A 72,089-nucleotide genomic window follows, 5' to 3' on the forward strand; every position below is an offset into this window, starting at 1 on the left:
GAGAAGTTATGTCTCTTTCCGGGCCCAACAATAGCACCATTGACCAATCAGCACACTCTTTCTGCCCACTGAAACCCATATGAACTCCAGAGTTAGGCAGATCATGGATAACTTGCTTGCAAATTAGAGCTAAACACTGTGGGTCTCCTCTCCACTGAGAGTTGTACAATTACTAGCATTACAGGTCTGCAGTTAGATAGGTCTCCTCTCCATTAAGGGCTGTTGTGACATCTCAACAACCTTCCTGCAGATTAAAGCTTGCCATTCTGCATCTCATCCTTAATGAGGGCTGCAGAGATGTCAGAACAACCAGCCTGGAGATTGGAGCTCCTCACTCTGTTTCTGCTCTTCACTGAGTGCTGCACAGATGAATGTAGGTTCTTCTTGTAAAAAGGAGCTGCCCACTTTATATCTCCTGCAAACTGTACTGTCACTCAATAAAGCACATATTTACCTTGTTTTTTTTAGTTGTTCACATACCTCATTTTTCCTGGACATAGGATAAGGACTCAGGACTGAATGTCAAAACTGAAAAATTAGTAATACAAACAGGACTGAAACTCACAACCTCTAAGTTGCCACAGTTTTGCTTACTACAAAAAAGTGGGGGGCAACAGAGCTTTGGCTCTAAAAGAACTCAGACTGAAACCTTTCCCAAGACAGTGTTGTCACACCCTCTCTGGGGCTCTGCAATTTCTGGCATTTCTAAGCTCCTGGATTCCACTGCATTCCCCAGTCCCTGGAGAGGAAATAGCTTTTGGTATGCCAAATTCGGCTAAAGACCTTTAGGGAGCTGGCCCCTGGGGCCAGCACCTGGAACTGCTCATCCATCATAGCCAATATGGCTAGCTGTGTGCAGTGGCTGGATTCAACCATCACTCACTCATGCACCTAACTCTCTGCCTGTGACAAAGTCACATTGATCACCATTAGCCAGTGGCTTATCCAATCATACCTACATAATGGAGTCTCTGTAAAAATCCAAGAGGACAGGATTCCAGAGCTTCTGGATGGCTGAACATGTAGAGTGTTCTAAGACATAGTGTGCACATAAAAGCAAACACAAGTAATTTAAATGTCAGATATAGTGTTTGTGTCTTTTCTTTACTTTGAAAGAAATTTCTGCCTTTAATAATGTGTCCAGAATTTTAACTTATTAAATAGAACATGCTCAAAGTTAATCCAAAAGTATATATTTTAAACATTAACACTTGGATAATTCTACCTAAATGATTTTATGATGCACTAATACTGTATAACAAGTTTTGTTTTAGAGAGATAAAGATTTCTTCAAGTTAACTGGGTAAAAACTAGGTATTTATAAAGAAAAGGAAATTCAGTTGAAATCTCACCATAAATTGCACCCTATTTCAGTTTGGGAGAAAAATCATCAGTGAATTTTGTGTTAGAAATATCCTAAAATATTAGGCTTTAATTTAGAATTTTGTGTCTCTGTGGCATTTGTTCCACTATAAAGTCAAAAGCACCATCTCAGATATTTCTGTGTCTCTATTTTGGGGAAAGGGGAAGAGGCTGCCTCATACCCCATTAAATTCTGCATTGTAGAATATAAAATAATAAAAAAATATTACTTTTTTTGTATTTCAAATCTAATATGTCACAATTCTGTTTTTTATACAGTAGTAGTCATGAAAAAATTAGAATTTGAAAGAATAGCCAAATGCTCACCAGTCTGCTTTTATATTTGGGCTTATTATGTGCATAAAATTATGACATTTTGGCAAAGAAGCTGATTCATTATTTATTTTAAAGTTACAGTACTTAAAACTTCCTTGATAATATTAAATAAATAGGTTGGACATTTCCAGTTCTCCTTCCAAGTCTTAGGTATGAGGGAAATTGTTTTGGGATATGCAGATGGATTAGGGCATCTTGCAGCTAATGATATCTTCTGCTCAGCTCAGTTATTGTTCCCTGAGCAGACAGACAATTAAAACTCATCATTTTTTTTTGCACTTACTTTAACATGGATTATATACCATGGATTGAGCCCCAGATTTTCTTCAGCATTTAACATTCTTTCTCATCCACTTATTCAAACTCCATCTTAATATTACAGCAAGCGAGGGCCTTACATTCCTCCAGCACAACTGGATTACATGAGACAAGCTCATTAATTTGAATCATAACCTCTTGGGTGAAAGTTGCAGTCCAAAACACCTGAGAAACAAGGTCTTTGGCACATGCGTCCTGTACTGTCAGCTTTCACGCAGCAATCAACATTTTATTGGCAGATGCTTCACTCATCATCTTGGGAAATGTAACACTAGAAAGCCATCTGAACTCTGTCCAAAGGGGTTTGAAACCAAAGCTGTCATTAGCCCAAATCAAGTGACAAAGAGGCACTATGGATGCACTCAGTTCAATGGCTGGCCCATTGACTGATACAACAATAGGCTTTTTAAATTGAATGAAATTGTTGAAAAAATTCTTGATATTCTCCACCATTTCAATGCTTGTTCTGTTTCTGTCATTTGTTAAATGCTTCACGAAGTACCCAAAATCAAGAGCACAGCAAAAGACACTGCCAGCTGTGCTGAACAGCACAAGTTTGCTACCATCTGCAGCAGCCCTATTCAGAGCATTCATGATTTCTTTTTTTTTTTTTTTTTTTTTTTTGAGACAGAGTCTTGCTCTGTCGCCCAGGCTGGAGTGCAGTGGCGCAATCTCGGCTCACTGCAAGCTCCGCCTCCCAGGTTCACGCCATTCTCCTGCCTCAGCCTCTCTGAGTAGCTAGGACTACAGGCGCCTGCCACCACGCCCGGCTAATTTTTTGTATTTTTAGTAGAGACGGGGTCCGTGGTCGTCTCTATTTCCTGACCTCGTGATCCGCCCGCCTCGGCCTCCCAAAGTACTGGGATTACAAGCGTGAGCCACCGCGCCCGGCCCATGATTTCTTTCATTACTTCTGCATTCAGTGTGTTTTCTCCTGTCCATCTAGTTGATACCAATATCTAGGTGAATCCATCCGCTTTCCTCACTACCATGTCTCTGTATCTCCTGGCACTTTCTGTTAGCTTTCTGGTGACATGCATCCTCTACATGAAAGCCTGGTCTCTTTTATTATCAATAACCTTTCTTTGCCCACCTCTCACTCTTGTAATAGGTGTATGCATATTTGTTGTTTTGTTGGCTGTTAATGGGTCCATTAATACCAATATACCTTCCTTGTTAGCTGAGCCTGTGGCCATGGAGACAGTAGTAACTGAGCCAGACATCTGAGACAATAGGGCATGTATAAGTGGCCTTTTTTCTATTCCAGCTGGTCCTGCACTGGGATCTGATAAAGGTCTGACAGGCTTCTCTACTGCCACCTTGAACACCACTGTGTTCTGCTAATCTGGTGCAATAGGGTTTAGTGTCGCAGGTTCTTGAATGTCACTCACTCTGTTCTTGGTGTTAAATGGGCTCTGATGTGCAAGTGTCTTGATAGTTGAATTTACTATCTCCATATTCTTTGGGTGAAAGAGAGGTGAAGCTACATTTTTCCTAACGTTCTGGCTGTCAGCAAACCACTGGCTGTTTTAGGACTTGTGGTATTTGCCAGTTAATAACATTTTAGGAGAGTTCTTAGAAAAGTTGGTGTTGGTAGATCTGGAAATTCTTTATTTTGACATTGTTTGAAAAAGTTCTACTTGTTTTAATCTGTGTCCTTGTTTTCTGCTTTTCAGTCTGTCATCTGTTAAAGACATAAATACATTTTTCACAGTTCAGGAGGTGCTGCTCTGGTTCTGAAGTGTCATCCTGTTTGTCATAACCTTTCCACTGAACCAAATACTCTGTCTTCTCTTTTTAGTCTTGTCTTGTGTAAACAAAAGTTTCAACTCCTGGGAATCCATAAAGAAAGAGAACGATTTGGGGTAGCTGCTGTGCCAACTTTATTATGTTCCCATAGTTACATTTTTCTGCCTCCAGTGCTTTACCAGGTGCTAAGTATGGATGAGCCTCTTCCACTTTGTTGCCACTGGTGTAGTAAAAGTTGTGTGAAGGAGCAGCTATGGTATGTGCCTTAGGCTCTCCACACTTACTCACTGGTGGGAGAGCTTGGGCTTGGTCTCCTGGTGCCAAGATTGCTTGCTTCTCAAGTAAGAGAAGCTAAATCCACCGCTCCTACTCTGGTGTAGTGCAGAAAGCTTTCTACCTGCCGGTTACTCTTTCCTTTACAGTTGCTGTGACCATTATATCGAACATTCTAAAGTTATAACATTGTTAAAGTTATGCTAATTTACATTCAATAACATAAATACCCTTACTTCTGTATAGACTGGCCTCCATTACTTTACTTACTGAGTTCTCAAAATTATACCTTTATGCACTGTATGTCAAAAACACAAGTTAGTGAATATATATAAATATAAATGATATAATATTATATATATATTATTATATATATGTTTTTGTGTGTTTTAAATTATGTGGAGAATCACTTGTGAAGGTGCACATTGTTAATTTCTCTATATATTTTTTTAATTGCTTATGTATTTATCTTTACCTTAATATTTATTTATTCATACTGCTGTCTAGTGTTCATTTTGTCATGAAGTACCCCATAAAGCATTTCTGAAAGGGTAGTCCAGTGGTAAAAGACGTCAGCTTTTATCTACAAATGTCATAATTTCCCTCTCAGTTTTGATGGACACTTTGAACATAAAATTTCTGTTTGAATTTTTTTATTACATCACTTGGAATATATTAGTCTATTACTTTCTGGACTCTGAATTTTTAGATAAGAAATCGACTTTTTATTTTTGAGGGTCCTCTGTACATGACTAGTCACTTCTTTTGCTGCTTTCAAGGTTCTCTTTGTCTTTGTTTAGAAATATTGAATTATCAAGTAAGTTTGAGTGTGTTTCTTTGAGTTTATCTTGCTTGGAGCTTATTTAGCTTCTTGGATGTTTATTTATTTCCTCAGACTTGTGACATTCTTGACCACTATTTTTAAAAATAGTCTTTCTGATTCTTTGTCTCTTCTCTTTGAATTTCCAAAATGTGTAAGTAAGGCTGCTTGATGGTGTCCCACAGGTTTTAGGCTCTGTTCACTTTTTTTTATATTTTTTCCTTCTCTTCCTTACTTAATAATTTCAACTGCTCTTTCTTTAGGTTTCCTGATATTATGTTTTATCTGCTCATCTGCTTTTAAATGTCTGTAGTAAATTTTTATTTCAGTTGTTTCACTTTCATATCTAGAAATTATTTTAGTTTTAAACATAATTTTACTCTTTATTAATAACTTATTTATCCATGACTCTCTTTCCTTTTTTGTTTATTCTGTTACCTTCCTGAGAACATTAATTAAAAAAAATATTTTTTAGTAAGCCTGCCATTTGGGCTGTGTAGGAAAAGCTTCTGTTAGGTTTTTTTTTTCTTAGAATGAGCCCTACTTTTTTTTTTTTTTACAAACAGATACTCGTTTATTGGTTTATAATAAGAAACATGTTGGGGAGATAAGGCAGCTGCCAAGGCTTGATTAGGACATTCTTTTGTTCAAAAAAACTTCATGGGAAACCAAAGCATAATCAGAAGATGACTGGGAATGAGAATAAAGTGAAGCTGGTTGTATGACTGAAAGTTTACTGCTTAGGTCTGCTGTGTCTAGCCTCACGGCAGAGATTTTTGTGATAGTTGAAAGGGCAGCCTGCTCCTTAGATGACACTGAGATGGAAAGCTCCAATACTGCCCTGTGACTCTCTTCTCTCTGTTGCTGAGCACTCGTTGCGTTTGGTGTTAAATATTCTCTCTCTTTCATCTATCTAATCGTTGTATCTATCATCTATGTACTATCTACCAACCATATATCTATCATCAATTGATCTATCATCTATTGATAAAACGAGACACCGCATGTTCTCACTCATAGGTGGGAATTGAACAATGAGAACTCATGGACACAGGAAGGGGAACATCACATCCTGGGTACTGTTGTGGGGTGGGGGGGGGGGGGGGCGGGGACAGCATTAGGAGATATACCTAATGCTAAATGACGAGCTAATGGGTGCAGGAAATCAACATGGCACATGGATACATATGTAACAAACCTGCACATTGTGTACATGTACCCTAAAACCTAAAGTATAATTAAAAAAAAAAAGAAAGATGATAAATCAATTATGATTGTTGGTAGATAGATGGTTGACAGACAGATGATTGATAATCAATAGAGCCCTACTTTTCTGTTTCACTTTGTGGTTACTGATTTTGTTAATGCTGAAAAAGGGGATTTAAATATTAACATGCTGTAATTTTAAAATCAGATTTTCTTTCCCTGTGATTGGCTAGGGTTTTGTTTATTTATCATTTAGGATCTTTCTGTACTGAAAACCAGTCTTACTGAACTTCTTGGGTCTACTTTGAGCCTGCACCATCTGGGGAAGATATGGTTAACAGGCCTCTATATCATAAATTTTTATTTATATATGTTTACTTTTGAATGTTTTTACACAAATGTCTGACCTCTTAAAAGGAAAAAAAAGGAAAATTAGGAGAAAATATTCTGGCTCTTTCAATATTCTGAAAGTTGCTTGAGCAGGAGGAGGAAAAGGTTGCAAAAGGTTTGGGCAATGAAACAATGGCTATTCACCTATGTTGGGACCTCTATAATCAGAAGCAGCAACAGGTGCACAAGTCCTCCTGAGATTTAAGTGGCAGGGTCCTTTCTGTTTATCATAGCTCTTGCTAGCTGCTCCAGAGGTATTTGCAAGGCAGCATACCACAGTGGTGATTAATAAAGAATAAATAGCTGCTGTTTGTCTATGCTATGAAATTGATAAAATGTAATTATTGTTTACTATACAAATCTTCTTTTGGAAGCTGTAAAGCTTCAGATAGACTCTGGAATTCCAAAATTATTGCATCATACCGATTCTGACCCTGCACCTATTGTATAGTTGAAGAGACAGATATATAGTGCTCTGTAGTCACTTGTCATGCTTTTCGCAGAAACTTGTATCATCTTACTTTTGGCCTCTGTGTTTTTACACGTAAAGAAAGACTTTCAGGTAAATCATATACATGAATTTTTATCTAAGGATGCATTTGTGCCAGTCTTTGACTTTTTATGCAAGAGCTCATATTTAAAGTTATTACAAGTAAAACATTACTACTCTGAGATTTACTCATTTGTTTTCAATATTTTATTCTCCTTTGCTTATTTTTAAAATATGGTTAATTTAGAAAAAAATGTATTTTTTATATTATAGGTAGTTATATTTGGGACTTCAATTACTATTGTAAATTTAAAATAGCCTACTTTTAATGACACTAACTTGTTTCCATAACCTAAAGATTAATTTAAACAATATAAAAATGTGCTGCTTTTGTGCTCTTCCATTCTTTTCAATTTATATTATTATCTCAGATTATATGTGTAAACACTGAGTGTTCAGTAATAGAAAACTTTGCCAGGGTTGTAATAGTAAGTTTCTCTTTTAGAGAAGGTTAGTCACAAATTCTTTTAACTTTCCTTTATCTAGGCATTTTTGCTCATATATCATTTTACCAGTTATAGATTTCAGGTTTGATAGCATTTTTCTATTAAAACTTTGATATCCTACTACCTTACGACTTCCATGGTTTCTGCTAAACAACCATCTGTTAATTTTAATCAAGACTCTCTTGAACGTAACAGGTTGCTTATCGCTTTCTTGTTTTACAATTTTCTTTGTCTTAGCACTTGACTGACTATAATGTTTCTTGATGTAGCTATCGTTGACTATCTTCTGGTTGAAGATTTTGTCCTTCTTTAACTTTTAGATTCCGATTTTTAATTAAGTTTGGGAAATATTCAGTCATCTTTGCTTTCAGATTTTTTTTGCCTGTTCTTTTTCTGTATTTATGAGATGCCCATATTGCATGTAGTGGTATAGCTCATAGTTATAGTTATGGTATAGTTCCATTAACTTCTTAGTATTTTTTCACTTAATTTTGTTTTTTTTTTTTATTTCTCAGACTGGGTTGTTTCAGTTTTCATTTCTTAAAATTGACTGAATATTTTCCAGTTCAAGTCTGTTGTGAAACTCCTTTATTGTTGATTTTCTTTCTGTCATTGTACTCTTTATCTCAAATTTTTCATTTTTTTTACATAGTTTGTCTCACTGATGCTCTCATGGTCTTCTTTCATCAGTTCTGTCATTTTTCTTTTACCCAACTTAAAACTGTTGTTTTAAATTCTTTGTCAATAAAATTTGGAATATTTTCAGTTTCTGCATTTACTTTACATTAGTCATATGTTTCTGTTGGTTTTTATGTTTTTGTCTTGCAGAAAACTATATTCAAAATGTCAAAATATGCTTACTCTGAATTCTAGGTTTTCTTCATTTCTCCAACATGTTTTCTTAGTTATTAAAACCTTACCTTGCATTCCATTAGTGTTTTGAATAAGAGCAGTGTTAACACTATCACTTTTAAAAACTAGACCTGTATTAACATTCTTCTTTAACTCTCAAGGGGATTGCTTATAATTTTGTCTTAGCTTTCATTTTCTTCTCACATTGAAGCTATAGATAAACTTGAGAATTAACACCTATTGTTTTACATACTGTTTGAGATTGTATTCTGTCGTGAGCATGGGCATGATTTTCTAAATCTTTCAATATATTAAACTGCTTTTGAATATTCAGATTTTTGCAAATAAAGGTCTCTTCAACTTTTGCTCCTTTTTATAGTTTGTCTATTGCATAAAAACTGTTTTATTTGTTCTCAGCAACTTAAAGTTTTATGACCAGTTTCTGGCATTTTCAGCCAAGAGTGAATTCTGAGTTAGGCAAAACAGAAATAAATGTGTTTCATCAATTATTCCTGTATACCTATATAGACTACAGAAAAACACAATAATTTAGCATGTAAGGGCTTCTTTACTCCTTCCAGAAACAGGATTCAGGGCCTCACATGGAAAATGTGGGATTTCAATTTTTATAAGCCTTCATCTGTGCTTAGGAGGCAGTATGGTAATTCACAAAAAAAAAATTACAATTTTATAATTGTCTCTCTTGATTACATGTTAACTTGGCTAATATGAGCTATTTATTTTGAAGGTCCAGGATGCTTATGAAAGGTATGAGGTTTCTTTAAATGGTTTGAAGTTGCCTTCCTTGCACTTTTCTTTTTATTTTTATCTATGAAGCATTGATTGTTTTCTATTCTTGTAGTTTACTTGAATCTATGAGATGTATGTTTTTTCTCTTAAAATTTTATTTAAAATACTTAAATTACGTGTTGTACCTTGAATTTTGGATTTTAGATGTTAGATTTTTGTTTTAGTGGTTATGTTATAGAGTTTTTTGTTTGCTTTTTATTAATTGAAGTTCTATATTCCATATAAAATACATGAGGCAAGATTGGTATAAAGTATATTTTGGTTTTATATAAAACAAATGTATAATAATTTGCTTAAAAGTGACTTTCAAGTAAATATCTAAATAAAATAATAAGGAAATAATTATGTAAACATGCAGCAAGTTCAACCAGTATGATGATCCCTGGTGGAAGCCTGCTTAATTGTTCAAAAAATAGTCAGGTCCCTAAGCCTAGAGCAGGCTGTGGAAGGGAAACAATTATAGATGATGAGCTCTAGAAGTAACAGACAGTCCCTGTGATTGTCTAGGGATTTTATAGGTCAGTAGATTACACATTAGATTTCAGTCTAAGCCTGGTTTATGACTAGAAGTGGAACTGGTAAGCTTGTTACTAACTTCTAGTACTGAGAGTTTAGAAATGCTCCTAAATATCCTATAACCTAGAGTCTCAGGCACCTTTGAAAAATTAACAGTGTTGAACAATCTCTCAAGAAACTTATTTTAAAAACACACATTTAGAATTATTTGATATCACATTTGAAAATTTCTTAACCCAATTTTTGGTTTCTTAGAAGGATTTTCAAAAGCTTATGTAATGTTTAGTTCATTCAAGTTAGGATAAGCATTAGTAAAGTGAAGTCAGATTAGTTAATCAATGACTACAAACTAAACCATATATTTTCTTATTTTCCTCTTTTTTTCCCATTGCTTTTTCAATACAGAAAATTAAAACTCTAGGCAGTCTCTATTTTGGGGGTACCAACGGAGAAAACTCAATCAAGGGCCTTTGGGATAGAGCTAATCTTGACTAGAGCTTAAAGGTATACACAAAACTGAGGCACACCTGTGTCTTGGCACACTATATTATGCATTCACATTGTGCATACACATTGTCTTATGACATGAAAGTTGCTAAGATATTACAATAAGCAAGCCAAATAAAAATGAAGTTTTCAAAGATTATAGCTGGGGTTAGAGAATTTGTGCTTTTGCTAAAATTGTTGAGTAGAATAAATACTCAAATATCTTCTCCTGCTTAAAAATATTTTATGGAAATTTGCATAGTGGGCATCTTTTATCAGAATTATTTCTCCTCCATCTCGTTCTAAGATAATAAAAGATAAATATGTTTACAAAAATGTATATTAGACAATAAGATAAATTAAAGATAAATGAATGAGGAAATTAATGTAAGAGGAAAGATATGTGAAATTATTAAGATAAATCCAAAAAGGAGGTGAATTCATACAATGTAAAATCTTTTATGTTTGAATCAGAAATTTATTTCAGAACATTAGCAGGTAGCAATACGGTAGTTATCCACGTTTATAATGCTCAAGTTGTTCTCATTTAACACCTGACCTTTTGGCTATGTAACTGATGCTAGAGGTTTCTCCACTAGGCAGAATTCCTACTCATGTAGAGCTTGCTTTTCCTCCAAAATTAATAAATTGCTATTCAATGCCTAAAACAAAAAGACAAAATTTATTTTTTTTTTTGCCTAATATACTAAGGGAGAACTATGCTATTTAGACACATTCTTGGAAAAATGCAGACAGTGTGAAATCAAGGCATCAGCAGATATTAAATTGTGTACAGAAGCTGACACTGTTTGTAGAAAAGAAGTTATTCAGGCCAAACTTGTAGTGAAAGTGATATAGTTATTGAAGTCTGTGCTTTACTTACTACTTTTTCAAAGTGCTCTCACTGCTTTATTATTATTATTGTTATTATTACTTGTAAAAGCTATTTCACTGAGGCAGTTAGGTTATAGATTGCTTACTTTTATAACTGATTTAAATGGCTACATTTTACTCTGATTACATTTTACTCTGATTACAGAACCAGTGTTTCCTAAATCTGTGTTAAAGTTTAAATTGTCATTTTCCAAGAAGACATAATATACCTCTATTCTTAAAGAAATAAATAATATGTACTAATTCCTAACTATTTATTAATCAACTCCTCTGATGTAGATTCTAGAGCCTTGACAGTAACTAAATAGAAAAATGAATACCTTTGGAGTGTTTGTTTACAGACATCTTTATGGACCATTGAAATACAGACACACACATGTATATGTGTGAGTTTTTTGGTATAGAATTAGTTTATTTTATGACTCTCAAATCAGCTGACTCAGTAAAACAAGATTTACAGTTTTAGTATTTATTCAAAGAATGCTTTTTCAGAATATATACAAAAAACCATATATTTTGCTATCCCTTTATGTGTCTGTATCATATATACATATATATATATATATGTATCTATATAGATAGATACACACACACATACACACAAAGGGTGTAATATGTACATATATGAGAGGTTATGAAGTATTAACTTACATGATCACAATAGGCTGTTTGATAGCTGAGGAACAAGGAAAAAAAGTCCAAGTCCCCAGACTGAAGTAGTTGGAGTCTGGTGTCCGAGGGCAGGGAGCATCCAGCACAGGAGAAACATGGAGGCTTTGGAGGCTAGGTCCATCCCACATTTTCTCATGTTTCTGTCTGCTTTACATTCGCTGGAAGCTGATTTGATTGTGCCCAGCAGATTAAGGTAGGTTTGTCTTCCCCAGCCCACTGACTCAAATGTTAATCTATTTTTGGGAAACAACCAAGAGACATGCCCCAGATTAATACTTTGTATCCCTCAATCCAATGAAATTGACACACAGTATTAACCACCACATGTTCACCCCTTGTCAACTTGAATCTATAGACATCTCCTGAGACAATACATACTCTTCAAATAAAGATAAAAGTGAGGTTATAATTACACCTAACATAATACAAAAATGAGGTCATATTTACACCTAACATTATAGGACTATCCTTCATACAACCAGGAACACACCAATCCCCAACCCAAACACTATTATGTAACGTTACCTATACTTAAATGGTGATATGAAGTCAATATATCATATGTCACATAATAAAAGGAAAGAAAAAAATGAAGATATTTTCTTACTACATGTGTATATGTGCACAAACTTTTTGTAGCAAAAGAAGGAGGAAATACTTAAGACAATTAAAGTCCTTATTTCTGTAGCTGGTCACGTGTTTTCAGGTGGTATGGATGACTGGCTTCTACTCCCCATTCTGTGTTTTATTTGCCTTCAGTAAGCAATTCAGCAGGTCATTTTTTTTCCTGGTTTGTGACCCAAACCTTAATTCCTGAAAGATCTGAACCATTTGTAGTCCTGTCAGGATTGGGCTCTTATAGTTTCCTATTGGCCTTAATCACAGGTCATAGTAATACTAACACACATCCTAATGTGTCTTCTGTATTCCATTCATACTCTTTCTTACCTAAATTGTGGAGCAGTAAACTCATTTCCTCTTGGTAGTTTGGGTCAATCACCTCAGTCCACACTGTAACTTCCTTCTTAGAGTGTTGACTCAAAGGTAGAAGGCCAACGTGTTTAGGTGTCAATCTTAACTTCCAGTTTAATGGAATCATTGCCTAGTCTTCTGGTGGCAGCATTCCTCCCTCTGGAACTAAGACCTCTAGGCCAGCAGAACATAATGTCTTGGAAACAGAAAGCAAAAATGGTGCTAGTGGATCTCTTGGGGTGATGGTGAGTGGTGACATTTCTACTTACATCCCCTGATTTTTGGACCCATGAATTCTTGCTATGAGAGAAACAGTACCATATATTGGATGCCGATTCACAGTATACATGGTCTTCTGGAGGACTTTGCTGCAGTCCCTTCAAAGTATTCTCTCATAGTTGGCATTGTAATTGTAACTTCAAATGGCCATTTCACCATTCTATTTATCCAGCTGCTTCAGAATGATAAGAAGCATGGTAAGACCAGAGAATTTAATGAGGAGAAGCCCACTGCCACACTTCTTTAGCTTTAAAGTGAGTGGCTTGGTCAGAGGAAATGCTGCATGGAATAATATGACGATGAATAAAGCATTTTGTGAGTCCACTGATGGTAGCCTTGGCGGAAGCATTGTGTGCAGAATAGGCAAACCCATGAGAAATGTAAGCATTTATTCCAGTGAGGACAAAACTGTGCCCTTTCCATGATGGAAGAGGTCCAATATATTCAACCTGCCATCACGTAGTTGAGAAATTGTCCCATAACAAGGGCTCAGTGTTGGTCTCTGCTGCTGGCAAATTGGGCACTCAGCAGAGGCCATAGCCAGGTCAGCCTTAGTGAGTAGAAGTCCATGTTGCTGAGTCCATGTGTAACCTCCATTCTTGCCAACATGGCCACCTTGTTCATGGGCCCATTGGGCAATGCCAGGCTAGGGAACAAGGCAGAGCAGTGTCCACACAATGAGTCATTCTATCTGCTTCATTACTAAACACTTTCTCTGCTGAGATCACTCGTTGGTGAGCACTCACATAAAATACAAGTATCTTCACAGTTTTTCACCACTCAGAATGACTCATCCACTTATCTTTCCCCCAAATTTCTTTGTCACCAATATTCTAATCATGCTTTTTCCAAGTGCCGGACCTCCAGACAAACCATTGACTAAGGCCCATTAATCAGTATATAAACACATATTTGGCTGTTTCTCCTTCAGTGCAAACTGCACAACCGGGTTCACTGCTTGAAGTTTCCCCCCCTGGGAAGATGTATCTTCACCGCTGTCCTTCAGGGATGTCCTAGAAAGGAGCTGTAGTGCTTCAGCTGTCCACTTATGGGTGGTGGCTGCATATTGTGCAGAACCCCCGTGAACCAGGTCCCAGTGTTACGTTCCTCTGTCAACTGATCATAAATAACTTCCCATGAGGCCATCGGTGCAGGCTGGAGGAGAGAAGGTGCCATGGCCGGAGTGGAGAACATGGGAATTTGAGCCACTTTCTCATGTAACTTACTTGTGCCTTAGGACCTGCTCAAGTCTGGTCACAGATATACCACTTCCATTTGATAACGAAATGCTGCTGTGCACAACGCACTTTATGGCTAGATGAGTTAGAAAGCACACAGTTTATTATAGGCAGTTCAGCTCACACAGTGACTTGATGACCCATAGTCAAACGTTCAGTTTTCACCAAAGCCCAGTAATGGGCCAAGAGCTGTCTCTCCAAAGCAGAATATTTATCTACAGAAGATGGCAGGGCATTGTTGCAAAATCCTAGAGGCCTGTGCTGTGATTCACCTGTGGGAGCCTGGCACGGGTTCCAAACAGCATTCCTATCTGCCACTGAGACATCAAGCACCATTGGATATGTGGGTCATGTGGCCCAAGTGGCAGAGAAACTTGCCCAGCAGCCTGCACCTGTTGCAGAGACTTCTCCCGTTCTGGATGCCACTGTAAGCTGGCAGACTTTCGGGTCCCTCAATAAGTGGGCCAGAGTAATACAACCAAATGAAAAATATGTTGCATCCAAAATCCAAATAGTCCTACTAAGCACTGTGCCTCTTTCTTGGTTGTAGAAGGTGCCTAATGCAGCAACTTATTCTTTACCTTAGAAGGAATATTTTCATAGGCTCCACAAAAATGTCTCACCAATAAGTCCAGTGTTCTTGCTACTTCTTGCTCACTGGATCAAATTAGCATAATGTCATTAATGATATGGACCAGTGTGATATCTTACAGAAATGAAAAGAAATCAAGTTCTCTCTGAATAAGATTCTGACAAGAAGACAGAGAGCTGATATACGTGTGAGGTAGGACAGTAAATTTATATTGCTGGCCTTGTCAGCCAAAGGCAAATTTCTTCTGTTGGGTCTTATAGATATTAATAAAGAAAAAGGAATTTTCCACATCAATGGCTGCATAACAGTTACTGGGAGATGATGTATTAATTTGCTCAAACAATAAAACTACATCTGGTAAAGCAGATGCAATTTGAGTCATAAGTTGGTTAAGTTTTGATAATCCTCTGTCGTTCTCCAAGATCCATCTGTCTTCTACACAGTCCAAATTAAAGAGTTGAACGAAAAGGTGCTGGTAATTACCACTGCTGCATCTTTGAAGTCCTTGATGTTAGCACTAATCTTGGCAGTCCCCTCAGGAATGTGATATTGTTTTTGATTTACTATTATTTTTATGTAGAGGCAGCTCTATTGGCTTCCATTTGAACTTTTCCAGTGTAGTAGCCCTCACCCTGCACATCAGGGAGCAAATGTAGTGTTCCACCAGCTGCTAAGTATGTCTATGCCAATTATGCATTCTAGCACCAGGAAAATGACTCCAAGAGCAGTCCTGGGACCCATAGGACACTCTGCAAGTCCAACATAAGCTAAAACTCCATTCATTACCTGACCTCCATAAGCTCCTACTTTAATTGCAAGACCACGATCATATTGTCGGTAATGGAGTGGGGTCCTTCCTCAAGGGAAACTGGTCTCTCCTTCTGTCAAGGGGTTCTTGGTCTTTAAAGTGGCTCTAGTTTGGAAACTGACTGGGGAGGGGCCTTTAATTCTCTGCTTTTATAATTCAAAGTAGTCTTTTTTTAATTTCACCCAAAAGTTATCTGTTCATTTAACTTAAGTGTGAATGCAATAGGCTTTCTCTCAATTTCACTTCCAGGAACAGAGCTCCATAGGAGTCTCATTATTGGAATTGCCACTTTCCCTTAGTTACATCCAACTTGGCTTTGATGGTTCATTACTGCCACTTGGCCCCTGCCACCTTGAGATCCAATTTTTCTCATCGTATTTAAATTTTGCCGTTGAGTGATAGTGTTTCCCACCATTAAATCTGACATACACAGATGACTTCCAGCCACACTGGAAGACTTGACAGACTACCTACCAGCTGTGGAGAGGAGCAACCCACTGAAGGGCCTTCTCTCTGCTGAGAGATAAGGAGGCATCAGAACTCTCAGCAGTACACTGGAGCTACCCACCACAGGCTTTGCTGAGAGCTAGGGAGATAGTGCAACAGCCAGATAGAGGGATAGGCTACTACTACAAGGTCTGTTCTATGCTGAAGGCTTAGATGTTGGGACCACCAGATATGAGGATTTCCCCACTCCAGTGCCTTCTCTCTGCACAGAGCTTAAAACTGGGCAAGATGACCAGCTGGATGGAGAAGCTATCTGCTCCAGGGTCTCCTCTCTGCTGAGAGCTGGATGGTAATCAATGACACCCTGCCTTTAGAGAGGAGCTACCCACTGTCTCTGCTGATAGCTGGACACTCATCAGGACATCTGGCTTGTGTGGAAGAGCTACCCATTGAGGGGCTTTTCTGTGTTCTCTGATTCAGTACAGCTTCTCTTTACGTTGCACACTTTCTAATTGTCCATCTACGTCTTTATTCCTGAATGCAGAACAATTATTTGAGATAAGCTGAATGATGAAGCTGAAAGAGTTGTAACAAAAACTGGGGAAGACAAAAATAAGAGGAGAGCTATGACCCTTCAGGGTGCACAGACCTAGGCACTCTCAAAGCCAGGGCTGTGACATCTTCTTTAGGGCTTTGAAGTTTCTGGCATCTTCTAACTCGTGGGCACCACTCCATTCCTTAGTATAAGCTGTGGAAGCTGTTTGCAGCATGCCTGATCCAGCTGCAGCTTCTCAGTGAGATGACACTTCTGTTGGCACCTAAAATTTCCTGCGCTGCCACAGCTGGCATGCCTGTCTGTGTGTAGTGGCTGGTGCCCACACTTTCTCATACACACCTCGCCACTTTATGCATTTGCCCTCGGCAGATGTTAAATCCATGCCTATGATTCAAGTTGAAGGCAGTTTCTCAGGCAGAGTGGGTATAACAAGCTTAGCAGGCCTTAGCAAAACTGAGGCAAAGGCACCACTGGTTTCCATCTGGCAAGGTGACTCCACCAAAATTCCACGACAAAAGAAGCATAGCTACTTGTGTTTAAATGCCTTACATCTACTGGATCTTGAAATATTGATAATTGAGTGTGCTACAATTTGAGATATAGATATGTAGATAGATCGATAGATAGATAGATGATAGATAGATAGACAGACATACAGACAGACAGACAGATAGATAGATAAATTGTGTATGTGTATCTGTGTGTATGTGTGTGTGTGTCAGAGTCTCACTGTGTCACCCAGGCTGTTGTGCAGTGGCGTGACCTCAGCTCACTGCAACTTCTGCCCCCGAGTTCAAGTGATTCTCCTGACTCAGCCTCCTAAGTAGCTGAGATTACAGGCATCTGCCACTGTACTTGGCTAATTTTTGTATTTTAAGTTGAGGTGGGGTTTCATCATTTTGGTCTGGCTGGTCTTAAACTCCTGACATCGTGATCCACCCACCTCAGCCTCCCAAAGTGCTGGGATTACAAACATAAACTATGTCATCTGGCCACAGTTTGATATTGTTAAACCTCATTTGGAAATTATTGTATTTCAAATTTTTTAGAAATTAAATTTGGAAGATTGGCATTTGCATTGGGTCACCTGATCTCTCTTACTTACACCCTCTTACTCTTTATTCTTGAGAACATATTTCTAAAACATATGGCACTGGGGTTCAGACTGGCATTTTTCTGGTAGATTATAAAGTTTACGGATGGAACAGAATTTCTTACTCCTCGATTTTGACATTTTGTACTCATGTAATTTCTTTTTGTGAGGAGTTTATGCTGTGCATTTTAGGATGATGAGTAGCATTTCTGGCCTCTTCCACTAAGTGCAATAGTAATCTTTTTCTTCCATGGTAGAAATACCCAAATATGTTTGTATCTTGTGGAAACAAAACTGATGAAATTTACTATTCTAGAGAGTTCTAAAGTTGAAATAAGAACTTGCTTTTAAAAATTGTGCACAAATTTTACATGAGACCTCACTTTAACTCTTTGCTGTTCTAACATTCTGTAATTTTCTATCATTATCATCTAAGTTAAGCCTATAATACTTTTCCTTTCGCAGGATAGTGTTAAAAACACAGGTTAAATGGATGTTGAAGAGCTGATATAAGAGGACACATTTGGGTAACGAAAGAGTTATTGGTCTTTATCTCAAAAAGCTCACCATCATGAATTATTAGGGAAATGCACATCTAAACTGCAGTGAGATACCATCTGAGGCCAGTCAAAATGGTGATTACTAAAAAGCCAAGAAACAACAGATGATAGTGAGGCAGTGCAATGGTAGGAATACCTTTATATTGTTGTTCAGAATGCAAATCAGTAGACACTGTGAAAAAGTGTGTGATGATTCCTCAAGTATCTAGAACCAGAAATACCACTGTACTCAGCAATTACATTACTGGATATATACCCTTCTAAAAACAAGCTATTCTATTACAAGGATACATGCATGTGTATGTTTATTACAGAATTATTCACAGTAACAAAAACATGGAATTAACCCAAAAGCCTATCAATGACAGCCTGAATAAAGAAAGTGTGGTACATATACACAACGAAATTATATGCAGTCATAAAAAGGAATGAAATTATGTCCTGTGAAGGGGCATAGATGAAGCAGGAAGCCGACGTCCTCAGTAAGCTAACACAGAAACAAAACACACACAGAAAACAAACAGTGCATGTTCACACTCATGCGTGGGAACTGAACACTGAAGACACATAGACACGGGGAGGGAAAAAACACGCACTTGAGTCTGCCAGGGGGAAAAAAGAGCTTCAGGGTAAATAGCTAAATCATGCCGGGCTTACTACCTATGTTATGGGTTGATATTTGTAGTCAACAACCATGGCATGTGGTTAGTTGTGAAACAAACCTGCATGTCCTGAATGTGTACCATTTATAAAATAAAATTAAAAGTAAGAACGCACTTATTTTTGTAGAGGTTATAGTAACTTTTAAATATGTGCCACATTTTACTGAAGACTTTTTTTTTAAAGATGGCATCTCTCTGTTGACAGACTGGAGTGCAGTGGTGTGCTCTTGGCTCACTGCAATCTCCGACCCCTGGGTTCAAGTGATTCTCCTGCCTCAGTTTCCTGAGTAGCTTGAATTACTTGTGCATAGCACCACACCCAGCCTTAAGATATTTTTTGTTAAATAATTACAAACCACTTTTTGACAAACTGCATTGAAAAATAGTGTATTTCAATTCTTAGTTGATTGAATTTCTTCCCTTTTATTTATTTTTTTTATTTTATTAGAATGATATCTCACATTGTCCCTTTGGCTGGAGTGCAGAGTGCAATCTTGGCACCCTGCAACCACCTGACTCACAGTTTCAAGTGATTAATCTTCCTCAGCCTCTTCATTAGCTGAGATTACCTGCGGACACAACCACAGCTGATGGGGTTTCACCATATTCTACAGACCCTTCTCTAATTCCTGACCTTGTGTAATTTGCCTACCTTATCCTCAGAACATGCTGGGACTACAGATGTGAACCACTGTGCCTGGAACTTGATTGAATTTATAATTGAGAAAAATACACATCTTGCAAAAATTTATTTTTGTATCATATTTTTATGAGTTTATATATCTCATAATTCATGAAACATAATAAAGCTTTAATGCCTTTTCATATTGTAAATGAATTTATTTCCATTTTTATGTAATTAAAAGAGTAGGTTAATTTAGAATGTTATTTTTCTTTTGGGTAAAGTTTTCAGGTTTTAAAAATTTCTTTAAAATCTACTTTGGGAAACTACATTTATTGATTTTACCTGGGTTTTTTTAGGATTTGCTTATGTAAGAAAATTCAAATTTTTTTCAAGATACAATGATATGTTTAATTATGTCAAGTAAACTTAAAAGTATTTTCTCTGAAAAGACTTTTTATACCTATATTTCCTACTAATAATACTGTGATTACTTTTTCTGACTTCCTAGAAATAATTGATTGTTTCATTTTCCCTGCATAAAAAGTTCACCTGCAATATTTAGGAAGTAAACAACTGCCAGCCGAGCTGGCTGTTCCAGTCTGTAGCTCACCAAATACCATCAATTCTGGTTTTGAGCTACCTGTAGCACCAGCTATTGGCTGTGTAAAAACATCTTAAAAAGACGGTAGACTGGCTGAAATTGTTACACAGACAAAACAGTAGCTGGTGAGTATTTCAAATTATAAAGCTGCTTTTGTTCATTAATCATAGTTTTGTGTGAAATTCTATGTTCTCATTTAGATAAAATCAAGTCATGGTTTTTTTTGTCAACTATTTTAACATTCTGTACCCATCAGGTATATAATTAAAACAATTTTAGTCAGAGAGTATAATTTATTTAATATCTATTTATTTAATGAGAACACATGGACACAAGAAGGGGAACATCACACACCGGGGACTGTTGTGGGGTGGGGGAAAGGGGCACGGATAGCATTAGGAGATATACCTAATGCTAAATGATGAGTTAATGGGTGCAGTACACCAACATGGCACACGGATACATATGTAACAAACCTGCACATTGTGCACATATACCCTAAAACTTAAAGTATAATAATAATAAAAAAAGAAATGACAGAAACAGTACAAGCATTGAAATGGTGGACACCATCAAGTACTTTGTGAATACTTTCACTCTGTTTAAGAAGACAATTGTACCAGTCAGTGGCCCAGGCATTGGACTAGGTGCATCTATAATGCTTTTTGTGATTTGGTTTGAGGTAAAGAAAAGGCTTGGTTTCAAACCACTTGTACAACCTTTAGACAGAGTCCAGGTGGCTGTTCTACCATCACAATTCCCAAGATGATGGGTGGAGCATTTTCCAATGAAATGTTGTTTGGTTGGTGAAAGCTGACAGCATGAAAGGCATGGCCCAAAGGCCTGGTCTCTCAGGTGTCTTGGGCTGCAACTTTCACCCAAAAGGTTAGGATCCCTATTAAGGAGCTTGCCTCATGTAATCCAGTTGTGCTAAAGGAATGTAACACTCTCATTTACTGTAACGTTAAGATGGAGATGAAAGAGGCCAATGTGAGAGTGTATGAAGTGCTAAAGAAAATCTGGGGCTCAGCACAAGGGATAGAATCCATGTTAAACAAGAATTGAGCTGAGCAGAATACATAATTAGCTCCAAGATGCCCTAATCCATCTTCATAACCCCAAACAATATTACCCATAGCTAAGGCTTGAAATGAGAACTGGAAATGTACAAGCTATTTATTTAATATTATCAAGGCATTTTAAGCACTCTACCTTTAAAATAAATAACAAAACAGCTTCTTGGCCCAAGTGTTATTATTTTATGCCCATGTAAGCCCTAATATAAAAGCAGAGTGGTGAGCACTAGACTGTTCTTCCAAGCACTAATTTTTATTTATGGTTACTGCTATATAAAAGACAAGACTTGTCTTTTATTAGATTTGGATGACAGAAAAGCCTATAAGAATGTTTGTTGTTCTGATGTTTATATCATAGAATGCAGAGTCTAATGCTTTATGAGGCACTCTCTTCTCCCCCCCACCAAATAAAGACACAGAAACATCTGAGACAGTGCCTTTGACTTTACAAAGTCACAAATACCTCAGAGACACAAACTTCTAGACTGAACATATGGTTAGAATTCATGTTGAGATATCGATTTATTTTGTTTTCTTTCATAAGTGTCTGGTTCTAACCCAGTTAACATGAAGAAACCACTATCTAAACAAAACTTGTGTAGTATTAGTGAATCATAGAAACATTTAGGTGGAAATATTCAAGTTTTTATGTCTATAATGTGTAGTTTTTAGGTTAACTTGGAATAGGTACTATTTAACAAGTTAAAATTCTGAACACATAGTCAAATGCTGAAACTTCTTTCAAAATAAAGGAAAAACACCTACATTATCATTGACATTTAAAATTATTAGTGTCTGCTTTTATGTGCTCACAATTTTCTAGAAAACTCTTCAAGTTTAGCTATCCAGAGCTCTCTGAAGCCCTCTTGGGTTTTTATTGAGGCTTCATTACATAGGCATGATTGAACAATCTACTGGCCACAGGTGAACAATCTTACTTTGTCACAGTATCTCTAGGCTGTTTCTTCAATGGCCAAAAATCTCTGTGGATGGTGGCAGCATTGCCCAAATTTCTCTTGGGGCTGCTGAGCTAATTTTACCAGCTCAGCTTGACAGACTGTGCTTAGTTCAAACTATCAGCTCAGATTATATTCCTGCTATGGGTGAGTCAGACACAGAGTAGAGAGAGGTACCTGAGTGACAGTTGAGTCCAGCCACTGCACACAGCTAAACAAATTGGCTGTGATAAGGTGAGCTGATACAAGTGCTAGGAGAGGTGCCAACACCCTGCAAGTCTTTGGCTGAATCAGGTGTACCACAAGCTGTTTCCTCCACAGGCACTGGAGAATGCAGTGGCATCCAAAAGCTTAGAAATGCCAGAAACTGGAGAGCCCCAGGAATGGGGTCACAGTTCTGACTTGGAACATGTTTAGGTTTGGGTTTCTCTAAGGGTTAAGCTCTTCTAATCCTTTTAAAAAAAAAAATCTGCTAACATGTGGCAAGTGTGGGTTTGACTGTTTAAATCCCATTTCTGTTACTATACTTTTAGTTGTGCCATCAAGAGGGTCCTGAGTTCTTGTCCCATGTCAAGAAAGAATGACATATGTGGGCAAATGGAGAGCAAACAAGGTAAGTAGATGCTTTATTGAGTGAAGATACAGATCTCAGGAGAAACAAAGTGGGTAACTCCATTTTGCAAAGAGGACATACCTGCATCTGTGAAACACTCAGTAAATAGGAGACCCAGAGAGACAAATTTCAGTAGACAGAGAGGTTGTGTAAACATCTCTGAAGCCCTCAGTGGAGGGGAGATTCACAACAGGTAGCTTCTATCAGCAGGAAGGTTGTTGAGATGCCCCTGCAGCCCTTAGGAGGAGACCTATCTATCTGCAGGCATGCAATCTCAGTAAGTGTGTAAGTCTCAGTGAGAGGAGGCCCACAGTTGGTAGCTCCACCATGAAGACAAGTTATTCCATAATCTGAAAAAGGCTGAAGTCCATATGGGCTTCAGAGGACAGAAAGAATGTGATGACTCGTACATTGGGGAACATGAGTGAGACAGAAAAAGACATCTAATCCAAACCCTAATCACTAACCCAAAACCCTAAAAATAACCCTAAAATGCTAACTATAATCCTAATCTTAACCCCAACCAAAACCATAAACTAGCCATATCTCTAAACTTAAATGTAGCACTACAGCTATCCCCAATCCTAAACCTACCCCTAGCCCTAAACCTACCCAAACCCAACTTTTAACCCAAACCCTAACCCTAAACAAAACTCAATCCTAACCCTAAACCTAAAACAAAAAACCTAACCCTAAAATTGTAATTCTAACACCTAACACATAACCCTAACTCTTACTTCTACACCTAACACTAACTCTAACCCTACCCTACCCCTACCTTAAAACCATGACACTGACACAACCCATATATTGAACAACATCAACTGCAAATCCAACCCTATCCCCAAACCTAACCCCAAGCCCAAATCCAATCTAGACCCTTAATTGTAACCCTAAAACTAACTCAAACACATAATCCTGAAACTGAGCATGACACTGACACTAAACATGACCCTAAGCCAACCTTAACACAAACCTAAATACAAACCTGAAGCTAACACTGACACCCTAACATTAATGCGAAACACTAACCCTAACATTACCACTGACACTAAACCAAATCCTAAAGCTAACACTAACATTATAATCCAAACCCTAACCCTGTAACACTACCCCCAACACTGAACATAACCCAAATATATAAACTCTAATCTGAACTCTAACCATAAACAATAACACTATCCCTAAACCTACCCCAGACACACAACAACCCCAATCTCAAACCTCCCCTTTAATTATAATCCTAATGCTAAAACACTAACCCTAACTTTAACCCCAAAATCCTATTCCTACCCAACTGCAATGCCAACCGTAACTATAAATGCAGAAACCGAACCCCATCACTAACCCAACCCAAACCCTAACAACTAATACCTAACCCTAAACCTAAACATAACACTTAAAAAACCATAACACTAGCAAAACCCTGAGATCTAACCCTGACCCAGACTCTAACTGTAATCCCAAAACCAACCACAAATTGACCATCAATCCTAACCATATAACACTAAGCCTAACAAAGACTAACAACTAGACAAAACAGTACAACCTAGATTTAAATTTTAACCACTAATGCCAAACCAAGGCCCTGACCCAAACGTTAACAAAAGGTGAACACTAGACCTAAGGCTAACCCATAACTCAAAATCTAAGGCTGAACCTTAACCCTAACCATTAACACTATGCCCTAAACCCTAAACTTCAAACAATAACCCTAACAAGTAATGATAACCCTAACCCATAACTCTAACACTAATCCTAACCCTATCTCTACTCCAAACCCAACTCCAACACTAAACCTAACACAAACTCTAACCAAGAACAAAACCCAAAACAAGAAACCTAAACATAAACGTAACCATATGTGTAACATAATCATAACCATAATGCTAAAATTAAAAGCAAGCCCTATGCTAACACAAAACCTTAAATGCTAACATCAACCCTAACCGTACAACCTAAACCCTAGATGTAACCCTAACGATTAATAATAACCCTAACAATGACCTTCTAACATTTTAAACCTAAACCCTACCTTAATCCTCACAGTGCACCCAAATAATAGAACAGAGCTAACACTAAAACATAAATCAAAGGCTAAACCTAATTGTAACTCCTAACACAAACCCTAATCCAAACACTCAACCCTAAATGTAAACCTAACACTAAACCCTGAACCTAAGCCTAAACATAAACCCTAACCACTAATTCTAACAAAATTTAACCCTGACCATAAGCATACACCCTAACCCAAAGCATAAACTAAAATGCTAAACCCAAACTTAACTGTAATCCTATACTGTAACCCTAAACCTAACCCAAACCTAACACTAAGCCTCACCATAACCCCTTATCCTAACCCTAAAGCAACCTTAACCCTAACCCTAAATGCTATATAATAACTCTAAATCTAAACCTAAACCCTAAACACTAACCCTAAACTCTAAACATTAACCCTAACACTAACACTAACCTGAAACCCTAACCAGAACCCAAACCCTAAAACTCAAACTGAATTCTTATCCTTATCCTATCCCTAACTCTAAGCCCTAACCCTAACAGTAACACACTAACCCTATTACCCTCACCCTCACCCTTGCCTTAACTCTAACTCATAATGCTAACAATAACCCTGGCCATGACCCTAACCTAGAACCTAACCCTACCTGCCCTAGCGCCTAACCTCTAAGTATAAGCCTATTTTTTAACCTAAACTCAAGTATAACCCAACCCCAGACCTAACCTAACCTAAACTAACCTCTAACCCTGATTCTACCTCTAGCCCTAAACTTAATACTAACCTTGACTCCTGACCCTAATCCTAATTCGAACTCTAACCCTAATTCTACCACAACACTAACCCCTAACCCAACCCCAGCCCTAACCCTCAATCTAAAAATAACATTTGTTCTGCAATTGTAAATCCCTATCCCTAATACCCAACTTCGATCCTGTCTTTAATGTTACTCCATCATCCTTCAAAAAAATTTAAATATATCCTCTATGACTGTAACCTCTAAGCCCTAATGTCCGTAAGAGTACACCAAGCAATACTTCTTTGTAATTCCAATTGAGTATTCAATTAAACATATGATATCACTGGGACAAAAAGCTAAATATTAACAAATCTGATAATTATAGACATCATAATATTTAAACAAATACTAGTATATGGAATTAGGTACATAGTGAAGACACTACACACCAGAATGACTAAGTTCTTTTTTCAGAAAATCAAGGGTTTTTCAACATTCTAAAGTCATCCCTTTTTAATATATCATGTAAATTAAATGCTGAAAAAACACTACATGTTTATCTCAACTGTTACAGAAAGTACTTACAGTCAACAAATTTAATAATACAAATATCCAAAAAATGGGTTTGAATTTCTTTTATATGATAAAACATCTTTATGCAAAGCACATAACAATCATCATCGGAGTTGTTGGGAACCAAAGCTTTAAGATTAGGAATGCAGCACTGATGCCCACTTTCATCACTGTATTCAACACTGTTCTAGAATTTCCATCCAGAACAATTAGAAAAGACAAATATATACCAACATTCATATGTGAAAGAAAAAATAAAACTATCTACTCATAGATCTCATAATCTTTTATACAGAAAATCATAAGGAACTAACAATAAATTATGAAATCTTGTAAACAAACTAAAACTTACAGGACTGGAATTACTCCAACTGCCCTAAAACCCACAGGGGCAGGAAGATGGGCATGGAAGGTGGCCTTGGAGCAGAGGCTGTACTGCTACATTGAAACCTAGGTTGCAGTGGCTGTGGGCTAACAAAAACTACTCAAGTTCCTGGGGATTCAAGTAGAATTACTTAAAAACATAACGGATGAAGAAGAGAAAACCTACAATGGTTGTGAAAGCTCTAATGCCATGATATCAAATAGATATCTTCTGAATCATAAATTTATTGTAAAAGGAGAACATGCACAAACCTTAGCAACAATGAAACCCATTTGAGTGACCCAGGTCATTTTTCTGAGGAGGAAAGCATTGAGGTCAACTTGAGAGACATCCCTTCACAAGTGCAGCCAAAAGCATGCACTTATTTTACCTAAATATTTCACTAAACGTACAGTTCCATAGAGATTCCTAAATTCCCATTTTACCTGAAACTGCAGTAGAACTGCTGATGGCTGTGAACTTTCTTGACTGCATGTAAATACAATTGATTGTATATAAATTAAATGAATTGATAAAATAAATTATAATAAGCTGTCAACTCTTTTTTTTTTTTTTTTTTGAGATGGAGTCTCGCTCTGTCACCCCTGCTTGAGTGCAGTGGAATGATCTCAGCTCACTACAAGCTCCACCTCCCAGATCCACACCATTCTCCTGCCTCAGTCTCCCGAGTAGCTGGGACTACAGGCACCTGCCACCACACCCGGCTCACTTTTTGCATTTTTAGTAGAGACAGGGTTTCCCCATGTTAGCCAGGATGGTCTCAATCTCTTGACTTGATGATCTACCCGCCTTGGCCTCCCAAAGTGCTGGCATTACAGGTGTGAGCCACTGAGCCCAGCCAGCTGTTAACTCTTTTCAGCGTTTAAGACCTGTAGTTGAGATACTATTTTTCTTCTAGACAGTGCATTCCCTGTACGCAATGTAACTATAAAATTAATTGTAAATAAGGTTGTCTCTTGTTATTTGCATAGCAGAGTTGAAATGTGTTTGCAATATGAACAAACTAAGGACATTTTCACAAACTGCGAAACAAATATGCCAACTCATAAGTGGGTTTGCCTTATGCTTTGTATATGACTCTTAAATGAGCAATGATAACATAAAAATGCTGAAAGTTAGGCATAAATGAATAACTGCATTATAAAAATGATCATAGCCAAAATGTTGATTTTTATCTAACCATAACATATTAAATGTTTTATCAATGCCAATAATCCCAGCACTTTGGGAGGCCAAGTGGGGACTCTATAAACAATAAAAAAAACAAAATCAACCAGATATAGTGGCTGAGGCTAAGGAGGAAGGATTAATTGAGCCTGGGGTTTAGAGGTAGCAGTGAACCATGATGGCACCACTGCACTTTAGCCTGGGCAACAGAGAGACCTGCCTCAAAAAAAGGAATAAGATTTGAAATTTCTTATTTTCCTTTAAATAAACTTCAGTATTCCTTAAAAGTGTTCAGCTGGGAGCAGCGGCTCAGGCTTGCAATCCCAGCATTTTGGGAGGCCGAGGTGGATGGATCACCTGAGGTCAGGAATTCAATACCAGCCTGGCCAACATGGCAAAACCTCATCTCTATGAAAAATACAAAAATTAGCTAGGCAGGATGGCAGGCGCCTGTAATCCCAGCTACTCGGGAGGCCAAGGCAGGGGAATTGCTTGAACCTTGGAGACACATGTTGCGGTGAGCTGAGGTCATGCCACTGCACTCCAGCCTGAGTGACAGAGGAAGATACCATCTCAATAATAATAATAATAATATAAAATAAAAATGTGTAGTCTTGACATTTTGTTTATTGCTACAATTTAAGAACTTTAAAAAAATAATTTTGGAAGGTTACTAGGTACAATTTTTGAAGAAGTGACTGAACTATATACCCAGAGGGTCAACAAGTCAACTATATGACTTAAGAGTTCTTGTACATTATACCTTTTGGGCAATTCAAAGTACTGTATTTTTATTGACTGTAAAGCAACACATGCTTGGCAACATTCAAAACAGAAAGAAAAAAGGCTAGGTGTGGTGTGGTGGCTTATGCCTGTACTTCCAGTCCTTTAGGAAGGAAAGGTGTAAGGATTGCTAGAGCCGAAGAGTTTGAAGCTGCGGTGAGCTATGATCATACCACCACACTCCCACCTGGGACAGAGACTGAGACCCTTCTTCAAACAACAACAAAATCAGCGGTAATAATATTTTACACATAAATTTAACCACAGTGCAAGACTTAGACATGAAAAATTATAAAATATTGGTGAAATAAATTTCAGAAACCCTAAATAGATGTAAAGACACTCCATGTTTCTGGATTAAAAGGTGATATTTTGTATGATGGCAATAATACACAAAGCAATCTACAAATTCACTATGATTCTTATGAAATACCAAAATTCTTTTGGCAGAAATGGACAAACCAGTCATAACATTCATATAAATTTCAAGGGATTCTGAGTAGCCAAAATATACTTGAAAACAAAAACCAACTTAGATCTCAATTTCAAATATTACTACAAAGGAACAGTAATAAAAAGACCATAATACTAGCACAGGGACAAACATATAAATCAATGGAACTGAATGTTGAGTCCAAGAATACCTCTATAGTCAATTGATTTTTGACATGTAGCCAAGACCATTAAATTCAACAAATGTTGAATTTAGACAATGAAATTGTACTCTATTCTTGTAACGTAGAAAAATTAATTCAAAATGTTTCAAAAACCTCAAAAATTAACTCAAAATGGTTCAAAAAGTTTAATACATAAACATATTAGAGGTAAAAATGTAAACTCTAGAAGAAAACATAGGGATAACTGTTCATAACCTTGGATTTAACAGTAGTTTCTTACATGTGATAGTAAAATCACAGGCAAATAAATAATTTCCTCAAATTAAAAACTTTTGTGCAACAAAAGACACTGACAAGAAAGTGAAAAGACATACCACGGAAAGAAAGATTTGCACATTATATATGTGACAACAGTCTGTTATCCCCAATATATAAAGAAATTGTATAACTCAACAACAACATAAAAGACAAAAAATCCAATTACAAAATGAAGAAATAGTTGAAGACACACTTCACCAAAAAACACGCATACGGAAAACAAGCACATAAAAATATGAACAGTAAAATACATAAGTTCTACTCCATCAAGTGTTTCATATATTAGCTTTTCTCATAATCATGTGATTCTCTGTGGTAAAATTACTATTTTTTATCTCTACCTGATGAACAGACAAGGTAACAATACTGCTTGGGGGTAAGTTTCCTTGGATGAAAAAAAATACCTAGCAAAAATGACATTCTGAAATGAAGACTTTCCTGATGGACTAGAGTTTCCAGTAAATGTTACCATTTGTACGTCAGCCTCCAGAGGTCAAGAATTTGGGAGACTTTTTTTCCCTCAGCTGAAGCCAGTGTTAAAGTGAAACATGTCTGTGGATTGGACTTTCATGTAGAAATATTGTATTTCCTGATATGGTAGTTATGTAGTGGTAACCTGAAAGAGTGCTCCCTCTTTCGGTAAAACACACTGGGATATTTTGGATGAAGCTGCAAATCTGGCACAGCACTAACTGCTGAGAAATCTGGAAAAAAGGATGAAGTATACTAACTGCTACTGCAAGTTCCTTAGAAGTGTGAAATTATTGGGAAGTAAACTACTTTTAAATGAAAACAACCATGTCAATACCATGAAACTAAAGCAGAGACAATAACCCAAATTTCATTATAGAGGCTAAATCCAATGCAAATTCATATCAATGGAAGGTGTAAAACTAAGGGCCCTGGTAAGAGTAGAAACATGTATTATGTGTGTTACCTCTGTATGATGAGTGTTACAAAAGTAATTATGGGCGTCATATTAGTGTTATGGTTGTTCTATTTGTATTACAAATCTTATATGAGTATCATGAGAGTTATTTTAGTATTACAGGTGTTACATCAGTATTACAGTCAATACATCAAAATTACAGTTGTTACATTTGAATTGTGCATGGTATATTGGTATTATGAGTGTTACAGTTGTATTACAGGTGTCAGGACAGCATTACAGGTGTTACATCAGTGTTACCAATTTTTTTTTTTTTTTTTTTTTTGAGATGGAGTCTTGCTCTGTCTCCCAGGCTGGAGTGCAGTGGTGCGATCTCGGCTCACTGCAAGCTCCGCCTCCCGGGTTCAGGCCATTCTCCTGCCTCAGCCTCTCCCAGTAGCTGGGACTACAGGCGCCCACCACCACGCCCGGCTAATTTTTTGTATTTTTAGTAGAGACAGGGTTTCACCTTGGTCTCCCTCTCCTGACCTCGTGATCCGCCCTCCTCAGACTCCCAAAGTGCTGGGATTACAAGCGTGAGCCACCGCGTCCGGCCAATGTTTTGTGGATCATGTATCATTATTATGAGTGTTCCAGTTGAATCATGAGTGTTAGATTAGCATTATCATTGTTATATTTTTATTGCGGATGGTACATTGGTATTATGTGTATTTCATTACTGTTATGAGTATTACACTTATAGGATAAGTGTTATATGAGTATTATGAGTATTACAGGTATTATATTTGTAGTACTGATGTTACATCTGTATTATAGGTGATGTGTTAGTTTGCTGATGTTATACTTGCATTACAGACAATATAATTTATGAAGAATGTTATATTTGTGTCACAAGTCCATGGTGTTGACTTTGCATTCTGGGCCACCACGCCTCGTGTGGTGACGGACCTTGGGGAGCACTAAAAAACCTATGATTTTTTATTTCTAGCATTCCACACGAAGCCATTTTACTAGGCCCTTGATCCTCAACAGTCATAGGAAGGTTTTTACTTATCTCTGCCTCCGGCTGTCCCTGAGCAAGGTGGAGTTGCTAGGGTGTGTGCTGAGGAGAATGCAGCTCTTGTCCTCCACTGCCACAGGCGGTGACTACCGGAGCACTTCCAGGGTCTGAAAAGGTTCTACCATGCAGGTGGATGACGGAACTGCAGGACCCATGTGGTCAGTGAGACCACCATTCGCTCCCTCCTGGTGGGCCTGCGCATCAAATAAAGGCAGAGTTCAGATTGTTTGCGCCATCATTTTGACAATTCAAACTGAAATGGAGCCTATTATCCTCTGTTTGTTTGTTTTTTTCTAAAAGTGGTGAAGCAACCAATAACTGGAAACCACAGAAAATGACATGAATGCAGAGGCAAACTTTACTTCTTAAACAAAAATGTGCTCAACATAGTCCTGAGACTTGAATTGCAAAAAAAAAAATGCTTTCTCATATTAAAAGTTTGCACTCTGTGAAAAATACTGTTCAGTAAATAGACAAGCCACAGATTGAAAAGAAATATCTTCAAAATACAGATTTAAGCAAGAACTTGCACTCAAAATATACCAAGAAAGTTTGAAACTCAAAAATAAGATAGACTATCCAAATAAAAATGGGGCAAAAGCTGAGCGGACAACTCACCAATGAAGATAAACAGATCACAAGGAAACAAAAAGACATTCAATCTCACATATCATTGCAGGACTGAAAAATCACAAGGATGAGATAGCATGCCCCATCTATATTTGCTTGTACTGCTAAACTGTTTTAAAAACATGACAAATGATTTTCTGGAGGATAAACAGGGATTCATTCATTTCTGATGGAATGCATGATGGTAGGAGATCAGAATACATCACCACAAAGTATACTTCTTTGGTATAAGGCTTATTTTAAACTCATCATTTTCAGAAAATGCAGACACAGGGGAACTTCTGAAAGCAGAGAAGAAGTTACCCATTTGTAAGGGAAATTTACACCTAATAAGGAAATCTCCATTTTAATGAGGCTTTCTTTCCCTTCCTTCCTCCTTCCCTCCCTCCATCCCTCTCTCTCTCTCTCTCTCTTTCTTTCTCTTTGTTTCTTTCTTTTCTTTCTTTCTTTCTCTCTCTCTCTTTCCTTTCTTTCTTTCTTTCTTTCTTTCTTTCTTTCTTTCTTTCTTTCTTTCTTTCTTTCTCTTCCTTCCTTCCTTCCTTCCTTTCCTTCTTTCTTTTTTTTTTCCTTCAAGCAGTCTCTCTCTCTCTCTCTCCTCTCTTCCTCTCTCCCTCAACAGAGTCTCACTCTGTTGCCCAGGCTGTAGTGCAATGGCATAATTTCAGCTCACGTCAACCTCCACCTCCTGGGTTTAGGATATTCTCCTGCTTCAGCCTGAGGAGAAGCTAGGCCTACAGTCATGTGCCATCATGCCTGGCTAATTTTTTAGTATCTTTAGTAGAGACAGGGTTTCACTATGTTTGACAGGATGGTCTCCAACTCCTGACCTCATGATTAACTCAACTTGGCCTCCCAAAGTGTTGGGATTACAGTGTGAGAAAAAACCCAGGCCAAGACTCCCTTTCAATACCAATAAGAGAAAGATGATGAAATCAATAGAGGTTCTTAAAGACTTCCAGAAACACACTAAAAAATTTATACAGAAATGGTACCTTACCAGCTATGTGAGTATCCCTTAATTATGTCAAGCAAACACATAAAATTAGCCATTACAGTATTTGTGCTGGATATGTGGCTACAATTTTAGAATGAATTCTATAAAATTTATATTTAGCTATGCCATATGTATGTTTGTATATTTTTTTATATGTGATATTTTCAGATCTCTGAATGTCAGTGCAAAATTAATTTCTAAAATCATTTAAAAGTGCTCTGTTCTAATTTGGCTTGGAAAAAAATTAGCATTTATAGGTTAAATATTTCTAAAACATGCAGAAAATACAGGAACTAACCGAATGTTTTTCAAGTGCAGATTATTTGGAAAAACCTTTGGTAAGTAAAACTAATCTAATATTTTTTGCTTAATAAAATGAGTATGTATTTAGAGTTGTCACTATTCCATATAAAACAGACGTACATTTTTATTCTATTTACTTATCAAGCTGATATTATATTCACTCAATATTTAAAATCTTAAAATTTATAGTTTGATTTTAATTAAGTTGCCATTCTTATGACCAACATTATTGTAATAATAATTATGTGTTACAGTAAATCTGTCTAATACTAATTTGTAAAATCTTTCTGGTAATTTGTAACTTTAAAGTTATGATAAACAAAATATGTTTATAAAATATCTAGATCATTTATAAACAAAATAAAAAACAGTAATTACAAAACATAAATTGAAGCTTATATACTATAGCTTCGCTTCTTTTCTTTTCTTTTCTTTATTTTGAGATGGAATTTTCTATTGTTGCCCAGGTTGGAGTGCAATGGCACAGTCTCAGCTCAGTACAACCCTGCCTCCCAGATTCAGGTGATTCTCCTGCCTCAGCCTCCCTAGTAGCTGAGATTGTAGGCACACCCAGCTAATTTTCTTGTACTTTTGTAGAAACAGGGTTTCAGGATGTTAGCCACGTTGGTCTCAAACTCCTGACCTCAGGTGGCCCACCCACCTTGACCTCCCAAAGTGCTGGGATTAAGAACGTGAGCCACCACTACCGGTGCTCTAGTTTACTTTGAGAGAGATTAAAGATATTTTGATCTGTTTAAAACCATCCTTTCTACAATAATGAGACATTATACTATGAGAAAATATATGCCTCTAAAAATTATGAGATGGTTTGTTCATAAATTATATAACCCACTCTGGAATGCTAATATATGACAAACAGTTTTTTTGGAACAAGCCCCCCAAAATCTGGCCATAAACTGGCCCCAAAACTAGCCATAAACAAAATCTCTGCAGCACTGTGACATGTTCCTAATGGCCCTAACACCCATGCTGGAAGGTTGTGGGTTTACTAGAAGGAGAGCAAGGAACATCTAGCCCCCACCCCACCCTGGGCAGAAAACCACTTAAACACATTCTTAAGCCACAAATAATAGCGTAAGTGATCTGTGCCTTAATGACATGCTCCTGCTGCAGTTAACTAGCCCAACCTATTCCTTTAATTAGGCCGATCCCTTTGTTTCCCATAGGGGATACTTTTAGTTAATTTAAAATCTATAGAAACAATGCTAATGACTGGCTTGCTGTTAATAAAAATGTAGGTAAATCTCTGTTTGAGGCACTCAGCTGTGTAGGCTGTGAGATCCCTGATTTCCCAGTTCACACCTCTATATTTGTGTGTGTGTGTCCTTAATTCCTCTAACACCACTGAGTTAGGTCTCCCCAACCAAGCTGGTCTCGGGAAGTGGCGTCCATTGTTGGGGCTAGAATCCAGGTTTAAGAGTCACCAGAGCAATGGCTGGAGAATGTGAAATTAGCTGGAGGACACCCAAGTACTCTTAAAGCAATCCCTATGGTGAATAAGAAGGGGAGCTCAGAAGCATCAGGGTAACAATGGGACAAGTGTGTGTTCTGGTTCGTTTCACCTTTGAGCTTTTCACACTGCTGATGAGGAGGAAGGAGAATATGGGGAAGTAACAGAAGAGGTTACAGAGTATTTTTATTTGACAGCTAAAGCTAAAGCGGCAAAGGAAGGAGAGGTTCATCCCTACCCTTCTGCATCCTCTCATTATTATTTTGAAGAAAATGACCCTCCAGATCTTTCTTTTGTGGAGGACACTGGGCTAAAAGTAGTTGCCCCAGTGGCTGTTTGAGTAGCACCTTGAGCGACCACCCTTAGTTCTATTCAGTCAGGAATTCAGCAAGCCAGACCAGAGGGTGATTTAGAGGCTTGGCAATTCCCTGTTAGAATACACCCCCCAGATCAAGAGGGAAATATTATAGTTACATTTGAGCCGTTTCCTTTTAAATTACTCAAAGAATTTAAACAAGCTATAAATCAGTATGGACCAGGTTCTCCTTTTGTAATGGGACTGTTAAAAAATGTTGCAGTTTCCAGTCAGATGATTCCTACTGATTGAAACACTCTTACTCGTGCTTGTCTAACTCCTGCTCAGTTTTTACAACTGAAAACTTTGTGGGCAGATGAAGCTTCCATTTGGGCTGCTAAAAATGTCCATGCCCAACATCAAATTAATATAACTACAGACCAACTTTGGGGGCTGGAGGCTGGGCTAGTTATGATGCACAACTGGTCATGCAGGATGATGCCATAGAACAGCTTAGAGGAGTGTGCATTTGGGAAAAAAATCACTTCATGTGGAGAAAAATACCCTTCCTTTAGTGCTATAAAACAGAGACCCAAAGAAACATACATTGATTTTATAGCTCTGTTATAGGAGTCTCTTAAAAAGATGACTGCAGATTTGGCTGCTTATGATATAGTGTTGCAGTTACTAGCTTTTGACAATGGTAATCGTGATTGCCAGGCTGCTCTGTGACCTATCAGAGGGAAAGCACATTTAGTTGTCTATATCAAGGCCTGTGATGATATCAGAGGTAATCTGCATAAAGCTACTTTGTTGGCACAGGCGATGGCAGGACTGAGAGTGGATAAAGGAAATACTCCATTTCCTGGAGCTTCTTTTAACTGTGGAAAGCATGGTCATACTAAAAAATAATGTGGAAAAAATCAGCAAGTCAGGCCACCAGATAGGAGAAAAAAGAAAACTGCTGAGCCTGAAATACATCCAAAATATAAAAAATGAAAACATTGCGCTAATCTCTGTCACTCTAAGTTTGATAAAGAAAGGAACCCAATTTTGGGACATGCCATGAGGTGCCCATCCCGGGTCCGTTCTAAACCAGGGCACTTCCAACTCAGGCCATTCTCTTACCCCTGTACAGTGTCTGTCCCCCACCACAGCTGGTAGTGCCACTGTAGATTTATGCTGCACAAAAGCTGTAAGCCTTCTGCCTGGGGAACTTGCGCAAAAGGTCCCAACAGTAGTCTGTGGACCCTTGCCAGTGGGGACAATAGGATTACTTCTACGCAGGTCTACTTTAAGCTTAAAAGAGGTACAAATACATACAGAAGTCATTGATTCAGATTATAATGGGTGTTTCAGGAAGTCAAGGACCCTGAACAGAGGGACCCTCAGAAGCCATGGCACAAGAATATAAATTGTGAAGATTTCATGGACATTTATTAGTTCCCCAAGTTAATACTTTTATAATTTCTTGCACCTGTCTTTACTGCAGTCTTTTAACATAAATTGTGAAGATTTCATGGACACTTATCACTTCCCTAATCAATACCTTTGTGATTTCCTGTGCCTGTCTTTGCTTTATTCTCTTAATTTCATCATCTTCATAAGCTGAGGAGGATGTATGCTCCTCAGGACCCTGTGATGATTGCATTAACTGCACAAATTGTTGTAGAGCATGTGTATTTGAACAACATGAAATCTGGGCATCTTAAAAAAGAACAAGATAATAGCAATGTTCAGGGAACAAGAGAGATAACCTTAAAATCTGACCACTGGTGAGCTGACAGAACAGAGCCATATTTCTCTTATTTCAAAAGCAAATGGGACACTGCATGTTCTCACTCATAGGTGGGAATTGAACAAAGAGAACACATGGACACAGGAAGGGGAACATCACACACCAGGGACTGTTGTAGGGTGTCAGGAGTGGGGAGGGATAGCATTAGGAGATATGCGTAATGCTAAATGATGAGTTAATGGGTGCAGCACACCAACATGGCACATGTATACATATGTAACAAACCTGCACGTTGTGCACACATACCCTAAAACTTAAAGTGTAATAATAATAAAATTTAAAAAAAAAACAAATGGGAGAAATATCATTGAATTCTTTTTCTCAGCAAGGAACATCCCTGAGAAAGAGAATGTATCCTTGAGGGTAGGCCTCTAAAATGGCCACTTTGGGGGGTGGCCATCTTTTATGGTCCAAGCTGTAGGGATGAAATGAGTCTCAGTCTCCCATAGTGCTCCCAGGCTTATTAGGATGAGGAAATTCCTGCCTAATAAATTTTTGGTCAGACCAGTTGTCTGCTCTCAAAGCCTGTCTCCTGGTAAAATGTTATCAATAAAAATGTGTGCCCAAAACTTCATAAGCAATTTTAATTTTGCCCCAGTCCTGTTGTCCTGTGATCTTGCCCTGCCCCCATTTGCCTTGTGATATCTTATTACTTTGTGAAGCATGTGATCTCTGTGACCCATACCCTATTGGTACACTCCCTCCCCTTTTGAAAATCCTTAATAATAACTTGCTGGTTTTATGGCTCAGGGGGCATCACGGAACCTGCCAACATGTGATGTCTCACCAGGACACCCAGCTTTAAAATTTCTCTCTTTTGTACTTTGTCCCTTTGTTTCTCAGACTGGCTGACACTTAGGGAAAACAGAAAAGAACCTATGTGAAATATTGGGGGTGAATTTTGCCCAATATCTGGCCGAATTTTCCCTGATAAATGGGGAAATTGAAATTGTTATATCTCCTTCTGTTCCCTGGAAAGCAGAGCCAGGGGAGTGTATAGCACAGCTTCTGATTGTGCCATATGTGGGAAAGGGAAAATGTGAAACTAAATGAACAGGAGGATTTGGAAGCACAAATAAACAAGGCAAAGCAGCTTATTGGGTAAATTAAATTGCTGATAAACATCCTACCTGTGAAATAACTATTGAGGGAAAGAAATTTAAAGATTTGGTAGATAACAGTTGTGGACATTTTAGTCATTTCTCTACAGCACTGTCTGTCTGGATTGCCAATTCAACTGGCTCAATTTAACATAGTTGGAGTTGGTAAAGCCCCTGAAGCATATCCAAGTAGTTCTATTTTGCACTATGAAGGGCCCCATGGACAACCTGGGAATATTCAACCAATTATAACTTCTGTGCCTATAAATTTATGGGGAAGAGATTTATTACAACAATGGGGACCACAAGTTCTAATTTCAGAACAATTATGTAGCCCTGAAAGTCAACATGCAGTGCATGAAATGGGGTATGACTCTGGTATGAGATTAGAAAAAAAAAATTGGAAGTTTTCAAAAAACTGCTTCAACTGGAAAGGTAAAGTTCTCACTAAAGTTTAGGATACAATTTTTGATGGCGGCCATTTTTAAGCCTCCAGAAGCTATACCTTTAAAGTGGCTAACAGACAAGCCAATTTGGATAGAACAATGGCCACAAAGTAAAGACAAACTGCAGGCTTTAGAGAAATTAGTTACTGAACAATTAAAAAAATGGGCACATAACTTAAACATTTTCCCCTTGGAATTCTCCAGTTTTCATAATTAAGAAAAAATCAGGTAAATGGAGAATGTCAACTGACATAAGAGCCATCAACTCAGTTATACAACCTATGGGAGCATTGCAGCCAGGATTGCCTTCTCCTGCTATAATTCCAAAAAATTGGCCTAATAGTCTATATTTAAAAGACTGTTTTTTTACTATCTCTTTGGCTGAGCAAGACTGTGAGCAGTTTCCATTCACAATTCCTGTGGTAAACAACCTGCAGCCTGCTAAGGGTTTTCATTGTTTTACAGATGGGTCTAGTATGGTAAAGCTTCTCATTCTAGCTCAAAAACCAAAGTTTTCCAGATGTCCTGTACTTCAGCTCAAAAAGCAGAGCTTGTAGCTGTAATTGAGGTATTTACTGCTTTTGAAATGCCTATTAATGTGATTTCTCATTCTTCATACATGGTTCATTCCACACAGTTAATTGAAAATGCTCAGTTTGATTTCATACAGATAAACAACTGATGACTTTATTTACCCAATTGCAAAGAGCAGTTAGAATTAGAATACAATACACCCTTTTTACATCATTCACATTAGGGCTCATATACCTCCTACAGGACCTTTAACTGAAGGGAATCAAAAGGCTGACCACCTAGTTGTTAATGCAATATCTAATGCTAGACACTTTCACAATTTAACCCATGTTAATGCCTCTGGTCTCAAACGCAGATACAACATTACCTGAAAAGAAGCTAAAACTATTATCTAGCAATGCCCAACTTGCTAAATGGTACATTCCTCATCTTTTAGAGGTGTTAATCTTCGAGGATTGGAAACTAACTGTCTTTGGCAAATGGATGTCACACATGTTCCCTCATTTGGGAGTCTAGCTTATGTATATGTATATGTGTACACATTTTCTCACTTTATCTGGGCTGCGTGCAAATCAGATGAGTCTTCTGCCTGTGTTAAACATCAGCTTTTGCAGTGTTTTGCCATGACGGGCATTCCAGCTTCTACTAAAACAGATAATGCCCCACGCTATACTATCCAAACTCTAGCTACATTTTTCTCCATGTGGAATATTGAACACATTACTGGTATCCCATACAATTCTCAAGGACAAGCCATAGTGGAAAGAATAAATGTTTCTCTAAAACAGCAGTTGCAAAAGCAGAAAGGGGGAAATAAAGAATATGGAACCTCACAGATGCAATTAAATCTAGCATTATTAACGTTAAAATTTTTGAGCCTGCTCAAAGGCCAGATGTTATCAGCAGCTGAACAGCATCTGCAGAAACCAGCTGCAAAGACAGAAGCAGAACAATTGATTTGGTGGAGAGATACAAAAACAGGGAGTTGGGAAATAGGTAAAATAATAACTGGGGGTAGAGGTTATGCTTGTGTTTCTCCAGGCCAAAATCAACAGCCGATTTGGACACCATCAAGATACCTGAAACCCTATCATGAGCCTGATTCTGGGAGGATCTGAGGAGCCCTCAGTTGTTGCCATGTTGAAGCTGATGCTTAGGGGGACCCCAACTGTCATGAGCAACATCCATTGAACACAGCCATCCACCTGGGGACAGAGCAAGAAGTTGTCACTGATGGCAGAGGAAAACCTGAGGAAAGCAGGACAACCAGTCACAAAGAGTAATGGTAGCTATGATAGCAGTTATCACCACTGCCATGAGTATTCCTTCAACAAGGGTTGAGACAGAGAACAGTTATACTTATTGGGCATACTTACCAATCCTGGCTGGTAATTATGCCTGGATATAATAACTCTATGACACAGTTGCACATGCATTCTGATCTCAGTACTTACCATAATAAATCTGCTCCTATAATTGAGGCATACCACCTTCAAAAACCTATTTGTAAACAAAACAGAACATGGCCAAAAATAATGAACCTACTTGTTTAGGAAGATTGCTCTGGAGAACAGGCAGAGGTGCTGCACAATGATTCCTATGGAATCATTATTGATTGGTCCCCTAAGGGGAGGTTTAGCTTGAATTGCACCTCTCAGTCTGTGTGCCATGGCCACACTATGTTCAGCTTGTCTGAACAAAATGAGCAGATGGTAGAAATGATAAGAAGTACTGCAAGAGTTCCTATTATCTGGAACCATGGTGGTATAGTGGCACCTCAACCTCAAATGATTTGGCCCGCTGTAGAAGCTAAACATAAGGATTTATGGAAACTATTAAGAGCTCTTAATAAGACCAAAATTTGAGAAAGAATAAAATAGTATCTAAAAGGACACTCTACAAACTTGTTTTTGGATATTGCAAAATTAAAAGTACAAATATTTAAAGCATCCCAGGTACACCTGACCTTAATTCCAGGAACTGGAGTGCTTAAAGGAACTGCAGACAGATTAGCAGCTAGTAACTCATTAAAATGGATAAAAACACTTGGAAGCTCTGTGATTTCAATGATGATTGTACTTTTAATCTGTGTTGTTTTTCTTTGTATCATCTGCAGATGTGGATCCTGACTCCTGCAAGGAGTAGCTCACCAGGACAAAGCTGCCTTTGCTTTTATCAATTTGAAAATTAAAGAAGGGGGCAGGTTGGGAATAAGCTCCCCCAAGTCTGGCCATAAATTGGCCCCAAAACTGGCTGTAAACAAAATCTCTGCAGCACTATGACATGTGCATGATGACCATAAGGCCCATGCTGGAAGGTTAAGGTTATGGGTTTATAGGAATGAGGACAAGGAATACCTGGCCTACTGAGGGCGGAAAACCACTTAAAGGTATTCTTAAGCTAAAAACAATAGCATGAGTGATCTCTGCCTTAATGATATTCTCCTGCTGCAGTTAACTAGCCCAACCTATTCCTTTAATTCGGCTCATCCCTTCATTTCCTATAAGGGATACTTTTAGTTAATTTGATATCTATAGAAACAATGCTAATTACTGGCTTGCTGTTAATAAATACATGGGTAAATATCTGTTTGAGGCTCTCAGCTCTGAATGCTGTGAGACCCTTGATTTCCTACTTCACACATCTATATTTCTGTGTGTGTGTCTTTATTTCCTCTAGTGCCACTGGGTTAGGGTCTCCCCAACCAAGCTGGTCTCAGCACAGTTTCAAATGAGCAGTATACACAATATACAAATAAGAAAATATGCCTAATACTCCCTAGGTTATATTTTGGTAAATATATTTGGGTAAAATGTTATTTGTTTTGGAAGCTGCATGGAATTCCTGGAAATTTGTGAATGACCTATCTATTATATGTCCTAGGATAATATCTTAAGGCATAACTCTAGTCATTATTTTAAATGTTGTTTGCCACAGAATAAAACAAATTTTCTTGCTAATTGTAACATAATGGGTGTGATTAGATTTTTATCCATGGCCATTTTGCACCTTTTCTAATTTACAGGTAGTTATTATTTCAATCTCATGCTTTTACTTTTGCATATGCATTGGGTAGAGATCAGAATGTTTGTCTCCAACAAAGCATTGCCTTTGAGACCCATGGAAACAACTGTAATGGGTCCTCTGGGCACCAGCATCTGATGTCAAAGTTTCAATAATTTCATGATTATACTACAGGACTGAGTAACGATATCCAGGACTCTAGTGGAGAAACCGATGGTCTCATGGAACTGCTAATGCAAAATCAAGCAAGACTGGAATCAATTACATAGTACTGAATGAACTGATGAAGAATTATTACTTTATGGTTTTTTGGTTTGGCAAATTGTTGATTCTTTAATATTCTATTTTTCTGGGTTTAAGAATTCCCATTTTTTCTCTTAGGCTAACTATTTAATAGATTTCCTTTTTGTAGACAGAATGAAAGACTTACAAGTCAAAAATAAAATTTTAGGTTTCTCCCCAAACCTGCCCACCACAGACATCTGAATGGATCCCTCGTTTTGGCCAAGGGCCTTTTAAAATTGGTTCAGGTCCTGACAGGAAAGGATAGACATGCTTCACTATACACTCCTCCCTTTTGAAATTTAGAGAAAGTTGACCATCATTAACATCAACACAGACCTTAAGTTTGACAAAAAATATTTACCATCTATTCTCTTTTAAGTCTGCCACATGGAATCTTCCTCATCCTTATTAAACTGTGTCTCTACACTCCCTATTATTTACTGTAACCCAGTCATTCCTATCTATTGTTTCTATCTCTGCAGATAATAAATCTTTCAAGAAACTGCCAATCAGAACATATTTAAATATACCTATAACTTCAAAGCCCAGCCCCACATCACCACTCACTTCAAGTTGTCCCACCTTTCTGGACAAAACAAATGTGTATCTCACATGTATTTGATTTATGTCTCATATCTCCCTAAAATGCATAAAACTAGGCTGTCCCCAGACCACCTTTGGCACATGTTCTGAGGATCTTCTGAGAAGGGTTGTGTTATGGGTCATTGGTCACCCATATTTGGCTCAGAATAAATCTCTTTAAATATTTTGCAGAGTTTGACTCCTTTCGTGAACACATACATCTTTTCTATACCTGCTTATTCCTCCAGAATTTTGGATCTCATAAAATATTCTTATTTTCATGGCAATATACTTTATGCACTCATGCATATTTGTATGAATATGTCAATGTATATTTAAAGAAAAATCATGAAATTTTACACCATGACTTCTCAGTTATGCCCTCTGGGAGAGCAATTAAAGAGTGTAAGTGAAAACTTTGGCTTTTTTATTATATACTCTTGTGGGCATTCTGATTGAAGTGAGATGAAATCTCATTGTGGTTTTGATTTGCATTTTCCTGATGGATTACTGATGATGAGTGCTTTTTACTGTGTCTTCTGGGCAACTGTATGTCTTAGTTTCACAGATCAGTATTCACAACCTTAGCTCATTAGTTTTCATGCTGTTGAGTTGTTGGAGTTCCTTATGTACTGTAAATATTCACCCATTAACAGATGTATGGTGATTCAATAATTTCGCCCATTTTGTAGAAGGTCCCTTCCCTCTCTTTAGTTTCCTGTGGTGTGCTGAAGCCCCTTAGCTTGATATAACCCAATTATCTATTTTTGAAAGTGTTCTATGCTCTTGCAGTCACTTAGAGACCACCATTGCCCACACCGATATCATGGAGCTTCTTCCTTGTGATTTCTTCTGGCATTTTTATTGTTTCAGGTCTGACATTGGAGTTCTGTGAAACATAATCTACTCTTAAAATCCTTTATGTGGATATTCAGGTTTTCCCCAACCTAGTTTATAGAAGATACCTGATTTTGCATTGTGCATTCTTGCTTCTTTGGGATAAGATTGTGAGCTGCAAATGCAGTGATTTAGTTCTGGTCCCCTATTGTTTTTCATTAGCTCAGGTCTCTGCTTGACTGCCAGTTCTGTTCTATTTTGGTACGTTAAAACCTTTTAGTATATTGTGAAGTTAGGTAGTGTGATGCCTCTAGCTTTGTGCTTTTTACTGGATTGCTCTGAGTCTTCATGATCTTCTACCATTTCATAGCAAATTTCGGATTCTCAGATTGTTTTTCTATGAAAAGTGGGTCACTGATGCTTTTATGGGGGTTGTACAGAATCTGTAGATCACTTAGATAGTATTGATGTCAATGCCATTTAGACAATGTGTGTTTTTGTGTGAACATTCTCAGGGCCGAGAGACACTGGGTGTCTTCACTAATACTTAAGTGGGTCCTAATGTCCAGCCAATTGCCTTCCTGAACACACACAGAAGGTTCCCTTGCATTTTGCTGTCTCTTCACATTTCCTCCCCTGTGAAACCTGTGTCATCCTCCAAATTCCCTGTGTGGTGGTCTGTCTTTTCTGGTGTTGGCAAAGGATGGGTGAATAAGGATGGCAGAGGGGAAAGAGCATGTCAGAGGACCCTGGAGTAATTGACACAGAACTTGACAGGTCTGGGAGAGCCATTCTGGAAGGATGTAGACCTAGATGGGCCTCAGGTGGGCATTTGTGTAGAGGGTGAGATCACTCTGGTTGAGTCCAAACTGAGCCTCAAATGGTAGCAGGCCTCAGGGCAGGGAAGCGAGCTTGCAAGGGATGATGAGGCAGCTATCCCTTGAGCCTGATTTCTCTCGCATTGACCTTAGTTACTCACACCTCTTAAGTAGCCTAGGGTTCCCCAAACCTGAAATGTGGGTGCTACAGTTCCCTCATGGGCCTTTCTCCCCCAGCCCATGAATGTTCTGAGTTTGCTTACCTCAGTCTCCTCCCTGAGCCTTGGCTTCACAACGTGTCCCAGCTCCAGGACCCAAAGGCCTCTCATCCCCCAGCCCTGGGCTGCTCCCCTGGCCTCCTCCCTGTTCCTTTTCTGAGGGACTAACTCCCTCAGGTAGTGCTGCAGGAGATTGAGCCATAGGCCCTGGCTGATGATCTGGGGGACTGGGCAAATTGGTCGTGACAGGTCAGGTTCTGGTTCAAAGCCAATTCCTCCAATGCCAAGGAATGACCAGCTCCTTTCCCATGATGTCCCACAGCTGCCTCACCTCAGCAATCCTTTTTCCCTGCTCAATCACCATCAGTCAACCAGCTGAAGAAGCTTAATTAGTTTGTGTCCTGCCTGAAACTGCGGCCTTCACTGCATGACCCTAGAACCACTGGACTGTAGTGGAGGTAGTCACCCTGTATCCTGGAGGGGGAGGAGTCAGGAAGGCTCATGCCAGGTCTAACTTCCCACATACCACCCCCTCTACCATGCTGGGAAGCACTCCTTTTTGAGGATGCCAATGCAATACTCCTTAATGATCACTTCATTGTGAAGTAAATGTTGTGATGAAAGGCAAACTTCTTCTTGCCACTTGTACTCAAGATGGTTGATTTCCTCTACCTGCCTGTCCAAGAAGGAGAAAGAGGATAGTCAATGGACAATTTCATCTAAGTGGGCTGAGGTGGCCTTCTAGCTGGGGTGAAGCATGTGTTTTCCCTTCCCAGTTCTCCCACTGAGACATCCCTGAGCCCCAGGAGGACCTCTACCTGACCAGAACTTGGAACCGTTCCCCAGAACCAGGATCCCCATCCTGACTTTGCAAATCCATCCTGTAGCTTTGCAGGACTTCCTCATAGTTTCCGAGCTACTTGCTCTCATCAGAAATAATCATAATTTTCAAACTATTCTTCATGTCAAATTAAATTTTTTATTTTCACTACCTCATGTTTTGGATGAGCTATGTATTTTTAAATTTGTTTTCACCTTTATTGTACCTCTGTGATAAACAGCTTACTAACATTCATACCATAATTATCTTTCAGTTTTACATCTGTTCCTAAAGATTCACTGAAACTAAGAATTCTATTTATGCTTGTATCTTTCAGCAACCGTATGTCAGATAACAATTCCTATTACTTCAGAAATCACATATACAGTTCCAATGGGAGATGAAAAAGAAGAAGAAAGAAAGATTTAAAGTCTATACATTCCTAACACTGTATCAGAAACTCAGTAATCAGAGTGAAATCAAGGAATGATCACAGTCAATTCCATCTCATACCTAGAATGAAATATGAAATTTCAAAGGAAAAGAAAGTTAAGAATTTTGGGCTTACAAAAATTTTCCTATATTGATAAAATTATTGGCAACTTTATCTCACTAGAAAATGTGAACAAAAATACAACTTTTGTATATATGTAAATATAAATATTTTTATTTCCATCAGTTATGATCTGCAAGCAAATAATAAAGTGAAAGTACAATACAATAATATATGGAATTTTCTCAGTCTCAAAATTTTCCATTGAGACTATTAATTTTATTAAAATCATAAAGAATGCTTCATGAAACTACATTGTACAGTACGTTTTAGTATTTTAGTTACATTTTAAATAATCAACATATTAAAGGGAATTCTTCAAAATTATTTATTACAAATACCTTTATTCTATTTGAGTAATACTTTTGAAATTAAGTATTTTAAATAAAGCATTAAAAACAAATTTTATTGACTGATTTCAGCTTTTGATGAAATCGTTCTTCTTTATTTGTAGTAAGGTGAAGTATAACTTTCTACTCACAATGAATCTTTTATAACATCAGTGTTATTTTTTCTCTAATACAAACACTGTGATATCTCATAGCCTTACTGTATCCATATATTTCATGCCTCCAGATAGTAGGCTTCAAACATATAGAAAAATTATACTTATGACAAAATTCCTGGAAAGGGAATGGTAAACTGGGAGAATAGTTTCTAACTTTCTCTTGGTCAATGGATTTGCATATCTTTAGATACAGACACATATTCGCAAACTGTGAGTTTGCACATGTACATATAAATTTATGTAATTGCATATGTGTGAAATTTCATAAGAGGTTACCTTATCTGTACTCAATTTGTTTGAAAGCCAACAAAATCTCTGTCAATATTTATTTCAATTAATCCAATACTGTTAACTGATGATAGCTTCATTCTCCTTGATCCCTGTTGGCAACCTGAAACTTGATGCTCGCTTGAATTCATCTCTCAGGGTGCCATCCACAAGAGATGGTCACTTTGCTGTGGATTGTGACCTCTGACTCCCCCTCTTTCTTCCTATAGCAGTCCTACCTTTGCATATTTAGTGAACTTTGTACATGGTTAAAAGGATAAAAGTTCAGTGAAATGTCAAGCCATGCTGTGAAATGTTCCATTGTTTCTATATCTCTAATTGTCCTTTCATGTTATAGAGGACAAGAAAAACAATTCAATATGTTTCTTACTATCCAGTCCAATGCACTCTTTCTTATTAATGTGCCAAACCCATCCCTTCAAGGCACTGACATCTAAACATGGCTGGACATCTCAAAATCTCTTCTCATTAATAACCATTATGTTAATCACTGTTGCCCAGACCTGGGATCTGACTGTGAAATCCCTGGGTGGAAATTCTTATAATGGCTCAAACTATGGGAATGACTATTTTTCACCTGAAAAATATCTGATGAGTATATACATATGCTATGTACATGAACATATTGTACAGTAACAACATGCCATCACTGCCAGTAAATACTAGGTATCCCAAACTTATGGGCCAAACTGAGCTCAGGTGTTCACACAAACCAAACTTTTACCTCCAGGGATTTTTCTATGTCAAAAAACGGCAACTCCAGGCCAGGTGTGGTGGCTCATAGTTGTAATTTCCACCCACTGGGAGGCCAAGGTGGGCAGGTCACTTGCGGTCAGGATTTCAAGACCAGCCAGGGCAACATGGCAAACATGTCTCTGTGAAAAATGCAAAAATTAGCCAGGCCTAGTGGCACTTTCCTGTAGTACCAGCTACTCAGGAGGCTGAGGCAGGAGAACCGCCTGAACCTGGGAGAGAAAAGTTGCAGTAAGCCCACATCACACCACTGCACTCCAGCCTGCATGACAGAGTGAGAACTTTTCTCATAAAATAAAATAATAAAATAAATAAAATAAAATAAAATAAAATAAAATAAAATAAAATAAAATAAAATAAAACAAAACAAAACAAAACAAAACAAAACAAACAAAACAAAACAAAACAGGCAACAGCACTTAGGTAAAAAATATTGGAGTCAGCAGGGCACAGTGGCTCGTGCCTGTATTCCCAGCACTTTAGGAGACCTAGGCAGGCAGATCATCTGAGGTCAGGATTTTGAGACCAGCCTGGCCAACACAGTGAAACCTCATCTCTACTAAAAATATATAAATTAGCTGGGCATGAAGATGCATGCCTGTAATCCCAGCTACTTGGGTGACTGAGGCAGGAGAGGCAGGTTGCTTGAACCCAGGAGGCTGAGGTTTCAGTAAGACAGGATTGTGTCACTGCACTCCAGCCTGGGCTAAAGAGTGAGAGTACCCTACAAGAAACAAAGGTGAAGAGAAGAAAACAAAATTAGAAAAATAACACCCACTGCAAAATTTGCCACAGAAAAGATTACAAATTTCACCAACTTCTATCTTCTATACTGGAAGCCAAGGTTATTTGGGCCCACCATCCTGTATTAGTTCATTTTCACAGTGTTCATAAAGACATACCTGAAACTAGGAAGAAAAGGAAGTTTAATTGGACTTACAGTTCCACATGGCTGGGGAGACCTCAGAATCATGGTATAGGAATAAAGGCACTTCTTACATGGTGGTGGCAAGAGGGAATGAGGAAAAAGCAAAAGCAGAAACCCCTGATAAACCCATCAGATCTTGTGAGTCTTATTCACTATCACAAGAATAGCTCGAGAAAAACCAGCCCCCATGATTCAATTACCTCTCCTTGGGTCCCATCCTAAAAATGTGAGAATTCTGGGACATACAATTGAAGTTGTGATTTGAAGAGAGACACATGAAACTATATCACCTCCCAAACAATTAAAAATTCTGAATGGAGGGAACATAAATCATATCAAAAACTGGCAGGACAAGAAGGAACTCTCAGCCTTACATCTCGAGAAAGACTGTAGTCAAGGCCCAGGGCCCACTTATGAAAAGAGTTTAATAGCCGACTATCTCCAAATGGATCTGGAATTCCACAAGACTGTATCTTCATGGTAAAGGTGAAACAGAAGTAAACCCACTCCTATTTTCAAGCTCAAGGAACTTTGGCCAAAGTTGTCTTGGAGCTGAGCAGAATAAGGAGGAAAATAGAAAAAAAAAATTGTGTCCCTGAGAAGTCATGGCCACAGGCTGGCCATCACACAGATGGTCAAGCCCGTTCCATCTTGCTTGGGTATTACAGAAAAACTCAAAACATCAATTTGTGTGTGGGTTATCCCAGAGTGGCACAATCTGGCAGTAGCAAATTTCTTCCTAACCCTCAAGGAATCCACTTTTGGGATTTTATCATTTATTTCATGAATAGAATGGATTTTTTAAAAATATCTTTTTGTATACTCAATTTATGTGGTATTGGTATCAAAGTTCTGCTTGCCTCACATAATAGGTTTAGGATATTCCCTTCTTTATTTTATAGAGTTCTTCACATATACTGAAATGCTCTGTCTGGGGAAATAAATCTGGGCCTAGTGTTTTATCTGTAGGAGCATCCCTTTATTTCCCTTAACACTTATGAGACTATTCAGATTACATACTTATTCTTGTATCAATTTTTCTTAGCTATATATTTATAAAAATCTATTTGATCTAAGTTTTCAGATTTGTAGCATAAAGTGTTAATCATATTTTCTTATTAGCTTCTTAATCTGTACTGTATCTATTGTTATGTATCTTTTTAATTCTTAGATTTATTTGTGCTTTCTCCCTTTTTTCTTAACTTGCCTGAGGTTTGCATCTTTTATTACGTTTCTTCAACAACCAAATCTTATATTTGTATGTTTTACTAATTTTCTCTACATCATCATCCCCTCACTTTAGTTTTTCAGAATTGATTATGTTGTTTCTTTTCTAATTCTTCATGTAAACACCTAGTACATTAATTTTGAAGTTGCAGAAATATACAAACTCCTATTGCAATATAACTTTTCCTGTTACTCACAAATTTAATCTGCAATACTTTCAATATCATTAAGTTCTAAGTACTTTTAAATTTCTATTATGATAATCAAGGAATTGCTGAGAAATATTTATGTTATTAATTTTGTTGTTCAATTTCAACTTAATTTTATTTTAATTTGTGTAAACTCAATGGAAAATTCTTTACTAATTTTAAAATCTCATATCAAGACTTTTATTCACATCAATTGTTCTATAAATGCTCTAACCTTGAAGAACACACTCTTGCAGGCTGCTTCCCTGCAACAGTCTTGACTGGTTGCCCTCTAGGCTGACTGGTTGCCCTCTAGGCCTGATTCAATTTTCTCATACTAGGATTTTCCTTCACCACACTTTTAAGAATTTATCTCTCTTGTGTTAGGTCTCCTATTTTCGGCATTCCATGTCTTTATCTTTCTTAGTTTACGTTTTCCTTTTGGTAGGAAAAAATCTCCAGTAGCATCTTGAGAATAGGTTCCCAAGGAGACACAATTTTGGAGATGTCATATGTCCAAAAAATGTATGTTTTCTACTTGGACATTTAATTGTAGTCTATGTGGAAACTGAAATGTATGTGAGAAATCATTTTCCTTTAGAATTTTCGAAGCATAACTCCATTGCCTTCTGCTTTATAGTGAGTGATGGTGTTGAAATATTATTTTGAGGTGGAGTTTTGCTCTTGTTGCCAGGCTGGAGTTCAGTTGCATTATCTCAGCTTACTGCAACCTCCGTTTCCTGGGTTCAAGTGATTCTCCTGCCTTGGCCTCCTGTGTAGCTGAGATTACAGGCAGGTGCCACCATGCCCAGCTAATTTTGTATTTTTAGTAGAGACAGGGTTGCTCCTTTTTGGTCAGGCTGGTCTCAAACTCCTGACCTCAGGTTCTTTGCCCACCTTGGCCTCCCAAAGTGTGCCTTGGCCTCTCAAAGTGCTGGGATTACAGGCATGAGCCACAACTCCTGGACAGTGTTGAAAATTTTTAAATCATCTGATCCCTCATCCTTTGTACCTGACCTATTTTTACCCCTCTGGAAACATACAATTTTCTCTTTGTTTTCAGTGTTCTCAAATTTTATATTGATATATCTTTACATGAGTCTATTTTCATCTGTTTTTTCTAGGTGCTGGCCTTTTAATCTACAAATTGAGCATCATTAAGTTCTGAGACTTTTTATTGAATTATTTTGCCAACAATTTATTTCCCTTTGTTTTACTTATTTATTTTCTTTCTATAACACATATAATTTAATTACTGGAAGGTATTATCTTGGAGAAGAAGATAACCCCACACTGATTCTGTTTGTGTCAAACTATCACTGCTCAAGATTTTCATATTTTATTACTGAGAAATGTTATATTTCTTGATATTCACATTGTTACCTGAAGAAGGGCAATGACTGGTCAGAAATTGAAATTATGAGTAACAGAAGATGAAAGCACTGTATCCTCAGAACTTTAGTATATGAAAACCTTTAAATTCCAGGCAAGTTGACTTAAGCATCAACATTTTCCCAGCTAAAATGATCTATTTGTGCTAAGTTCTGGGATCAAAGATGAATAAGACCTTGTTTCTGCCTTCAGTGGTAGCTCAGTCCAAAGGGAGACAAATAAAAATGATGTACAGAGAGATATGTACCATGGGCGTGGTGGTTCACACCTGTAATCCCAGCACTTTGGGAGGACAAGGTGGGGGTATCATGTGGTCAGGAGATCAAGCAACCATCCTGGCTAACACAGTAAAACCCTGTCTGTAGTAAAAATACAAAAAGTTGGCCGGGCGCGGTGGTTCACGCTTGTAATCCCAGCACTTTGGAAGGCTGAGGCGGGTGGATCACGAGGTCAGGAGATCGAGACCACGGTGAAACCCCGTCTCTACTAAAAATACAAAAAATTAGCCTGGCTTGATGGCAGGCACCTGTAGTCCCAGCTACTCAGAGAGGCTGAGGCAGGAAAATGGTGTGAACCCAGGAGGCGGAGCTTGCAGTGAGCCGAGATCGCACCACTCCACTCCAGCCTCGGTGATACAGCGAGACTCCATCTCAAAAAAAAAAAAAAAAAGGATATGTAAAGTGCCATAAAAACTGAGAAAAGGGACAGAATATCTGTGAAAGACAACTTGTTTTGGGCAATTGAAAACAAGGAGGACTTAGAGTATCCTTTCATTTTGTCACATTTGACTAGAGGCAGAAACAAATGACTCTTAATATTTATGGGGTCACAGACCCTTATTAAGGATGTAATGAAATTTATGATGATTCTTTCAATAAAAATTTATATAACAAAAATACAATATATTTTACTTACTAACACAATGTGCATCATCAAGAGCTCTGGATATAGGAGAGTCGGTAGGAACGTTTTAGGCAAACAAGAAGGGAAGGGGAGTCCAAACAGAGGAAACAGCATGTGCAAGAACCTGGAGACACAAAAGCTTGTGCATTATTGGAATCAATGTGACTAAAACATAATTTAGGATGCATAAGCTGGAAGATTAACCAGTCATGGTATAACATGAAAATAGAAGGCCGGGCCCTGTGGCTCACACCTGTAATCCTACATTTGGGAGGCCCAGGCAGGTGGATCACCTGAAGTCAGAAGTTTGAGATCAGCCTGGCCCTAATGGCGAAACCCCCTCACTACTAAAAATAGAAAAAAGAGCGAGGTGTGGTGGCAGGTGCCTGCAACCCCAGCTACTCAGGAGGCTGAGGCAGGAGCATTGCTTGAACCTGGGAGGCAGAGGTTGCAGTGAGCTGAGAACAGGCCATTGCACTCCAGCCTGGGCAACAAGAGTGAAACTCCACCTCGAAAAAAAAAAAAAAAAAGAAAAAGAAAAAGAAAATAGAAGATAAGATAGCCTGGGATAAAGCATGAAGTATCACAATCACAAATCTCAGTCAGGCACTTTGTTTAGTCAGAGACAAGACCATGATTGATTAAAATTATGCATATCATGTCCACCCTCTTCTAACTGTTAACAAATACAACTGGAACAGCTAGTATCCAATGGAATACTATTAAACGTTCTGACTGTAAGGTTTCACCAGCATTCACTGTAGATATTGAGTGTGGAGTGCTCAAATCTCAAGGCTACAGCTTCATAAAAGAAAAATCAGTGTTAGAATGAAACAAAAAGCCCCTCAACAACTACATCAATTATTTTATTCTTTAATAGCTTACAGCAGAATGGCAGCCTTCAATGAGTAGAAATGCTTCTCAATCATAGAAAAAACTTAGATTTACTTGGGGAGTTTACAAAAAGCATACTGCATCGGAGATCTATCCCAGACCAATTAAATCAGAATGTATAGCAATCAATGCATCCTGGACATCTGAACTTTTGAAAGCTTGACAAGTAACGTTAATATGCATTCAAAATTGAAAACTACTAGGTTAAGAACAATAATCCATGAAAGTAAGTTCATATCTACTCATCTGCCCTTAATTATATTGCAGTGTTCTCATGCAGCATGATACAAGTAAAAATTAATTTGCTTTTTTGAAATGGAGTCTAGCTCTGTCACCAAGGCTGGAGTGCATTGGCGCAGTCTCAGCTCACTGCAACCTCTGTCTCCCAGGTTCAAGCAATTCTCCTGCGTCGGCATCCCTAGTAGCTCAGATTAAAGACACCCACCACCCTGCCTAGCTAATTTTTGTATTTTCAGTAAAGACAGGGTTTCACTGCATTGACCAGCTTGAAACTATGGTGAAACCATGTCCCTACAAAAAATACAAACAAATTATCCAGGCCTGGTGGTGTGTGCCTGTGGTCTCAGTTACTCAGGAAGCTAAGGCTAGAGAATTGATCGGGAGGATCACTTTTGAGCTTAGGAGGCTGAGGCTCCAGTGCACAGAGATTGAGCTGCTGCGATCCAGTCCAGTCTGGGAAACAAAGGGAGGCTCTGTCTCATACATGTGTGTGTGTATGTGTGTGTGTGTGTGTGTGTATATATATATATATATATATATAAAATGTGTGTGTGTGTATATAAAAATATACACATACATACACATACTTACATGTTTGGCCACTTATTTCATCTACAATGAAAGTCTAAGCAGCATGCTTCAGGGTCAGTATCAGTACTTGCAGGCAGCCACCCTACACTAGTAATGTTCAGAGTGGGTTTTTCACATTTTACAGTCTGATGTGCTGAGTGTACTGCCTGAGGCTATTGTTCTCTTCATATCTTGCACATGTTTCTGTGGAAAAGGCCACATGCATCAACAGTTTTTTCGCTGAGGGTCTTCTATTCAATTGGATGGCCTTTCAGAGAAAGAATTTCTAAGGAGAAGATTTTTCCTCTTTTGGTTCAGGAAACTGCAGGCATCAGTTGCACAACAATACTTAACATTAGCAGAGAGAATAAGTCATATCCATTGCCTTAAACAAAATGTACAGAAAACAATACTTTTAGTTAAGCCCAAACACTATATAGAGTTTGCAATTACTCATTTTTATATTCTATATTCTCTTTGATACTGAACATAGAACTTCAAGAAGAGGGTCACACAATGATTTATTCAGTAAATATGTATAGCTCTTGTTTGTATAAAAAACTGTGTTAAGTGCTGAGATTAGAAAACATACCATGTATATGCCCTCAACATGTTCTCATTCTATTAAATGGTATAATAACACAACATTGAGTTACAAAAGTTTCAAAAGAGAAGTACACACAAAAAAAGAGCTAGGCAAATACATGGGACATTATGATTACTCACAGCTGGTATCAGTTAAAGCTAGGTCTTCAAGGACCATAAATGCCAGGATAGAAAGTTTAGAACAAACTTTATTTTGTTTTATTTTTCATAGGAAAATACGATCAAAGTTTCAGAAAGGTTATAAGACAAAATGAAGATCAGCAAGAGAAGACAGAAGGTCAGTTATGAGTTTTATTAAATGGTTAAACTAATGATGATGGTGGCCTGGACAAGGAAAGCGGAAGCAAGGACTGGAAGAAAGAGACAGATGTGAGAATCATTGCAAAGATAAGGTATAAAAGTCTTGGCATAAGTTTTTAATTTGAGGCTACTAAAAATAAATATTGTGGGATTCTTGGCATTCATCTATCCATCAAATTATTCAACAACTCTTTATTTAAAAACTACTGTGAAACAAGAACTGTGCTCAGTTCTGGAGGTACAACAATGAATATGGGATTAATGGTCCCCAACTTCATAAAGCTTGATGTATAGGGAGAGGCATAAAAAATAAAAGACACAAGCAGTTGTAAATGATGTGAAGGAAATTTGGGGATGCTGAAAGAGTAACAGAGAGTAGTGATGGTTGGTGTAATAGACAGAACTACCGTATATTGGGTACTGAGTGAAGCTTTCTCCAAGGAAGTCTTATTTGATATATCAGAAACAACAGCCACTGAAATAGAGGAAAAAAAACAGCTGCCAAGGCTCTAACATAGGACAATTTTGGCATAGTTCGGTGTTTGAAGAACAGAGAGTTGCTAATGTGCAGCATAATGCTGAGAATTGGAGTAAGAGGAAAATGGTAAGGTAACCAGCAGTTTTAATAGTACAAATGATAATGCTGTCGTTGATAAAAGCAGTTCCAGTCAAATGAGAACAAACCCAAATTGAACTGAACTGAATAGTGACTGGGAAGAAATGAGGAATGTGGGTACCATGTGTTTAGTGGAGAAAAGAAATGAGGGGTAGGTGGCGGGGAGTAAACAATGGGAAAATTCTAATTTATAAGAGTAATATAAGAATTTAGATCACAGTTGTATATGTATACTGAGCTGGTAGAGAGGGAGAGATTAACGTACATGAGAAAATAAAATTGAGAGCAGTGGATTGTGGTTTCTAGCACCTACAGTTCACTCTCACTTTGGCTTTGAGCTGGATAAATGGCTAAAAGCTGATTCTTTTTCAAAGTTGGTTTCTATTTAGGAGAGAAAGGAGTAGGGAAGAAAATGACATAGTAAACTGCATAGAAAAATAAGGATATTGAGTACCATACAAAAAGAAAAGAGCTCAGGCACAACAATATCTTGGTCTTCAAACCAAGATAGTTAGACTAGACTACTTCCTAGTCTAGCTTCACATCAGCCCTACTCCAATTTCCAAAAGAAGAATGATTCTTTCATTTAATCTAACCAAGAGCACTTTACACATCCCACCATATACGTCTGTCATCTCAAAGAAGACAGAGTGTTTTAGGACTAAAAATAAAAAGAATGTAATATTAATATTAAAATCAATTAACAAACCTAGCTTCATTAAACACCTGTCTATACTGTTATCTTATTTTTTTAAATTTTGCCATGAATTAGTGAAAATATTGCAGCAGTCTTGTGTCTGTCTGGAAATCAGTATTGGGAAATCACGAGGCTGATTGCCTTATGAAATCCCATTCAATTCAAATTCTATGATTCAGTTAATAATTATAAATCATATATTTGAAGTAAGATAATGTCCTTTTTAACTTCCATTCAATGATCTTATGAACAACTCTTCCGCAAGTCACCTTTGCAGTTCTCTCAATTATACAGGAATCTAAAACCAAACTTTGACACCATCATTAGTTTCAAAGACCCATTCTCCCAACTTTTGAGAGAGCCCAGAGCATTTACAATAAACATACCTCTCTGTACAAGAGGTAATAGCTTGTTCAACTGTTCTCTGTCAGCCTGAATGTTGATTAAGACTTCAGCAATGACATTCCACTCTGCAAAATTCCAAAATCACAAATGCAGATTAACTTACGAGAACAGAAGGAAAGAAGTTAAAGAAAAAAAATATCTTGCTGAAAGAAAGGAAAACAAAAAAGAAGTCCTACTGGCTAGCTCATTCAGATATGTTTATTTGTAAAGTGCTCAGGCATCCTACTTTATTTCTAAAGTGTTCAGCACTCTTAAAGAGACAATTAAATATTGTATCAAATAAGATATTTAAAAAGATGACTTAAGTTATAATAGGTGGACTCCAAATACCAGAATTATCACTGGCTGAGACCTCTGATCTGCAGACATGTGCCTGATGATGCCTTTCTAATTCCAACAGCATGGGCCTGGAGCAAAGTTTATTTTACTGCAAGGTCTGTTTTATTGAATTCACTGCCTCTCTTAATTCTATATATTTCTGATTAGCTGAACTTCAAAGCTGATGCTAGTAGAAGGAAATTGTTTCTTGACATGCTAACATTTTAAAGCTAATAGTTTTTTTTTTTTATAAGCAATTGAGTTTGCAGCATTCTGCTCCTGTTTTGTTTTATTGGTGTTTGTGCTTTAATTTGGTATGTGTGTTTTTGCATCACTCCAATGGCAGGTGCAATTCTAAAAATAGAATCCACTGGATTCACTGTGATGTCTAATGTAAGACTTCCAAGGTTAGCTTTTAAAACAAAATGCTAGGCTTGGCTCTTTCCAGAGTCCTGCACAGAAAATGTATAGATTCTGTAGGGCTTTCTCTACTGCAGCTTTTTGAAATTGTGTTCTCACTCTTCAAATGTCCAAATCTACAATTCCCTAAACAGCTTTTATTGAGAACCACAACCTCATCTCCTCCTTTTTTGAAGTGATTAAGTCCATCCAGCAGAAGAGCCCCAGTAAAGTTTATTTTCCTCATTAAAATGTTTCTCTAGTGGTTTCTATACTACTGTCAATTAATAGGAGCTTAATAAGTCTTTGTTAAATGACAGGTTGAATGAAATTGTCTTGGCTTCTCTTTTCTCTGACTTGCAATAAGAGAAATTTCTTTTTTCTGATACTAAACCTTGTCAATGATGTAGAATTTATCTGATTCTTTCCACTCATGCCTTCTTCGAGACCTTGATTCATCATGTATTTCTTCTTAGTCTAACTGGCTTTGGTTTTCATTTCTTCATTGGCCACTAAGTGGCTTCCTGATAACACAGACAAATGTCTCAGCTTTGTGAAAAGGCCTAAAGGGAATGGTGATTTGGACAAGTCATCTGCATTGGAATAGTAGATTGGCTGGCAATGTTCTGTTGCTTTATATCTGTGTGGCAGAAATAAAACCATACACTTGTATTGTGTGTTTTCCATATCTGAGTTTTATATTAAAATAAAAAGGTAAAAATAAAACAAACAAATAAACACATTGAGGACAAGAGGTCGATTAATGCTGAGGCAAATTAAAATGGACACCAGACCTGAAGAATCTCTTAGAAGAAAAACAAAGTTAGGCCTTATAAGTAATGTGAGCCTTGCTTGATTTGCAAACATAAGCAAAACTTAACTTGAGCTACTTCTTGTAAATATTTATATCACAGGAAAACAGAATGTAAATCAACCAATCAGAAGCAATTAACAAACTTATATAATTAGGACTTTCCAATAGGATAGATCAAATGAGACAACTGTATAATTGTAACCAATCAAATACCATCTGCTTTATTTCTGTGTGTTTTATAACATTCTCCCCATTGTTTTCCCTAGGAAAATGGAAATATGGAAGTCATGATGACGTTAACCAAAGCAAGATCAAAGGAGTGGACAGATTGAAATCTGGAGTGGTTTAGGCCTTCCTACAGAACCACACAGCATCAGGAGCTGCCAGGAGGTGTGTTTCCATGGGAATGTTGTGAGTGTTGGATGTCTGCAGAGCCCCTTGAATTTAACCAGAATTCAGTTCCCATCTGATCAAGTGCTTCATGTCTTGAGGGGACACTCCACCATCATCTTGTGATTTTGTCCTGGGACATAGAGTGTGAGCAGCAATACGTTAACATACAGGTGAAGATACAACCTGGTGAGGGGTGGATAGAGTCCTGCAACTTCACCTGCAAAGAAATAAAGACAGATGACACAGAAGGTGATTCCAACTCCATCCCTGCATTCCCTTAATTGCACAAGCAGTCTACATCATAGTTGGGTATTCAGGTGGGAGTGCTCCAATGTACAAGCAACATTTAGAGTGCAAATTGAGGCCATCCTGGCAAATTCCCTATTTGAGGGCTTTCATGTCCAGAGCCAAATGGGAGTGGAACGTATTGATGCTGGGTGGGATGTGGCCCCCAGACTTGCCTCTTCTTTTCTTTACTTCCATGTTCCTCATTGGCCTAGGATTTTCTGGTTCTGGCTCAACAACTTCCACACTAAACATTTCCCACTTCACAGACAATGAAACTTATGGAAATCCATTGTGTGAGTGTTTTCTTCTTAACACTGTCACGTTTTAATGACTGGGCTGCTTTGACACTTTTAAAACCATAAATTCTTGCTACAGCCACAAACAAGGAAACTCTTGTTTTCTCACTTCTATTGAATGGCTGCATGATCCCTGCAGGATGAGAGGCAGGCAGCCGTGTCTGGCTTTTGCCTGGTCAGCTAGCCAGCCCCTGTTTTATTTCATCTGCACGGCCTTCTTATTGTGGAAGGTTTCTTTCTTTGGGCTGTTGCTGGGTGGGACTGCCTCTCATCAGAGATTATTTATCTTACAGGGATTGCGGAGAGCAAAAAGGACTTTGGGTAGGCTGGCTGCACTTCAGGTTGTGGGTCATTCTCTCGTTGTGGGTGCTGAGGTTATTTGCACTTTGTGGGAGGCTATTGGGTCCTCTGACAGGAATCATTGAACATTGCTTGGACTCCAGCACAAGGCAGATCATTCTCTTAGGCAAGCCTTAATTTCTCTTTGCTTTCGTAGAAAATCCTCAGTGCCCCTCAACAACACTACTGGACACCATTTTCAGGCTTGCCATCACCACAGACGGCCTCTGAGACACTGTCTCAACCTCATCTGCACACGTGAGATGCCAGTCTGAGGTTTGAGAACACTGCTTCACTTTGGACTTGCCTTTGTCGTGGTTCTTGCCTTTCCCAGAGAGCCCCTGTGCGGCCTAAGATGAAGGGAGGCAGTGAGGTCAAGATCCTGGACATATGTCGATGACACCCACCTCTGGGGTCTCAGGTATGATTGTAACACCCAAAGAACCCTCAACAACACACCAGACTATATTCCAATCCCCATGGACCCGATTCTTGAACACAACCTCTTTCAATAATGGAGTTAGAAGAGCAGTGATCAGCGACGACCTCATAGTCGCGAAACGCCTCGACCTCCCGCGCCACCGGACCATGGAGATGACACTAAGGGGCCCTAAATTCGAGACTTTCAGGGTCTCTCGATGGGTTTTCGCAGATTCCCCATTCCAGGCAGGCTCTGCCTGTACCATTTTCCTCTGCATAGGCAGTCTGACAGCTCTGACGGCCTTGCGCAGGAGACTCCATCGCGAATACGCATGCGCTAGTCTTCGGGCAGGGGGCCTGAGCTGTGAGCTCTGGTTAAGGTCACAATAAATGTTCCGTTCCCTAGCCGCGAGTCCCTATGGCTTGGCTGAGAAGGAGACCTCCGTGGGGATGCGTAGGCGGTGGTCTCTCGCCCGTCCTCTCTGTGGGATCCACGGGATAGTCCCATGATCCTAAGAGAAGGCAGACATGAGCCAGCCTGAAGAAACCTCAAGCAGAGCCCCAGGAATAAATCACGAAATCCCTAAGAATCTAAAAGGATCTGCAGGACGCCTCAGGCCTGCCTAGACATTGTAGGGGTGAGTCTTTTTGAAACTTGCCCAACTGTTATTTCTAAGTACAGCCCACCTGTATTCCCCGAAGTTGCTGTCTCCGAGGTGGGGCTGTCTGCAGAACCAGGCAGCCTCAGAAGCTACCAGGCTGTGTGTTTCTGTGGTTGTAGTGTGGTGATTGTTGGATATCTGCCTGTGTGAGTGGCTTTGTGTGTGTGTTTTGTGTATGTGTCTGTGTGTGTGTGTGTGTGTATGTGTATGCCTGTAAGTGGAGTCCGCTTTTAAAAAAATGTGGCTAATACACTGCAGCACTTCATTTTTTTGATTCTCTCAAACTTTTGCTGGGTTGTCTCTGTGGCTCTGCTTGGGCTGTAGAGCTCCCTGTTTCTTATTCTTCTGTGGATCATGAATTCACTATCCGCTTCTGTGGATAGTGAATTGGGAGCTTGACTGAGACCTGCCAGAGTCCAAATCACCATCCTCTTCAAAAGAAGCCACTCTTCCAGAAAGAAGAGGAGCACACCACACCCGTGAACAGACATCTAGTGTTTTATTGTTCTGCAGCCAACCCAGGGAGGGATACTAGCATTCCTGTCCGCAGGGTCCACTGAATTTACATCAAATTCAGTTCTCAGCTGAGTACGAGCTTCACGTCATGAGGGAGCACTCCTCTATCATCTTGAGACTTCATTCTGGGATAGAGTGTGAGCAGCAGTAAGGTCAGTTAGGGGTGTGCATGCAGTCTGGTGAGGGGTAGATGGGGCCCCACACCTTCACTTGAAAAAAAGTGAAGACAGATGACACAGAAGGTACTTCCAACTGCATCCCCACATTCTCTTAACTGCAGAAGCAGTGCACACCATGGCCTGGTGTTCAGGTGGGAGTACTCCAACATGCAGGGAATATTTGGAGTGCAAACTGGGGCCATCCTGGCAAACTCCCAATTTGAGTCCTTTCATACTGGGAGCCTAGGTCTGGCTCAGTGTCTTCCACACTAAATGTTTCTCAGTTCACCAAGGATGACCCTCACGAGAATCCGTTGTGTGTGTGTTTCCTTCTAAACATTGTCACATTTTAATGACTGGGCAGTTGTGATATTTTAAAACTGTAAATTCCCATTACAGCCACCAACAAGAAAACTCTTGTTCTCCCACTTCTGTCAGAGGGCCGCATGATTCCTGTAGGATGAAAAGGAGGCAGCCATGTCTGGCTTTTGCCTGGTAATCTAGGCTCTGTTTCATTGTGCCTGCATGTCCTTGCTCATTGTGGAGTGGTTGTTTCATTTGGCTGTTGCTGTATGAGACTGCCTCTTACCAGAGATCTTTTAGCTGCCAGGGACTTCAGGGAACAAAAGAGACTTCAGGTAGGCTGGCTGCACTCCAGGTTATGGGTTGTGGTCTCATTTTGGAGACTGATGTTGTTTGCACTTTGCAGGTGGCTTTTGGGTCCTCTGAAAGAAGTCTTTCAGTATTGCTTGGACTTCAGCACAAGTCAGCTGATCTCTCACTCGAGCCTTGATTTTCCTTTGCTTTCATGGAAGGTACACATTGCCCCTAAACAGCATTACTGCACACCCTTTTCAGGCTTATAATTGACACAAATGGCCTCCAAGACACTGTCTCAACCTCATCTGCACCCATGAGAGGCCAGGTGGAGGTGTGAGAACACTGCTCCACAATGGACTTGCTTTTGTTGTGGTTCCTCCTTTCCCAGAGAGCACCTGCGAGGCCCAGGATGAAGGCAGGCAGTGATATCCAGGGCACAGCCATCTTTTGTTGACACCTGCCTCTGAGGTCACAGGTATGATTCCATGAACCAGAGACCCCTCAACAATTCACCAGACTATATTCCAGTCGCCATGGGACCTGATTTCTGCACTCTTTCAGGGATGAAGTCAGAAGTGCAGTTTCCAATGACCAGGTCACAGTCTCAAAACGCCTCCTCCTTCAGGTGAAACCTGGCCAACAAGATGGCCCGAAGAAGACCTAACATCGAGACTTTTAAGGTCTCTCAGTGGATTATCTCAGGCAGCTTTTTTCCTGACACCAGGCCAGCTCTGCCTGTACCATTTTTCTCTGCTTAGGCATGCTGATAGCAGCTGACAGCTGGGCTGCTGAGCCTGTGACAAGAATGCAAATGCACTAGTATCCTGGCACCAGGCCAGAGCTGTGAGCTCTGGCAAGCATCACAGTGAATGACAGCATTGCCTAGCAACAAGTTCCTGAGGCTTGGTGAAGAAGGCAATCTCTGTGTATGTGCGTCAGCAGTGAACTGTCACCATCTTCTCTGAGGGATCCATAGGATAGTCCCATTATCCTTGGAGAGAGTGTATTTGAGATATCATGAAGAAAGGTCAAACAGAGCCCCAGGAATAAGCCACAAAATCCCTAAGAATTCAAAAGAATCTGCAGGATGCCTCAGGCCTGCCTAGAAGTTGTAGGGGTAAATCTTGTTGAAATTTGTCCCACTATGATTTCTTGGTACAGCCCTCCTGTGTTACTTGGGGTTGTTCTCTCCCAGGTTGGGATTCCTGCAGAACCAACCAGCCGCAGAACCTGCAGGCCTATAGTTTCTGTGGGAGTGCTGTAAGTTTGGATGTCTGCATGTGTGTGTGGCTTTGTGTGTGTTGTGTGTGTGTGTGTGTGTGTGTGTGTTTTAAATGGAGTCTAATTAAATGAATTAGGCTAATACACTGCAGTGCTTTGTTTTGTCTCTCAACTTTTTGGTAGCCTATTTGTGTGGTTCTTCTCAGGCTGTGAGGCTCTGTGTTCTTTATTTTTCTGTGGATCAAGAATCCTCAGTGATTTGGGAGGCTGGCTGTGACACACTATGGTCCAAATCTCCTGTACCTGCAAAAAAAGCCACTCTTCTCGAAAGAAGAGGAGCACACCTCACCCAAGAAGCCACGTCTCCCAGTGTTTCATTGTCCTGTGGCCAACCCAGGAAGATACACTAGGAGTCCTGAAGGCAGGGCCTCTCGAATTTATCTCAAATTTGGTTCACAGTAGAGCAGGTGCTTCGTGTTGTGAGGGGGCACTCCGCCATTGTCTTGGGATTTTATTCTGGTACAAACAGCGTGAGTAGCAATAAGGTCAGGTAGGGGTGAGGATATAATCTGGTGAGGTTTGGATGCAGACCTGCACCTTCACCTGCAAAAATAGTGAAGAACTGATGGCACAGAATGTGCTTCCACCAGCATAACCACATTTGCTTAATTGCATAAGCCATCCACATCATGGCCTGGGAGTACTTCTGCACGCAGGGAACATTTGGAATGCATACTCGGCCATCCTGGCAAACTCCTGATTTCAGGGCTGTCATACTCAGAACTAAATGGGTGTGGGATGGATTGATGCTGGGTGGGATGTGGCCTTCACACTTGACTCCTCTTCTCCTGACTTCCATTTTTCCCATTGGCCTAGGGTTTCTTGGATTTGTCTAAATATCTACCAAAATAAATTTCCCAGTTCATGGAGGATGACCCTCATTTGAATCCACTGTTGAGTGTTTCCTTCTAAACCCTGTCAAGTTTTAATGACTGGGCAGCTTTGATACTTTTAAAACTGTAAATGTCAGTTAAAGCCACCAACAAGGAAACTCCATTCTCCCACTTTTTTCAGAGGGCTGCAAGATTCCTGTAATGATGAGAAGAAGGCAGCTGTGTCTAGTGTTGCCTGGTAATCCAGCCTCTGTTTCAATTCATCTGCAAGTCCTTTCTCCTTGTGGAGGGGGTCTTTCATTGGGTATTGCTGCACTGCAATGCCTCTCAATGCAGATCTGTTGGCTGCCAGGGATTTCAGGGAGCAAAAGGGACTTGGGGATAGGCTGGCTGCACTCCAGGTTGTGGGCCATTTTCTCATTGTGGGGGCTGAGGTTGTTTCCACTTTGCAGGAGGCTTTGGATCTTCTGACAGGCATCATTGAACAATGTGTGGACTCCAGCACAAGGCTTCTCATTCTCTCAGGTGAGCTTTGATTTTTCTTTGCTTTCATGGGGAATATACAGTGACACACAGAAACACTGCTGGACATCTTTTTCAGGCTTGCCATCACCACAGATGGCCTCTGATACACTGTCTCAATCTCATCTGCACCTATGTGAGGCCAGTCTGAGGAATGAGAACACGGCTTCACCTTGGACTTGCCTTTGTCATGGTTTGTGCTTTTCCCAGAGAGCCCATGCAAGGATTAGGATGAAGGGAGGCTGTGAGGGCAAGAGCCCAGCCATCTATTGCTGACACCTGCCTCTGGGGTCTCAGGTATGATTCTGTCACTCAAAGAACCCTCAACAGCACAACAGAATATATTCTAATCCCCATGGACCCGATTCTTGCACACAGCCTCTTTCAAGAATGGAGTCAGAAGCGCAGTTTCCACTGACCACATCACAGTATTGAAATGCCTTCTCCTCCAGCAGGACCCAAACATGGAGATGGCATGAAGCGTCCCTGAGTTCGAGACTTTTAGTGTCTTGCAGTGGGTTTTGGCAGGCAGCCCTTTTTACAATACCAGGCTGGTTCTGCCTGTACCATTTTCCTCTGCTTAGGTAGGCTTACAGCTCTGACAGCCTGGCACCTGAGCCTGCCTCACAAATACACATGCGCCAGTCTTAGGGCACCAGGCCTGAATGTGAGCTCTGGCTAGCATCAAAACAAATGTCACTGCTGCCTAGGGACAAGCCTCTGAAGCTTGGCAGAGAAGGAGACCTCTGTGGAGGTGAGTCGGCAGTGGACTCTCACCTGTCTTCTCTGTGGGATACATGGGATAGTCCCATAATCCTATGAGAGGGCAGGCACGAAGCAGCCTGAAGAAACATCAAGCACAGTTTGAGGAATAAACTGCAAAATCTCTAAGGATCCAAAATGATCTTCAGGATTCTTCAGGCCTGCCTAGTCTTTGTAGGGGTGAGTGTTCCTGAAACTTGTTCCACTGTGATTTCTAGGTACAGCCCACCTCTGTTCTCTTGGGTTGTTCTCTCCCAGGTGTGGCTTCCTGCAGACCTCACAGCCTCAGTAGTTGCCAGGCTGTGAATTTCTCTGTAATTATTGTGAGTGTTGGATGTCTGTGTGTGTGTGTGTGTGTGTGTGTGTGTGTGTGTGTCATTATGTGTTTGTGTGTCCTGGTGTGTGTATGTGTTTGCCTGTAAGTGGGGTCTGCTTAAAGAAATGTGGCTAATGCACTTCAGGGCTGCTGCTTCTTCTTTTTTTTTTTTTTTGTGAGTCTCCAAACCTTTTGGTTTCCTGTCTCTGTGGCTCTGCTTGGACTGCAGGGCTCCACATTCTTTATTTTTCTGTGGATCTGAATCTGCAGTGAACTAGGAGGCAGGCCGAGACCCTCCAGCTTTCAAATCGCCTCCCCCTGCAAAATAAAACCACTCTTCTAGAAAGAAGAGGAGCCTACCACATGAAAAAACAGACATCTCCCAGTGTTTCATTGTCCTGTGGCCAACCCAGGGAGAAACACTCACAGTCCTGTCCGCAGTGCCCCTTGAATTTACCTCAAATTCGGTTTCCAGGAGATCAGGTGTTTCCTATCGTGAGGGAACACTTCTCCATCATCTTGGGATTTCATTCTGGGACATAGAGTATGAGACACAATAAGTTCAGAAAGGGGTGAAGATACAGACTGGTGAAGGGTGGATGGGGTCCTGCAACTTCACCTGCAAAATGATTGAAGACCGGTGTCACGGAAGTTGCTTCCAGCTCCATCCCTGCATTCCATTAATTGCACAAGCAGTCCACACCATGGCCCAGTGTTCAGGTGAGAGTATTCCAACATGCAAGGAACATTTGGAGTGCAAATTGAGGCCATCCTGGTACACTCCCAATTTGAGGGCTTTCACACCCAGAGCCAAATGGGAATGGAATGGATTGATGCTGAGTGGGATGTGGCCTCCACACTTGCCTCTTCTTTTCCTGACTTCTATGTTTCTTGTAGGCCTTGGGTTTCCTGGTTATGGCTCAAAGGCTTCCACAGTAAACCATTCCTGGTTGACGGAGTACGATCCTCGTGGGAATCCATTGCATGAGAGTTTCCTTCTAAACACTGTCAGGTTTAATGACTGAGCAGATTTGGTACCTTTAAAATCGTAAATTTCCATTACATTCACCAGCAAGGAAACTTTTGTTCTCCCACTTCTAACAGAGGGCTGCACGATTTCTGCAGGATGAAAAGCAGGCAGCTGCATCTGGCTGTTGCCTCATAATCTGGCACCTTTTTCACTTCATCTGCATGGCCTTTTCACTGTGGAGGGGCTCCTTCACTGGGCTGTTGCTGCTTGGAACTGCCTCTCCCCACAGATCATTAAGCTGCCAGAAATTTCAGAGAGCAAAAGGGACTTCAGGTTGGTCAGCTGTGCTCCATGTTGTAGGTTGCTGTCCCCTTGTGGGAACTGAGGTTGTTTGCACTTTGCAGGAGGCTTTTGGGTCCTCTGACAGGAGTCTTTGAACATTGCTTGGATTCCACTGTAAGGTAACTCTTTCTCTCAGTCGAGCCTTAATTTTTCTTTGCTTTCAAGGGGAATGCACAGTGCCCCTTAACAGCACTACTGGACACACTTTCAGACTTGGCACCACCACACACGTCTCCAAGATACCCTCTCAATCTCATCTGCACCCACAAGAAGCCAGTCTGAGGTGTGAGAACACTGCACCACCTTGGATTTGCCCTTGTCATGGTTTCTGCCTTTCTCAGAGAGCTCCTGTGAGGCTCAGAATGAAGGGCGGCAGTGAGGTCAAGAGTCTGACCATCTTTCACTGGCATCCACCTCTGGGGTCTCAGTCATGTTTCTGTCACCCAGAGAACCCTCAAAAACACAGAAGATTATATTCCAATCCCCATGGGACCCGATTCTTACACACAGCCTCTTTGGAGAATAAAGTTAGAAGAGCAGTTTCCAGCGACCACCTCACAGTCTCAAAATGCTTCCTCCTCCACTGGGACCCAACCACAGATATGGCCCAAGGGGCCCTGAGGTCGAGAATTTTAGTGCCCCGCAGTGGGTGTTTGCAGGCATCCTTTATTTCAACAACAGGCCGGCTCTGCCTGTACTATTTTCCTGTGCTTAGGCAGCCTGACAGTTCTGCTAGCCTGACAGCCTTGCCTGCCTCATGAATGTGCATGCTCTAGACTCAAGGAAGCAGGCCTGATTATGAGCCGTTGTCTGCATCACAACGAATGTCACAGTTGCCTAACTACAATTCCCTGTGGCTTTGAGACAAAGGAGACCTCCGTGGAGGTGCATTGGCAGGGGGCTTTTGCGTCTTGTCTGTTGGATTCACCAGATAGTCCCATGATCCTAAGAGAGCGCAGACGTGATCCAGCCTGAAGAACCCTCAAGCACAACCCCAGGAATAAACTGCAAAATCCTAAGAATCCACAAGGATCTGCAGGATTCCTCAGGCCTGCCTAGACGTAGGGGTGAGTCTTTTTAAAACTTGCCCCACTGTGATTTCAAGATACAGCCCGCCTGTGTTCCGTGAGATTGCTCTCTCCCAGGTGCAGCTTCCTGCAGAACTACGCATCCTCAGGAGCTGCTGGACTGTGTGTTTCTGTGGGAGACTTGCAAATGTTAGATGTTTGCCTGTGTGTGTGTGTATGTGTATGTGTGAATGTGCCAGTAAGTGGAGTTTGTTTAAAGGAATGAGGCTAACACACTTAAGTACCTCCCCCCCCCCCTTTTTTTTTGTCTCCCAACCTAGTGTTTTCCTGTCTGTGTGACTCTGCTTGGGCTGGGGGGCTTTGTTTTCTCTATTTTTCTGTAGATCGTGAATCCGCAGCAAATTGGGAGGCATGCCATGACCCGCTGGAATCCAAATCACCTCCACCAGCAGAACAACAACAACAAAAAAAGCCACTTTTCTAGAAAGAAGAGGAGGACACCACGCCATTAAACAGGTCTCCCAGTGTTCCATTGTCCTGCAGCCAACCCAGGGAGAGACACTAGCAGTCTTTTCCCCAGGGAAACACACAAAGCCACACACACACATGCAGACATCCAAAACTCACAACACTCCCACAGAAAAACACAGCCCAGCATCTCCTGAGGCTGCGTGGTTCTGCAGGAAGCTTCACCTGCGAGAGAGCAACCCTGGGGAAATCATGCAGGCTGTATCTAGAAAATGCAGTGGGACAATTTTCAAAAAGACTCACCCTTGCCACGTCTAGGTAGACCTGAGCCATCCTGCAGATCATTTTGGACACTTAGGGATTTCGCAGTTAATTCCTGTGGCTCTGCTTGAGGTTTCCTTAGGCTGGCTCATGTCAGCATTCTCCTAGCATCATGAGATATTATCCTGAGGATCCCACAAACAGTACAAGCAAAAGTCCGTCGCCGACCCATCTCCATGGATGTTTTCTTCTCTGCCAAGCCACAGGGACTTGTCTGTAGGCAACGGTGGCATTCATTGTGACACCAGCCAGAACTCACAGCTCAGGCCTGGTGTCCTGAGACTAGCGCATGCACACTCACGAGGCAAGGTCGGGCGCTCAGCTGTCACAGCTATCAGCCTGCCTAAACATAGGAAAATGGTGCAGGCAGAGCCGGCCTGGTATTGGAAAAAAGGCTGACAGCAATAACCCACTGTGGGACACTAAAAGCGTCGACCTTAGAGCTCCGTTGGATCATCTCCGTGGTCTGGTCTCGCTGAAGGAGGACACATTTTGAGACTGTAAGGAGGACGCTGGAAACTGCTTTTCTCACTCCATGGCCAAAACAGGCTATGTGTAAGAATCAGGTCCCATGGGAATTGGAATATAGTCTGGTGAGTTTCTGGGGGTGTCTGTGAAAGATGGCTGTGTCCTTGATCTCACTGCCTCCCTTTATCCTGACCTCACAGGGGCTCTTGGGGAAAGGCTGGAACCATGACAAAAGGAGGTCCAAGTTGGAGAAGTATTCTCACAACTCGAACTGGCCTCTCACAGGTGCAAATGAGGTTGAGACAGTGTCTCAGAGGCCATTTGTGGCGATTGCAAGCCTGGAATTGTGTCCAGTAGTCATACTGAGATGCAATGTAGACTCCCCAATGAAAGCAAAGAAAAATCAAAGCTCGCTTGAGAGAATGAGCTGACTAGTGCCGGAGACACAGCAATGTTAAAAGATTTCTGTCAGAAGACCCAAAAGCCCCTGGCAAAGTGCAAACAAACTCGACCCCCAAAATGACACCACCACTCACAACCTGGAGTGTAGCCAATATACCTAAAGTCCGTTTTGCTCCCTGAAATTACTGGCAGCCAAAAGATGTGTGGCGATAGGCAGTCCCACTCAGCAAGAGCACAATGAAAGATCCACTCGGCAATGAGAAGACCGTGCAGAAGAAACGAAACAAAGACTAGATTACCAAGAAAAGCCAAACATGGCTGCCTGCTTCTCATCCTACAGGAATCATGCAGCCTTCCAAAAGAAGTGAAAGAACAAGAGTTTTCTTGTTGGCAGCTGTAAAGGCAATTTACAGGTTTAAATTATCAGTGCTGCACAGTCATTAAAACCTGACATGGTTCAGAAGAAAACACTCACGTAATGGATTCCCATGAGGGTGGTTCTCGACAACTGGGAAAGGTTTAGTGTGGAAGTCCTTGGGCGGAGATCCAGGAAAACCTACGCCAATGAAGAACATGGAAGTCAAGAAAAGAAGAAGCCAGTTTGGAGGCCACACCCCTCCCAGCATTAACCCATTCCATTTCCATTTGGCTATGGGTATGAAAAACATAAATCCAGACTTTGCCAGGATGTGCCCAATTTGCACTCCAAATGTTCCCTGGATATTGGATTACTTCCATCTGAACACCAGGTCGTGGTTGGAATTCCTGTGCAATTAACAGAATAGGGGGATGGGGTTGGAAGCAACTTCTGTGTCATCTGTCCTCATTTCTTTTTGCAGTTGAAGTTGCAGGACCCCATCCACTCCTCACCAGATTGTATCCTCACCCCTATCTGACCTTATTGCTGCTCACACTCTATGTCCCAGAATGAAATCCCAAGATGATGGAGGAGTGCCCCTTCAACCTGAAGCACCTGCTCAGCTAGGAACCGAATTCAAGGTAAATTCAAGAGGTCCTGTGGATAGGACTGCTAGTTTCTCTTGCTGGGTTGACCTCAGAACAATGAAACACTGGGAGATGTCTGTTTTTTGGTGTGATGGTGTGGTGTGTTCCTCTTCTTTCTAGAAGAGTGTTTTTTTTCAGACGAAGGTGATTTGGACACTGCGTATTCATGATCCACAGAAAAATAAAAAACATGGACCCCCACAGCCCAGGCAGAGCCACACAGGAAGGCAACCAAACGAAAAGGTGAGGGACTAAAATAAAGAAGGATTGAAGTGTGTTAGCCACATTCTTTTAAGCAGACTCCATTTGCAGGCACACACACACAAACACACAATGCCACACACACACACACACACACACACAGAAATCCAACAGTCACAACATTCCCAAAGGAACACACAACTTGGCAGCTTCTGAGGCTGCGTGTTTCTGCAGGAAGTCCCACCTGGGAGACAGCAACCCAAGGGAAAACAGGAGGGCTTTACCTAAAAATATCAGAGGGGCAAATTTCAAAAAGACTCACCCCTAAAACATCTAGGCAGGCCTGAGGAATCCTGCAGATGCTTTTGGATCCTTAGGGATTTTGCAGTTTATTCCTAGGGCTCTGCTTGACATTTCTTTAGGCTCGCTCACATCTGCCCTCTCCTAGGATCATGAGATTATTCTGTGGATCCCACAGAGAAGACAGGTGAAGAGTGCACCACCAATGCACCTCCACAGAGGTCTCCTGTGGAGCTCAAAATCAGGAATGGTTCCCTGAGCTTAGCTCATGAACATTCATGAGTCAGGCTCTGGTGCCCAGCTGTCAGAGCTGTCAGCCTGACTAAGCAGAGGGAAATGCTACAGGCAGAGCCGGCCTTGTATCAGGAAAAAGGATCCCTATGAAACCCACAGTGAGACCTTAAAAGTCTCAACCTCAGGGCCTCTTTGGGCCGTCTCCATGGTCAGGTCCCACTGGAGGAGGAGGCATTTCAAGACTGTGAGGTGGTCGCTGGAAACTGCTCTTCTGACTCTACTCCTGAAAGAGGCTGTGCACAAGAATCGGATCCCATGGAGATTGGAATAGTGTCTGTTGTGTTGTTGGGGTTCTTTGGATGATAGAATTCTACCTGAAACCCCAGAGGTGGGCATCAGTGAAAGATGCCCGAGCTTGATCTCACAGCCTCCCTTCATCCTGGGCCTCACAGGGGCTCTCTGGAAAAGTCAGGAACCATGACAGAGGAAAGTCCAAGGTGGAGCAGTTGTCTCACACCTCAGACTGGTCCCTCCTTGGTGCAGATGAGGTTGCCACAGTGTCTCAGAGGCCATCTGTGGTGATAGTAAGCCTGAAAATTGGGTCCAGCAGTGCTGTTAAGAGGCATTATGGATTGTCCATGACAACAAGGAAAAAACAAGGCTTGCCTGAGAAAATGAGCAGCCTTGTGCTGGAGTCCAAGCAGTGTTCAATGATTTCTGTCAGGGGACCCAAAAGCCTACTGCAAAGTGCAAGCACCTTCAGCCCCCAAAACCTGACCATAGACCAAAACCTGGAGTACAGTAAGCCTACTTGAAGTCCCTTTTACTCTCTGAAACCCCAACAAGTGATACAATCTGTGGTGAGAGGCAGTCCCATCCAGCAACAGCTCAATGAATAAGCCCC

This window comes from Hylobates moloch, unplaced genomic scaffold (genome assembly GCF_009828535.3).
Source record: "Hylobates moloch isolate HMO894 unplaced genomic scaffold, HMol_V3 SCAFFOLD_25, whole genome shotgun sequence".
Lineage (NCBI taxonomy): Eukaryota > Metazoa > Chordata > Mammalia > Primates > Hylobatidae > Hylobates > Hylobates moloch.